Here is a 60,948-nt window from a genome sequence, read left to right on the forward strand (position 1 = left end):
GGGCTGTTGTCCAGATGCTTGCTTGTAAGACACTCCTTTGATGAGATGTTGATCCAAAGCTGTTGGGAGAATTCTTTCCACAACCCTTTAGTTGTCTGTGAGAACGACCTCATTCCAATGAGGGCCACATCATTTTCCTCCTTTGAGCATAGCCTACAGACAAAGTTTACTGCGACTTCTTTCAGCCTTGGTGAGGTTTGGAATGGAGTGTCGACAATAGTCAAAAACTCCTCTGTCAGGTCTGGAATTTCGCGCATTGACTTGCAGCAGGATCGCTTACCCTTGAACTTGAAGGAAGATGCGATGTGCTGTCTGATCCAGCGAATGCATGGAGGAGAGCCATGGCTTTGCATGTTGCTGTGCCCAGGTTTGTGGCAAGAGTGGCATTCAAAGCCTTGATATGAGGGAAATTACTGAGTAGGATTCCAACAACATCTGTGTCTCCAGGATGCACCATCCCACGTGTTTGGAGGGCATGGAGAAGAAGTACGAGGACTCGAGTATCAGCCTCCTCATGGTTGCACTGATCCATTGGAGGACTGCTTCCCAAAATACTCATTTCACAAGAGAGAAATCAGCATATTCCACTCCATGTGTATGAACATGTCACTCAGTCAGCTGTCAACTGTCTGAAGGCAACTACGAGTCTGCTCCCTGGTGGTGGGATAGCACAACTCTGCAGTCACCTTTATTTTTCACCAAGCACACCATTCTGTATATGATTGAATGCAATCTATGCACACCTTAAATAGCAAAAAAAATAATGTTCCATTTAAACTGTGTGAAAATGTTATGACTTTATCAAAAATAAATCATTTTAGTTGTGTCAATTTTGAAAAAAATGGGCTGATTATGTATTTGTTTTACTGTGATCACTAAATGCTTGGAATACCAATTGCCTCTTTTAATTCTGAATCCATACATCCCTCATATGTTCAAGTTGGACGATCCAATCAACATCATAGCAGTTTTTATGTTTTGCAGCGCCACCTGGAGGCCGGTTTTTAATCTGGGTGCTTGACACTTGGGCCAAAATTGTTCTGTCGACCATTATCTTATATTTAGAGGTGAAAACCAAACTTTAAGATCAATTTGAAATAACTGAGTGTTCAGGCACCCCACTATTAGTGTCTGATGTGATTTTGGATCTTTTCTTGCAGAATTGCATTTCTTCCTGCACTGGTTTGCTAATTTTTTTCATCACGTCCGTCTGGAGAATAGGAAGAGACCCATCTGTCTATGTGTGAATGCTTCTTGAGGATGAGAAGCAAACACAGCCTAAAAGGGTTCAAGTATCTATGAGAAAAGGACCAGCGACTCAAGAGAGAAACCAGTGGATCACTTCATGTGGAGCGCGACCCAGTGAGGCTGCACTGAGTCAAATCACACCGATATTATCAGTTGACATCATCATCTCATATGTTGATGCGTGTTACATCGTACAACTCAGCTCCGATTGGATTTCATGGAAGTCCCAGCTCGTTGACAGCTGCATGAATGTATCACGGTGAAAGGCAGCTTAGGAAGGCCCAAAACCTCATCTTCAGTCCAGTTTGTTCTAGATATGAGGAAGAGTTGATATTCACCAGGGCAAAGAGCCCAATGGGGCCTATTTTAGAAAATAAATTCTGCAAAGGAGGAGGACCTGGTGCAGATCACTTTCACCTCTGCAGCTGTTCTTAGTTCCAGCATACAGAGGAGACAGAAACTATCTTGTTTCTGTAACCACAACCAACACCAGTTCCTTTGAAACGCCTAAACAGGCAGTATAGTCATCCCTTCTCAACTTTCATGCTCAGTGGTGTCTGGGCTTTTGACTCCGTGTGCTGTGTGAAAAACAAAACATGGGACTCTTTCCTAACAGTAGACATGTTACAAGTCTGGTTCATCTGCTTCCATTTGTGTTACAGGTCCTTTTTCGGGGTACCTTGTGTGTGATACTGGGGCAGCCTCTCCTGGAGCTTAGACACACAGAGCAACATGTTATTTCAGTCTAGAGTAACACACAAGACAGTTTGCCACATCACAGCTGGTTAAACTTGCAGGATGAAGACAGGCCAAACATCAGGATTGCAAATATAAAATTTATTGATAGGTAAAAATGTGTCATATTTACAACATATTGCTTTAATATTTACAATAAACTTTGCTCTTGGTCTCAAGTCAACACATGGATGTGGTTGGAGTGAGAGTTCAGATACATCCAGTCAGCAGGGGGCGCGCTGCAGCCACTAAACACTCACAGCTACTTCAGGCTCTCAGTTCCTTTCTTCAGGGGCTTCTGGTGTGAAGTTTTTGGCCCCAAAGAGTTTCTCAGTTTACATTCTTCCTCTCAATGCAAAAGAGGTCAAATGCAGCAGATACATGTTTTTAATGGGTCAGTAGGACCTTGACCAGGTTCACTTTGAACAGACTTTGGTAAGAGAGGTTAGAAAAGCCAGGTTTTACCTCCAGTTATGCACATCTGATTATGGCTCTCACGTACACATGCATCCGTTTGGATGTTAACACTTTCAGTCGACTGAGAGCAACGCTGTTTGACCCGAGCCTTGAGTCTGAGTCCATCCAGTGATTATTCAGAGCAACAATTCCAACAGCACTTGAAGGCATCATTTGTTTGGCGGCTCAGATGCTCAGTCACACATCTAAAGCTTCAGATTGTGTACATGCAGCTCAGTGGGTGGGCAGGAGCAGTTCAATAATAAATAAATAAGTCATCTGGGTTTGACTGCCAGGCTTTATGAAGCATGCAGCCGGTTGGCCACGCTCCTTTGGCTGAGTTTATGAGTCTTTGAGGGAGTCAGGGTCATGGCCAGGGCTTCCTCATCATCGTCGTCATTGTCATCATCCGCCGCCTCCTGATGCTCAGCAGTCCTCTGCTCCCGGGTCATCATGTAGATCATTTCTGCATCCATTGGTTCACCAGAGGAGAAGGGGTGGCACACCGTCTCAACCAGACCCATCACCGTCCCCAGTACGGCAAACACAGACCCTACCAGATAGACCTTGGGCATACCCCAGCTGGGCTTCTGACTCAGCATCTCTTTGGCCAAGGGGATCAACTCCTGCATGCTTTCCATTGCAGCTGTAGGATATACAAGGGGCTGCAAAAAACAAAAACACTATTGATACTCAAATCAACCAAAAGAAAAAAAACATGTATCCATCAAGGACAGCTTCAGTCATTAAATTACTTCAACTGCAGTGTTTAACCCTGGCGCCTGTCTTAGGTAATCCAACACACCTGATTCAAATGAATGCTCATTCATATCTGGCCCCAGAGCTTGATGATAGTCATTTAAATCTGCAGTGTTGGGCGCGTCTTCTGCTTGTATGAAGAACTTTACAATGGCAGGATTCCATTAATTATTCCATGAGGAGTGAGACTCACCTAAATGGAACACAGCCATCATGACTTAACTTTTCCTGCTTCAGGTCAAAATGACCATTGTGGTCTTGTTTGACATCTACTTCATAGGTGATGCTGCCATTTCTTCCACATTCTACATGTTTTTTTTTTGTTGTTGTTTCGGACTTAAAACTGCTCTGCCAGAACAAACTGAGCTGACTGTGCTAAAATCCCATGTGGGCAGCTCTGCGTTGTGGTCTAATGGGCCTCCTCTGCATTCAAGTCCAGCACATGCAGTTGCAACATAATGACAGGAAACAACTTACTGTGACGGAGTTGCTGCTGTTGACCGAAGGTTCCAGACACCTTGACTGCACTCGTGAGCTCCAGTTAGTGGCAGGATGCAGCTTCACTGAAGCACTGTGGTCATTTATATCCTCACTGTCCCCGCCCACAATGACAGCTGCTGAATATTCATGAGGCTGGGAGGGACTCAAAACACCAGCAACCAACTTGGACTGGAAACTGCTCAGGGTCACATGACAGATGGACTGAAGAAGGGGCGAAGTGGGCCATTGAAGTCACAGTCACTGAAGGAGTAAATGAGACTTGCAGCCTGCAGGTGATAAAAGGAGACCAGACCCTGGTCGTGATCCACAAACACCCCCAGCCATGGAGAGGCTGACTCAAGAGAGAGCGGGACCAGAGGCTCATCAAGAGCATAGCCCTCTGTCCCCCTCAGATTTATAGCCCAGTAGCCATTCTCAGGGCAGATTGGAGTCACCTCCTTGCTTCTGCTGGACTCTCTGACAACTCCAAAGGCCATGTTAACTTTTGCTGTACATATTTCATAGTAAAACTTTCCTGAGGAGAAACTCTGCTCTGCCAGGACACCTTGACCTGCAGAAAATGTCTTGGGGTTTCTTACATTCTCCCCGTCCTTCTTGGTCTCCTTTGAATAGTTAATTATTTTCCTGCCTCCAGACAGGACGGCATCAGGATGAGCTGTTTCAGGATCAAGAGTCAGATCCACATAGTACTGCTTGACCCTCTTCAGCTCATCAACAAACCACTTTCTCATGTCCTTGGTGAGGGTCTTTCTCAGCTTGGCCACAGTTTCCCCCACAATGCCCTCGTTTGTCAGAGGACAGACACAGACCTCCGCCCAGTCTTTGGTGGGGAGACCGTCCTTCATGGCTTCAATGTCTTGGTGGGTGTGGAGGTGGTCTTGGGAGTTTGAGAGCTGCTCCACCTCAGAGCTTCTTTCCAGCAGCACTGACAATTCTTGCTGCAGCTCTTTGATGGACTCTTCCGCCTGGGTCTTAACTCTTCTCTTCTTCTGTTCAATATTCTCAGTGAGCTCCTGGAGGCTTCTCTCAATAGACTCCTTGAGAGATGTGAAGAACTGAGTAGCATCTTTTATCGCTCTGTCTGCGTTTTCCTCACTCAGGTCAGCTGCCTTTTGGATCTGCTCCATCTTCAGTTGTCTCTCCTCAATCATTTGCTGGATTTCCTCGTTGGTCTTCTTCAGCTCAGATGAGCGTCTGAACTGAGCGACAACCTCAGCCAACAAAGTGTTGATGTGTAGCTGAGGCCTGATGTCAAACACCTTTTGACACATGGCGCACTTGTACTGGTCACTGACATCCCAGAAAATGGTGATGCAGTTTTTACAAAAATTGTGCCCACATGTTATGGTGACTGGATTGGTGAAGACATCCAAACATATGGGGCAGCGAAGTTGTAGTTCAGACAGCAGAACATTTGCAGCAGACGTATCCACACGCTGGGAACACAAATCACATTTCTTCATTCGTGCCTCAGACAGATCTCACTATGAGTACATGCATGAAGGTGAAAACACTTTTACGAGCACTTCATTTGTTTCCTACATTTGATTGGATTTACTTTGATACTGGAGTGTTTCTACTTACTCTGCGCTTCCCTGAATCGTGTGTGGAAAATGACTCGTCTCTTTTTCTTTTCATTTTAACGGCTGGCACTGGTTGTCAAAAAAAAAAACGGAGTCAGTGATATTCTCTTCACAGGTTTAGGTTAAACCTCGGCCATAGTAGTTGCTCGGTTGAAGTTCGCGTCGATCGTGCAGTTCTAGACGACACTACCCTCTACCTCGCTGGTCCTCTGATACATTGTCAGTCAATCAGAATTCCTGAGATCAATGACACATCTCAGAGATCAGGAGGATGAGAATCCACTAAGAAGATAGCACACGGGCCGCATGTCCTCAGAATGACACGTGAAGGAAATTCCGGGACAACTGTCGACTTTCATCTCCTTTGGATTGGCGTGTTCCTTTAAACATGACTAGTTTTTTTTCAAAACTACAATCCTGCACATTTATGGTTTTCCATTCCATGGTGTTCCATTAAAGCTCTACATAATCATGTTATCATTTCTCCCTGATTAACTATGGAAGAACTCAAGCTGATGTAATTTACTTTACTGAACACGTAATATACATAAAATAAAATTCACAAATCAAAATTTGACAGTGAAATGTCATCACCTGTACTCCCCCGTTTCACAATCTAACCTTACAATAAAACAAGGAAACAACGCAAAAATACCTTTCTTCTGTAAAAATAATGGTATTAAAATATTGGAAAATGGAGGGTCTGAGGTGGCAATGGGAAAAATCCTTCTTGCAAAGAGGATGTTTCAGAATAAAGAGCTCTATTCCAATGTGCTTCTTTTACAAAAATATTATTATTGACTTTGTGTGACAAGTTTGCTGCTTGTGAAAATGTCCACATTCTTGCTTAATTATAAGCTGTCTTGTATAACGAGCTTAAAGAAAAAGTAGGACACTGAAAGCTTTGGAGATTATTTTTCTGCATGTATGGAAACGTAATTATGTCTAAATTTAATTCCAGCATTAGAACTTTATTATTCAAAGTCACACTTTAAGATCTGTATGTGTTTTTACATTTCCGCTACTTTTTTTTTCTCTATATGTGTATCAGAGTGTTATTTCCAAGTAATTTTGGGAGAAACTGTGTAAATCTGTAGTTAAATATGTACATTGTCCTTCTGTTTATATGAACATATACTGTCATAGAAAAAATGTTAATACACAAAAAGTTGTGGCAATTTAACTTCCTTTTTTTCTTTCCACGGTCTAACGTAGCCTCGAACTCACTCTATTTTTGTCTGATTGTAGCCGTCACCGGTCTGGTACCTGAGGTTTAATGGAATACAACCACTAGTGTTTGGAATGTCCGGGGGGAAAGGGGGGCCAGACACTTTGACCCACTTATTTGTGAGTAGGATTGCTGCAGTTGACAACGCTGTAGTACGTTCCAGTGTCTGTTAATGATAAATGGACTCATTTGGATGTCATGTTCTCCCACCACGGTGATGCCACTCATGCTGACTTTTACTTGACCAGGTGTAAGTTCGTGAATGTCACTGTATTATTCCTAGAATTTACTGTGTACATTCACTAGTAAAGTTAATGCCAGAGAAAGTGACACAGCAACCACTGGTTCTCACTGTTTCATGAGTCTCACAGAACTTTGAAATCTCTGTCTTCCACATATCTGTTGCCAAATTGTTGCCTTTAATTCTTAGCTTGCTTTTTTATTTTATTTTATTGTTGCACTTTTTGATCGCTGCCTCAGGGACCTTTAATTTGCACTACACTGGGCGATCTTGACCACAGTCAAAGTGGGGGATTCCCTGTTGAAGACCTTCCTTTGTTGAAAGCGGTGAGATCGCCTCAAGACAGGGACGACTGAACTGACATCTTTATAAATGACACATTTTCATGTAAACATTTGTTGTGCTTCAAGAATGTCACTGACAAGGAAGGAAATATTTGAAATAGCTTTCCTTTTTTGTTCCAGGTTTTGGAGGACCAGTTCATTTTCCCCCATTTTTTTAAAAATATAAATCTTGTACATTTTTTACACTGGCTGCATGGTGGTGCAGTGGTTAGCACTGTCACTTCACAGCAAGAAGGTTCTGGGTTCGAGTCCCTGCTCGGGCAGGGGATGTTTGTGTGTGGAGTCTCCATGTTCTCCCTGAGCCTGCGTGGGTTCTCTCCGGTACTCTGGCCTCCTCTCATAGTCCAAAGACATGCAATTGGGGACGAGGTTAATTGGATACTCTAAATTGACCGTAGGTATGAATGTGAGTGTGAATGGTTGTTTGTCTCTCTATGTTGGCCCTGCGATGGACTGGCGACCTGTCCAGGGTGAACCCCCCCTCTCTCCCGTAGATGCTGGGACAGGCTCCAGCCCCCCCACGACTCTTAATAGGAATAAGCGGAAGACAATGGATGTATGTTTTACACTGTTCGTCGTCTTATTTCAATTCAATTAAAGCTCCGCATCATCACGTTATCATGTCTCCTTTAGTGAGTATGGAAGAACTCAAGTTGATGTGCAGTTCAGTGCAGCTTTTGACACTATTGACCACCATATCCTTCTCCAGAGACTGGAACCTGTCATTGGCATTAAAGGAACTGCACTGAATTGGTTCAGGTCATATTTACTAGGTCGATCTCAGTTCGTACTCACTAATGATAGTCCCTCTGAAACCACTACAGTCAGTTATGGTGTTCCACAAGGGTCTGTGCTTGGACCAGTCCTCTTCACCCTTTATCTGCTTCCTCTAGGTCTCATTGTAAGGAAACACTCAATTAAATTTCACTGTTTTGCAGACGATATGCAGCTGTACTTATCGATGCATCCACATGAAACAAATCAGCTGACCAAACTGGCTGTCTAATTTCTAGGGGTGTTATGAATCTTTTTTTTTTTTAAACCTGTCCTGTTCAGCAGCTGGGGCAAGCAGTATCGATGTTCCTGGTGCCTTGTTGTACTGAAGCAGTTTTACTCTGCAAAGGAGGAATCTGATTAACTCCTCCGATCACCATTTGTGCTTCATATTATTTGAAATGGTATTGGTTCATTGATAAAGCTACCAGACTGAGGCTCAGGAGTGGATAGGAAGAGAGAACAGGGACAGGACAGGGAAGACAAGGGGGGGGGGACAAAAAAAATGACAACAATAGCAGAAAAACAAACAGTACAAAAATAACAACAGAGAGAAAAAAAAAAGGAAAAACATCGGTTGCAGAATTTCCAGTGCAGATTTACCATTTGGTTTAATATAATTTTTCAAATAAATGTCTGAGTGTGTGATTATGGATCAGTTGTGCACCGTGTGTGTGTGTGTGTGTGTGTGTGTGTGTGTGTGTGTGTGTGTGTGTGTGTGTGTGTGTGTGTGTGCTACGGTTTGTCTTGGATGCTGTGGGTAGCTGACTGTAGCTGATGTGGGGGACCAGGACATCACGCCCCCAGTCCGGGTTAGCAGGCATGTCAGGACCAAGCCACCAGGGCACCCAGAAACCCCCAGAACACAGGGAGCAGCAATGAAAAATCCACCAACGGAGCTGGCAGGGTGGAAGAGGAACATTTCAGTAATTTTAGCTCATTTTGTGGTTCAAAAACTTTTTTCTTTTTTTTATTTTGCACGGCGATAGGCCTGAAAACAGTTTCTGTCTTTGTTCAGGCACAGATGAACTCTGCGTTTCTCACAGCAGACATGAGCAAGGTGGCTTATGCAGTACTTGCATCTCTGTCTGATTTCCCATTTTGGGAAATGATCGAGGCCATCCTTTCTCACTTCAGGCTCCACACTCTGCACACTGCACAAGTTTGTTTCTTGCGCAGTTTCCTGAAGCCTTTCCTCAGTCACAAAACCTTTGAAATACATGTGTGTGTCCAGTAAAGCCTGTCTTCAGTCTTCAATTGATTCAACAAATTCAACATCTGGAGGTTCAAACTGTTTTCTTCTCCACCGATACTCCTTCATTTTGACTTTGCCCCTCGCCAACTGCTTTGATGTTGTGTCCTTTTGTTTTGTTGTGTCCTCTACTGGGTCTTCTACATTTGTCTGGTTGACACTTTCATCTCCTAAGGCTTCCTCATCATCACAACTATCTGAGTTTTCCTCAATCCTTTCAGTAGGAGTCCAGTCCTCATCATCGTCACCATCTTCACGTAGCTGATCGATGTCACTTGAATTCCCATCCACAATCTTCAAAGCATCTTCAACACTGTATTTTGTTGACATCTAAACACACACACACACACACACACACACACACACACACACACACACGCAAAACAGCTTTGTGTATTTATTCTCTGAAATTGTCGATTTTTTTTGTGAAAGTCCATTAAAAAATCTTGAAATTTTACACCATATCAGTTTTTTCTAGATCTTTCCCTAAAAACGCTTTGTCTAAATGTTGGTCTGTATATTATAAAAAAAACTTTGTTGTTTTTAGTGAAAGTCCATTAAAAAATCTTGAAATTTTACACCATATCAGTTTTTTCTAGATCTTTCCCTAAAAACGCTTTGTCTAAATGTTGGTCTGTATATTATAAAAAAAACTTTGTTGTTTTTAGTGAAACTCAGGAAGCAAAAGGAAGTTATTAGCAAGGGAACCACCTCAAAACACTCCTGGTCATCAATCATCATGATACAGCAAGTTGCATATCCATCTTTTTTCTTTGAATGTGCCAAATTTTTTCATTTAACCATGTAATTAATTTATTTGAATAATAAATGGACTGTGTGTTGCTTGATTTTAAGTATAATGGATGAAATGCAATATAATGACAATTAACCAATTTGGAGATAAATTGCCTTCTACACCTGGTGTGTCAAATTTGACACAAACATCTCAACTCGGTTTTACAAAAGAATACATGTTGAAATTTTGAGTAATTTCTCATTGCATCAACTCATTAACTACTTTTTTTATGCTTCAGTAAAAATTAGATTTCTTTTCTTCCCTTAACCTTCTCAAAATTGGTTAAATTTTCCTTGAAAAATCATGCCAGTCTCGTTCCCTAGTGGTGGCAGTCTTGTAGCGTCACTGGACAGCCCTCTGTTGAATGGATTACTGCCTCTTGGTGGATTCTCTGTGCATTTCATGGATTTATTATATGCATTTGGTTTTTGAGGGAAAAAATCACACTGATGATGTATAGGGCTCCAAAACCCAAGTATCATTTATGATACGTTTGGCGTCATAGTGCTAACACTGATGATTTTTGACCCTCTCACCGACTGTATACACATCTTACAAGAAGAAGAACACTGAAGCAACGCCATAGACAAAGAAGAAGAAGACGAAGAAGCGGAACAATTTTTTCAAAATGTAGGAAAACGAGGTCGAACAAGTAGCGGATGCTCCTTCATCAAACAAATCGGTTGTGTGGACTTATTTTGGCTTCCCATGGAAAAGACAAGGCAACGGTGAGATACTGTATATATAAAACAAATGTTTTGTTTTTTCAAAGCAAAGAGCATTCATTTTGTACTGACACAGCAATGTCTTGTATGGCTGCATATTAAGGAAGGAAATAAAATATTTGATTTTTGCGTTTCAGATTTTAGATTTTCTTGAATCTTTATTTTGTATCATTTCGTGAGTTGACTATTTCATTGCAAGCTATTGTCCTGGGCTCAAAAACACCAAAGAAATATCCCATCTGGTGAGACAGGTACCCAGAAAAGCATCACCCTGGCCCCCAGCACTACCGTAAGGAACCTAGAAGTTCTCTTTGATCAGGATCTGTCCTTTAACTCCCACACTCAGCAACTTTCTAGGACTGCTTTCCTTCATTTACATCTCCTTTTACATTTCTTTCATTTACATCGCCAAGATCAGACACATCCTGTCTCAAGAAGAGGCAGAAAAACTAGTCCAGGCTTTTGTCACTTCCAGGCTGGATTACTGCAAATCCCTCCTATCAGACTGCACCTGTAAGTCCCTAAAGACTCTCCAGCTGGTGCAAAACACTGCTGCCCACGTGTTGACTAGAACTGGTAGCAGAGACCATGTCTCTCCTGTACTGGCTTCTCTGCATGGCTCCCTGTCAAATTAAGAATAGAACTCAAAATCTTCTTCCAACATACAAAGTCCTGAACAATCAGGCAGCTTCGTTTCAGACAGAGCTGAAAGGCTGAAAAAAAGTCACCATGGAGGAATGCCATTCTGGTGAAAGCTCAAAAAAGAAAGTGTAGGCAGACTGAACGCAGATGGTGTAAAAACAAACTCCAGGTATACTATGACATTTATAAAGAGAGTCTTCACATTTATAACCAAGAATTGAAAAAGGCAAGACAGTCTTTTTTTTCTGAGATGATCAAAAATAACTCCAACAATGCCCGCACCTTATTCACTGTTGTCGACAGACTGACAAACCCTTCGGCATCTATTCCTGCTGAACTGCTGTCCAACAACTCATGCAGTGACTTTGCAGCCTTTTTTACAGATAAAATTCAAAAGATAAGACAAACATTATGTGGCTCCTCCAAAAGCAACTTCGTTATGTCACCAGTTCCTCCTCAGTTTCTCAGAAATCTAGAAACATTTCAACCTGTAGACCATGCAACTCTGACAGAAACGGTTCAGAATTTAAACTCCACGACGTGCTGCCTTGATATGATGCCTACAAGCTTGCTGAAAAGTGTTTTTCATTGTGTTTCATCAGATGTATTGAGGATAGTAAATGTTTCTCTTCAATCAGGTCAATTTCCCAGGGCACTGAAAACTGCAGTAATCAAACCTCTCTTAAAAAAGCCTAATCTGGATGCTTCAGTAATAAGTAACTACAGACCCATATCTAACCTTGCGTTTTTGTCAAAGATCCTTGAGAGAGTTGTCTATCAACAAATCCATTCTTTCTTGACCCAAAACAATCTCTTCAGTGCTTTCCAGTCAGGTTTTTGACCACACCACAGCACTGAAACTGCACTTATTAAGGTGTTAAATGACATACGCCTTAATACTGATGCATCTAAAATATCAGTATTGGTACCACTTGACCTTAGTGCCGCATTCGACACAGTCGATCACAATCTGTTGCTCGAAAGACTGGAGAGGTGGGTTGGACTTTCTGGTGCGGTGCTAAATTGGCTCAGATCTTACTTAGAAGATCGTGACTTCTTTGTCTCGCTTGGGAACAGTGAATCTGAGCGAACAGATCAATCTTTCTTGGGCCACTTTCGTTTAACATCTATATGCTCCCACTGGCCCAGGTCAGTATCACCATAACATCTCTTACCACTCATATGCTGATGACACACAACTTTATATTACAGTGTCACCATGCGATTACAGTCTACTGCATTCACTGAGTGACTGTATCCTTCAGGTCAATCAGTGGATGGGCCAGAATTTTCTCCAGCTCAATGCAGAAAAGACAGAAGTCATTGTGTTTGGTCCCAAAAACGCAAGGCTTGAGGTCAGCAGCCAACTTGACTCAATGACACTACAAACCACCAACCAAGCTAGAAACCTTGGTGTTGTTATGGACTCAGACCTGAATTTTAAGAGCCACATAAAAACTATCACTAAATCAGCTTATTATCATCTCAAAAACATTGCACGAATTAAAGGATTTCTCTCTAAACAAGACATGGAAAAACTCGTCCATGCATTTATTCTTAGTAGGCTAGTTGATTGTAATGGTGTCTTGATAGGTCTCAGTAAAAAATCAATCAAGCACCTGCAGCTCATCCAAAATGCTGCTGCCAGAGTCCTGACCAACACTAAGAAAATGGACCACATTACACCTGTCCTTAAATCACTGCACTGGCTCCCTGTGTGTCAAAGCATTGAGTTCAAAATCCTGTTACTGGTCTATAAGTCACTGAATGGGCTTGGGCCTAAATACATGTCAGAGCTGCTGACTGGGTATGAAGCATCCAGACCCCTCAGGTCATCAGGGACAGGTCTACTCAGTGTCCCCAGGGTCAGAGCCAAGCAGGGTGAAGCTGCTTTCAGCTTCTGTGGTCCACACTTGTGGAACAAACTCCCTGAACCTCTGAGGGGGGCACAAACTTCAAGCTCATTTAAATCAGGGATGAAAACACTGCTGTTTACTGCAGCCTTCTTATTGTGTATTGATTTGGGATTGATCTGGGTGATTTGGTATTGATGGATTGATTTAATATTGATTTGTCTGCTGTCGAATTGATCTTAAACTGTTTTATTGATTTCAAATGATTTTTGAATGTTTTAATTCACGTTTTCAATTTTAAACTGATTCTAACTTTCAATTCTCTCTTTCCCTCTGTAAAGCACCATGAATATCCCTGTATATGAATGGTGCTGTACAAATAAATTTGCCTTGCCTTTTTGATCAGGCTTATAGTTAGGGCTGCTTAGGCTGGCCCTTAGATATGCTGCTATAGGCTTAGACTGCCGCGGATCTCCCATGGTGCACTGGGCTTCTCTCTCCTCCTATATGTGTCATATAAAAATCATACTCATATGTGTAACCGATGCGTCTTCTTCTCAGGAGCCTTTGGGCTCCCCTCATCCCAGATCCCAGGTGCTGCTGGAGGAGGCTACAGACTTGAAGAGGCTTAAGCTGCCACCCGTAGCTCCACCTGCTCATGTCTCCGTCTGTCCATTAGTCTCTCCTCCTTTCTCTTTCTCTTTATCTCCTTTCCTCTCTTTCCTTCTGTATATCAGTCTTCCTCCATTATCTGTCTTTGTCTCTGCACTGCTCTCCTGCTCTCTTTACCCCCAACCGGTCAAAGCAGAAGGCCGTCCCCATTGAGCCTGGATCTGCTCCACGTTCCTGCCTATTAAAAGGAAGGTTTTTGTCGCTGCTGTTGCAGGATGTGCTTGCTGATGGAGAATTGTTGTAGATTCATTGAGGCATTGTGGTACTGGACCTACTCTACTTGGAAAGTGTCATGAGATAACATTTGTTGAGATTTGGTGCCGTACAAATAAAATTTACTTAACTTGACTTATCGTTTTTTGCAAGATTGGAGCTCTAATATCTAGAGGGAAGTCGAATTATTATTGTGGGGGGCCCTCGATGGGTAATTTGTTGCTTTCATGTTAAATTGATGATAAAGTTTGGTTTTCACCTCTAAATTGAAGTGAAGGGTCTATAGATGAATTTTGGTCAGTCAAAGACTCAGTTTTAAAATTGGGCTGTAGGGTGTGCAGCAAAATATAAAAACTGCTGTTATTTTTGATTGTATAATCCAATTTGAACAGATGAGGTATGTATAGATTCAGAATCAAAAGTAGCAACTGGCGCGTGAAGCATGTTGAGACCAGATTTACATAAATACATTTTTCAGCCAGTTTTTCAAAGTGGCCACAACTGAAATTATTCATTTTTGATGAAACATAATTTTAAATTCTATTTCAAGCCAAGACTGTGCAGTGAATCAACTCAAATTGAAATTCTCAACACTAATATTAAAAATTGGCTTCTATGGGTACTGCAAAATAGAGTAACTGCTGTAATTTTTGATTGGATTATCCAGTCTGAAGATAAACAGATGGAGAATCATAGGGCTCAAACATGTATCTTGAATGTGTTCAAGTACACTCATTATTTATCTGAAATTGCTGTGGTCCAGCTATTTGTCACATTTGCTCTTGCACAGACGTGTGCACTTTAACTTTGCCTTCACACACTGGCACCAGGAACTGGCAGGCCTACTTGTACAAGTGCGCTTCACATCCAGTTGGAAAACATCTTCTGCAAGTGGTAGAGTAGTCCAGATGGGAAGCAGCTTGCCATCTTTCTACCCATGATCAGTGGGTTTGCTGACAGACATCATGGACCTTACTGAATGAATGAATGGAGGATTTTTCTTTGCCATGACATAGACCAGGGGTACGTGGGCAATCTGCGGCTCCGGAGCCACGTGTGGCTCTTTCGTCCCTCTTCTCTGGCTCCCTGTGGCTTTGGAAAGTAAATAATGAGTATTTGATTGAAATGTATTCCTGTTAAGTGTAGCGGGGGGGGGGGGGGGCTGGAGCCTATCCCAGCGGCTTCCGGGCGAGAGGTACACCCTGGAGGGGGAACCAGTCCATGGCAGGGCCAACACATATAGACAGACAACCATTCACACTCACAGCCACGCCAACGGTTGATTTAGAGTCTGGATTAACCTGGTCCCCTCTTGATGTCTTTGGACTGTGGGAGGAAGCCGGAGTACCAGAGAGAACCCACGCAGGAACAGGGAGAACATGCAGACTCACACAGATTGATAAGTGGAAGAAAATGGATGGATGTATGGCTGGATGATTTAAATTTATTTTGTCAGTTTTTTAATTCATTTCTAAATTTGAATATGATGGTGATCTTGTAGCATCAAAATAAAATGTGTTCCATTTCTTATCGCACAAAATATTCCTTACGATCGCGGATGTGTGACAACCGCTGGCATGCAGTTTATATAACTTTCCGATACCCGGTAGCACAACCATGGATAAATCCAAGAAAAGAAAAGTTCCTGAAGAAATGTTTTTGTAGCATGTAGAAATAAAATTTTGTTTTCACCGTAGCAGTTCATTGATTTCATAACAGTAAAAATACGATATATGCAGTGTTGTCTTAATTCTTCTTCATGTTGAGCCATTTGTGTTTTCTTTTCTATGGTATATGAGTGTTTAATGTTGCTGGCCCCTGACGTAGACCTTATTCACAGCCCCCTATCTATAACGCAATGCTCAAATGTATACAGGTGCACACATGCCTGTGGGCTGTTGTCCAGATGCTTGCTTGTAAGACACTCCTTTGATGAGATGTTGATCCAAAGCTGTTGGGAGAATTCTTTCCACAACCCTTTAGTTGTCTGTGAGAACGACCTCATTCCAATGAGGGCCACATCATTTTCCTCCCTTGAGCATAGCCTACAGACAAAGTTTCCAGCGACTTCTTTCAGCCTTGGTGAGGTTTGGAATGGAGTGTCGACAATAGTCACAAACTCCTCTGTCAGGTCTGGAATTTCGCGCATTGACTTGCAGCAGGATCGCTTACCCTTGAACTTGAAGGAAGATGCGATGTGCTGTCTGATCCAGCGAATGCATGGAGGAGAGCCATGGCTTTGCATGTTGCTGTGCCCAGGTTTGTGGCAAGAGTGGCATTCAAAGCCTTGATATGAGGGAAATTACTTAGTAGGATTCCAACAACATCTGTGTCTCCAGGATGCACCATCCCAAGTGTTTGGAGGGCATGGAGAAGAAGTGCGAGGACTCGAGTGTCAGCCTCCTCATGGTTGCACTGATCCATTGGAGGACTGCTTCCCAAAATACTCATTTCACAAGAGAGAAATCAGCATATTCCACTCCATGTGTATGAACATGTCACTCAGTCAGCTGTCAACTGTCTGAAGGCAACTACGAGTCTGCTCCCTGGTGGTGGGATAGCACAACTCTACAGTCACCTTTATTTTTCACCAAGCACACCATTCTGTATATGATTGAATGCAATCCATGCACACCTTAAAATAGCAACAAAAATAATGTTCCATAGCAACTGTGTGGAAACATTATGACTTTCTTTTTTCTTTCTTATTTATAATTCTGATTTCATACATACCTCATGTGTTCAAGTTGGACGATCCAATCAACAGTATAGAAGTTTTTATATTTTGCAGCGCCACCTGGAGGCCGGTTTTTACCTGGGTGCTTGACACTTGGGCCAAAATTGTTCTGTAGACCATTAACTTCAACTTAGAGGTGAAAACCACACTTTAAGATCAATTTCAAATAACTGAGTGTTCAGGCACCCCACTATTAGTGTCTGATGTGATTTTGGATCTTTTCTTGCGGAATTGCATTTCTTCCTGCACTGGCTTGCTAATTTTTTTCATCACGTCTGTCTGGAGAATAGGAAGAGACCCATCTGTCTGTGTGTGAATGCTTCTTGAGGATGAGAAGCAAACACAGCGACTCGAGAGAGAAACCAGTGGATCATCTCATTTGGAGCGCGACCCAGTGAGGCTGCACTGAGTCAAATCACACCGATATTATCAGTTGACATCATCACCTCATATGTTGATGCGTGTTACATCGTACAACTCAGCTCCGATTGGGTTTCATGGAAGTCCCAGCTCGTTGACAGCTGCATGAATGTATCACGGTGAAAGGCAGCTTAGGAAGGCCCCAAAACCTCATCTTCAGTCCAGCTTGTTCTAGATATGAGGAAGAGTTGATATTCACCAGAGCAAAGAGCCCAATGGGGCCTCTTTTAGAAAATAAATTCTGCAAAGGAGGAGGACCTGGAGCAGATCACTTTCACCTCTGCAGCTGTTCTTAGTTCCAGCATACAGAGGAGACAGAAACTTGTTTCTGGAACCACAACCAACACCAGTTCCTTTGAAACGCCTAAACAGGCAGTATAGTCATCCCTTCTCAACTTTCATGCTCAGTGGTGTCTGGGCTTTTGACTCCGTGTGCTGTGTGAAAAACAAAACATGGGACTCTTTCCTAACAGTAGACATGTTACAAGTCTGGTTCATCTGCTTCCATTTGTGTTACAGGTCCTTTTTCGGGGTACCTTGTGTGTGATACTGGGGCAGCCTCTCCTGGAGCTTAGACACACAGAGCAACATGTTATTTCAGTCTAGAGTAACACACAATAAGACAGTTTGCCACATCACAGCTGGTTAAACTTGCAGGATGAAGACAGGCCAAACATCAGGATTGCAAATATAAAATTTATTGATAGGTAAAAATGTGTCATATTTACAACATATTGCTTTAATATTTAAAATAAACATTGCTCTTGGTCTCAAGTCAACACATGGATGTGGTTGGAGTGAGAGTTCAGATACATCCAGTCAGCAGGGGGCACACTGCAGCCACTAAACACTCACAGCTACTTCAGGCTCTCAGTTCCTTTCTTCAGGGGCTTCTGGTGTGAAGTTTTTGGCCCCAAAGAGTTTCTCAGTTTACATTCTTCCTCTCAATGCAAAAGAGGTCAAATGCAGCAGATACATGTTTTTAATGGGTCAGTAGGACCTTGACCAGGTTCACTTTGAACAGACTTTGGTAAGAGAGGTTAGAAAAGTCAGGTTTTACCAGTTATGCACATCTGATTATGGCTCTCACGTACACATGCATCCGTTTGGATGTTAACACTTTCAGTCGACTGAGAGCAACGCTGTTTGACCCGAGCCTTGAGTCTGAGTCCATCCAGTGATTATACAGAGCAACAATTCCAACAGCACCTGAAGGCATCATTTGTTTGGCAGCTCAGATGCTCAGTCACTCATCTAAAGCTTCAGATTGTATACATGCAGCACAGTGGGTGGGCAGGAGCAGTTCAATAATAAATAAATAAGTCATCTGGGTTTGACTGCCAGGCTTTATGAAGCATGCAGCCGGTTGGCCGCGCTCCTTTGGCTGAGTTTATGAGTCTTTGAGGGAGTCAGGGTCATGGCCAGGGCTTCCTCATCATCGTCGTCATCGTCATCATCCGCCGCCTCCTGATGCTCAGCAGTCCTCTGCTCCCGGGTCATCATGTAGATCATTTCTGCATCCATTGGTTCACCAGAGGAGAAGGGGTGGCACACCGTCTCAACCAGACCGATTACCGTCCCCAGTACGGCAAAGACAGACCCTACCAGATAGACCTTGAGCATACCCCGGCTGGGCTTCTGACTCAGCATCTCTTTGGCGAAGGGGATCAACTCCTGCATGCTTTCCATTGCAGCTGTAGGATGTACGAGGGGCTGCAAAAAACAAAAACACTATTGATACTCAAATCAACCAAAATTTAAAAAAAAAACAAACATGTATCCATCAAGGACAGCTTCAGTCATTAAATTACTTCAACTGCAGTGTTTAACCCTGGCGCCTGTCTTAGGTAATCCAACACACCTGATTCAAATGAATGCTCATTCATTTCTGGCACCAGAGCTTGATGATAGTCATTTAAATCTGCAGTGTTGGGCGCGTCTTCTGCTTGTATGAAGAACTTTACAATGGCAGGATTCCATTAATTGTTCCATGATGAGTGAGACTCACCTAAATGGAACACAGCCATCATGACTTAACTTTTCCTGCCTCAGGTCAAAATGACCATTGTGGTCTTGTTTGACATCTACTTCATAGGTGATGCTGCCCTTTCTTCCACATTCTACATGTTTTTTTGTTGTTGTATTTTAGGACTTAAAACTGCTCAGCCAGAACAAACTGAGCTGACTGTGCTAAAATCCCATGTGGGCAGCTCTGCGTTGTGGTCTAATGGGCCTCCTCTGCATTCAAGTCCAGCACATGCAGTTGCAACATAATGACAGGAAACAACTTACTGTGACGGATTTGCTGCTGTTGACCGAAGGTTCCAGACACCTTGACTGCACTCGTGAGCTCCAGTTAGTGGCAGGATGCATCTTCACTGAAGCACTGTGGTCGTTTATATCCTCACTGTCCCCGCCCACAATGACAGCTGCTGAATATTCATGAGGCTGGGAGGGACTCACAACACCAGCAACCAACTTGGACTGGAAACTGCTCAGGGTCACATGACAGATGGACTGAAGAAGGGGCGAAGTGGGCCATTGAAGTCACAGTCACTGAAGGAGTAAATGAGACTTGCAGCCTGCAGGTGATAAAAGGAGACCAGACCCTGGTCGTGATCCACAAACACCCCCAGCCATGGAGAGGCGGACTCAAGAGAGAGAGGGACCAGAGGCTCATCAAGAGCATAGCCCTCTGTCCCCCTCAGATTTATAGCCCAGTAGCCATTCTCAGGGCAGATTGGAGTCACCTCCTTGCTTCTGCTGGACTCTCTGACCACTCCAAAGGCCATGTTAACTTTTGCTGTACATATTTCATAGTAAAACTTTCCTGAGGAGAAACTCTGCTCTGCCAGGACACCTTGACCTGCAGAAAATGTCTTGGGGTTTCTTACATTCTCCCCGTCCTTCTTGGTCTCCTTTGAATAGTTAATTATTTTCCTGCCTCCGGACAGGACGGCATCAGGATGAGCTGTTTCAGGATCAAGAGTCAGATCCACATAGTACTGCTTGACCCTCTTCAGCTCATCAACAAACCACTTTCTCATGTCCTTGGTGAGGGTCTTTCTCAGCTTGGCCACAGTTTCCCCCACAATGCCCTCGTTTGTCAGAGGACAGACACAGACCTCCGCCCAGTCTTTGGTGGGGAGACCGTCCTTCAGGGCTTCAATGTCTTGGTGGGTGTGGAGGTGGTCTTGGGAGTTTGAGAGCTGCTCCACCTCAGAGCTTCTTTCCAGCAGCACTGACAATTCTTGCTGCAGCTCTTTGATGGACTCTTCCGCCTGGGTCTTAACTCTTCTCTTCTTCTGTTCAATATTCTCAGTGAGCTCCTGGAGGCTTCTCTCAATAGACTCCTTGAGAGATGTGAAGAACTGAGTAGCATCTTTTATCGCTCTGTCTGCGTTTTCCTCACTCAGGTCAGCTGCCTTTTGGATCTGCTCCATCTTCAGTTGTCTCTCCTCAATCATTTGCTGGATTTCCTCGTTGGTCTTCTTCAGCTCAGATGAGCGTCTGAACTGAGCGACAACCTCAGCCAACAAAGTGTTGATGTGTAGCTGAGGCCTGATGTCAAACACCTTTTGACACATGGCGCACTTGTACTGGTCACTGACATCCCAGAAAATGGTGATGCAGTTTTTACAAAAATTGTGCCCGCATGTTATGGTGACTGGATTGGTGAAGACATCCAAACATATGGGGCAGCGAAGTTGTAGTTCAGACAGCAGAACATTTGCAGCAGACGTATCCACACGCTGGGAACACAAATCACATTTCTTCATTAGTGCCTCAGACAGATCTCACTATGAGTACATGCATGAAGGTGAAAACACTTTTACGAGCACTTCATTTGTTTCCTACATTTGATTGGATTTACTTTGATACTGGAGTGTTTCGACTTACTCTGCGCTTCCCTGAATCGTGTGTGGAAAATGACTCGTCTCTTTTTCTTTTCATTTTAACGGCTGGCACTGGTTGTCAAAAAAAAAACGGAGTCAGTGATATTCTCTTCACAGGTTTAGGTTAAACCTCGGCCGTAGTAGTTGCTCGGTTGAAGTTCGCGTCGATCGTGCAGTTCTAGACGACACTACCCTCTACCTCGCTGGTCCTCTGATACATTGTCAGTCAATCAGAATTCCTGAGATCAATGACACATCTCAGAGATCAGGAGGATGAGACTCCACTAAGAAGATAACACACGGGCCGCATGTCCTCAGAATGACACGTGAAGGAAATTCCGGGACAACTGTCGACTTTCATCTCCTTTGGATTGGCGTGTTCCTTTAAACATGACTCTGGATTTTTGTCAAAACTACAATCCTGCACATTTATGGTTTTATTCAAGACAACAGACTGACCGCCATCAATCACAGTTATGTGGAGTATCTTATCAGCAGCTCTGGTGAAAAACACCAACAATTTTACGGCATGTGATTGGTTGCTGTGCTTCCTGTTAGATTTCTATAGCCTCGTTCCATTTGGGCTTGATCTTTGGTCATATTTTTACCTGTATTATTCCTAGAATTTACTGTGTACATTCACTAGTAAAGTTAATGCCAGAGAAAGTGACACAGCAACCACTGGTTCTCACTGTTTCATGAGTCTCACAGAACGTTGAAATCTCTGTCTTCCACATATCTGTTGCCAAATTGTTGCCTTTAATTCTTAGCTTGCTTTTTTATTTCATTTTATTGTTGCACTTTTTGATCGCTGCCTTAGGGACCTTTAATTTGCACTACACTGGGCAATCTTGACCACAGTCAAAGTGGGGGATTCCCTGTTGAAGACCCTCCATTGTTGAAAGCGGTGAGATCGCCTCAAGACAGGGACGACTGAACTGACATCTTTATAAATGACACATTTTCATGTAAACATTTGTTGTGCTTCAAGAATGTCCCTGACAAGGCAGGAAATATTTGAAATAGCCTTCCTTGTTTGTTCCAGTTTTTTTTAGAGGACCAGTTCTTTTTCCTTTTTTTTTGAATAAATCTTGTACATTATTTGTTCTGTACGATGGTCTGATTTCAATTCCATTAAAGCTCCACATAATCATGTTATTATTTCTCCCTGAGGAACTATGGAGGAACTCATGCTGATGTAATTTGCTTTACTAAGCACATTTCCAGACACTATAAATAATCTCAGATCAAGTGGGGCTTGTGATGATCCTCAGTTGTTTGTTTTCAGAGAATGTTGGCTGGGATCCCTGCAGGTGACCAGACAGATTGTTTTTGTATCATTGTGTTCTCTGTTTTATTCCAGGAAGAGCAGTTTTTGTTTTTATGCTTTTTTGTTATTCTAATTTCACTTGTCCCCTTGATTACAAGTCAAATTATCCATCTGAGTTAATTAATTCTTTCTATGTGCTGCTGAGTCCATGTGAATCCTCCACATCTACGTTCTCCAAATGAGGGGAAAGGTTGTGTAAACTCAGTCACCCTGCTGACACTGCTGCTGCGCTCACCTCTGGCCAGACTGGAACTATAGCGTACAGCGGACAGGCTCAACCACTCGCGCCACACGCACCACACACACACGAACACACGTATGATGATGACTAGCATATGGGAGCACAGGAAGTGCCGAGATGTCTGAGTCATATTATCTCACTGCTCCCTCGTTCTCTGGTGTACCAGACAAGCAGGAGCGGGATGCACAACAGCACGAGGTGTTAATAGAATTAGTGTTAAAACAAGTCAAATTGTGTCAGTTTGGAAATCGCACAAAATTGAATCGGGTTAATTCAGGCTTGCGCCTTCTTTTACAGCATTTTGGAGTTGTGTAAACCTTCAGAGTTCAACTGAAACTCCTGGGTTTGTATACCGCTGGGAACCAAGACTGACGCTTTTCGTCAGAGACTGGCACAGATGAGAGTCTGGGTGTTCTGCAGGCTGGCGCTGCGATGACTTACTGGCACACTGACATGAAGTGGAGCAATCATTCCAAATAGCATTTGTCAATTCTGTAAATTTCCTGCTTAGAAAGAAAAATCAAATGGACTTGTTTGACCTCAGTATCTCAGATATTAGAAGATTAAAGTGTTAAATGATTTGGGTTTTAAAACCATTTGTTTTTACTTTCTGGCCATTAAGTTCCAATGAAAGAAGAAAAGGAAAAGTAGGACGGTTTTTGAATGTCCAAGGGAGAATATCCGGCTTTTTAATAATTCTTAAACTGTTAAAAATTCAAGTAATGTATACTTATTTGTGCTTGAATGAGTAAAAACGATGTCAAACTCTACACTGCCTTGAGCACACACACACACATAGACAGCACTCAGGTGCCTTCCCAAGAATATATACCTTATATGGCTTATTTTATTTGAAAAGAAATTAAGCATGCATATATATGTATGTGTGTATGCATGTGTGTGTGTATATATATATATATATATATATATATATATATATATATATACAGTATATATAGTATATATATATATGATTAGTTGATATATGTATGTGTGTATATATACGCGCGCGTGTGTGTGTGTGTGTGTGTGTGTGTGTGTGTGTGTGTGTGTGTGTGTGTGTGTGTGAAAGCCTCACATAAACAACTTAAACACTTCCACATATGACATCATTCTGTGCTGCAACATCAGTTCTCACACACTCAACTCCCTGGAAGTGATGAGGGTGTGTCATAGGGATTAGTTCAGGTGAAGTCTGAACAAACCTCTTTTTTTTCCCATTTAAAACCTTACATAATCTCACTTTTTGTTCTTGTCTCTTTTTCTCAGGCACCTGTTTGAGTAATAATATGAATGAGAACCTCTAGGACCAATCGGAAGAACGATTTTATTCACATAGTAATGAATTGGTGGGCCTGATATATTGTAGATGTACAAGCCCATCCCACACAGCAGGCATGTTTGGGCCTAATTTGGAGGAACCCAGATGACAAGAGAGGTTACATTTCTTACAATATTTTAGTCTGATAGCAAAGAAGTTGTTGGGTAAAGTTCACCGGCTTCTTAACGTCATCTGTAAGCTGGATGGCCAAACTCATTCAGGGATCACTCTGGTCATGTTGTGCAAGTCAACTTCAAAATATATTATTTTACATATTGCGAATTACCTTACTTTGGAAGTAATAAGGTACTTAACAACATTGCTGTCTCCGTAGAGTGACAGAAGTATGTCTAGGTCTTGATAAATTAAAGTGTTTAAATCACAGTCGTACCTCTGAACATTCCACTTATGAAAACATGGAGGATATGGATTCTGTACGACTGTTCGTTGTGAAATTATTTATGAGATGATGAAGACAAGTGGGAAATTCCCTGTAAACACAGCTGACTCTGATATGTCACTAATAATATTCCCCCGTTCACGCTAACTACAGCTTCAAACGTAGGCTTTCACCTGAACAGATCTGGACAGACCTTGTATAAGGATGTGTTACATTATCACATTCGTGGAAATTGTGTGTCTGTGTGTGTTGATGCTGGTTATATTTACCACTTCACGATAGCAACATCTGCCTGTACTCAGCCTCGCTGTAACTATGGCCTCCTGTTGAGAGAGAGGAAACACCAGGCTGTTACTAACAAATAAATCACAGTCGCCACTCCGAGCTCTTGAAGGCATGACCGTACTTGTGTGTGTTTGCAAACTTGTATGTGTGTATATTAGTGAGTGAGTGTGCGTTTGTATTGAGTCAGAGGACACACCCTGCACTTGGACTTAGTAAGTGTGTCTGCGGTTAACGGAGAAAAACTTAAGGTGTGTGTTCAGAGGGCCCTCGGGCTACTCTTCTGTTACACTCAGGGGACTCTAGCATGCAGCCCAGTGGAACAGAAACACGGCCTCCAGGCCAGAAGGAGTGACTTTACTTTTACACCCCACAGGACTGTGATGGAAAAACACATGAGTTTTGGCGATAAATCCATGTAAAACATAAATAATGAAATCATGAGTGCTTTGCTGTTAAATCTGGGCATAAAGAATGACCAGTGACTGCCTCTGATTCCCACGTTAACTCAGGTTATCTTGTTTTTGGTGCAGAGATCAGTAATGATCAGATGATACTATTCGTGTAAAGTGAGAAGAGGGCACATACTTCTACACTGTATATATAATATTGGACTTTGTAGCAACATGCTTGTTGTAAATTCTGGCATTTCAGGAATTTAAGTTTCCCTCCTCAAGTCACTGGCAGCCACTCTGCAAACAAATCTCAGTAACACACCATGTCTACTTCCATAATACAAGCTGAAACAATAAAAATACACCTTGTGACTTCATGTTAAGACTTTTCAGTTTCTAGCCAACACAGGGAATTAATGTATTTTGCCGTTTTGCTACTGGATGATAAAGCTGACATCACATTTAGTCTCCATTCCTCATGAATCAACTCATCCTCCATGCTTTTTAAGTTCTCTTCAATTTCTTAAATGACAAAAAGGGCCACCAGAGCAGATCCACCATCTTCTGCCACATCATTGTCTATCGTCTTTACTATATAATGGGCCTTTATGTAATCTCCTATTATACACAACTGACAGATTTCTTTTTTTTTGTTCTAATTTTTGGTTGCGACTTTGTCCAACTTGTTATATTTTAACAAACCTACCTACCTTGGTGTTTGTAGTCCTAACAATTGAAGATCCATCCATCCATCCATTCATCCATCCATCCATCCATCCATCCATCCATCCATCCATTCATCCATCCATCCATCCATTCATAAGGGTTGCAAGGGGGGGCTGAAGCCAATTCCACCTGCATTTGGGCGAGAGGTTCACCCTGGACAGGTCACCAGTCCATGGGGGAGCCAACACATAGAGACAGACAACCATTGGCTCTCCCAGCCACGCCTACGGTCAATTTAGAGTCTGGATTAACCTGGTCCCCTCTTGATGTCTTTGAACTGTGGAGGAAGCTGGAGTACCAGAGAGAACCCAGCAGGAACAGGGAGAACATGGAGACTCACACAGAAAGATCCCGCGCTCCAGACGGGGCTCCAACCTGGAACCTTCTTGCTGTGAGGCAACAGTGCTAACCACTGCACCACCGTGCCACCCCATAACCAAAGATTTCTTTAAAAAGAAAAAAATGGAAATCTAAGTTCAAGGCAACTGTATATGTTTTATTATACATACAACAGAGTTAGTCATAAATATCCTACACCTCCACCACATATGACGAGCTGTTTTGGCCACTAGTGGACATATCTGCCAATAAAAAAAAATAGCTAAAGCTATTTTATAAACGTGAAGAAAAGTTATTGTGTTATGGAGCCAGTTAACTTTTTTCAAAACTTCAATATAATATTATAAATATAATAATTGCATTGACTGTCTATTTTAGGGAGGACAAAAAGCACAGTCATGCTAGCAGCTTCCAGTGCTTTGAGCTAAATGCTAATATTAGCATGCTAAAATGTTGACAATGACAACATGTGCTAGTTAATGTCCTACAGTTAATGTTAAATACAATGCAGTTGTTTTTTCATATAATTGGAAATATTGAAATAGAAATATTCTTAAGTTATTAGCATTCAGGTCCCTGAATCTCTAAATACTGAACATATTACCTGCACATACTTTGCCTGTTTTTTTTCTTAAATCTGTGTCGATCTCCTATTTCGCTGTAGTGTTTTATTTCTTTTTGTTGTTGTTGTTTGAGTCTCTTTTGTCAGTAAAACGTCATCTTGACTGTAGGGTGTGTGTGTGTGTGTGTGTGTGTGTGTGTGTGTGTGTGTGTGTGTGTGTGTGTGTGTGTTGATTCATGGAGTGAAGGGAGTGGTTGGGAAGGGTGTGACTCTGACACACACTGTATCATAGCGTCCAGGTGAGACGACCTGTGTTTATAAGAGAAGCCTGGAAGCAACACACTCTTCGCAGAACAAGCATCAGTTACCAGGTGAGTCTCACATGAACCTCAGCTCCGTGTCTTTTGTCATTTACATTTGCTGGCAAAATGCTGATCGTGCGTATTTTTTCCCCTCTACTCCAGATTTACACAGAAGTGGAACACAAAATGAGATTACTTTTACTTTTTGCAGGTAAGATTTCAGTATTTTCTCTTTTTCTGTTTTGCTTTGATATATTATATGTAGTATTATCAGTCTTTCTACAAGTATTTACTTCCATAAAAGACTAGAAGTTTTCGGTGTGCAGGTTTAATATCCAGCAGTAGCTGATTTTCATTTTCAGCTTGCATGCTTCCTGGTCATGATGGCACATGTTGACAGTGTTGTTATCCCTCAAAGTATTCCAGGAGTCTCTCCTGGTATTTACACTGACTGCTGTCATGGATCTCTCTTCTTTTTTCTTTTACAGTTTTTCTGTTTTCAAACTGTAAAATGTATAGATATAATCTCCAGAGAGGTACAGTTCTGGGTATTCTAGCTAGTATGTGAGGTTTCCTTTTATTGTAAGTACATCTTCTGCTTTGTTTTTTTTCGCTCCTTCTTATGGGTTGTCTCAAAAAAGCATAAAATATGGCAACTGGACGAACCTCGTGTGAATAGAAGACGTTTCGCCTCTCATCCAAGAGGCTTCTTCAGTTCTGAATCCTGGTGGGGAACATCAGCTATATATCTACCAGGAGGGTGGTGGCAAAAAACAAAAAACAACTGGTCATACGACCCAAAACCAATGATTCGTTTCTGTTCCAGCGGGTGGTGTGAATCAAACAGGAGGTACTTATCCGTGTGGGTGCCTGGCATTTCTAGATTGCATAGTAAGCATTGAAACTAATGGGGAACTCAACATTGGTGTCTAATGGAAACCCCAGGAAACAGTTCCCCATTAGTTTCTTCAAACTTGTGGTTATCCTAACTGGGCTTTTATCAAAACCGCTAGAAAGCCCAGGGGAGATACGAAAGACGAGGGCCACAGGAAGAGAAACAATATTGTCATCCCCTATGTGGCAGGAGTCTCAGAGAAACTCAGGAGGATCTTTAACACCCACCAGATCCCAGTACATTTCAAGCCCAGCAACACTCTGAGGCAGAAGCTTGTGCATCCCAAGGACAAAATTCCGAGGGAGAAACAAAGCAACGTAGTGTACGCAGTGCAGTGCAATGAGGAATGCTCTTATTTGTACATTGGGGAAACTAAGCAGCCACTACACAAACGCATGGCACAACACAGAAGAGCCACCACCACAGGCCAGGACTCAGTGGTCCACCTCCATCTCAAGGAGAAGGGGCACTCCTTTGATGACCACAAGGTACGCGTTCTAGCCAGAGAAGACAGGTGGTTTGAGAGAGGTGTGAAGGAAGCCATTCATGTCAAACTAGAACGGCCATCTTTGAATAGAGGAGGAGGCCTCAGACATCACTTGTCTCCCACTTACAATGCTGTGCTTGGATCCCTCCCAAGGAGGAGCAGCCGTCGTTCTCACCTGCAGCCAGGTGACCCAACGACCCTCCCGAGAGGGCTGGGAGAGGTAACGACAGCCCAGCCAGGCCAACGACTCACACTAACACCTGACGATTCATTGGTTTCGGGTTGGTTTTCAGGCAAACGACTCTCACTAACACCTGATGAGTCATTGGTTTTGGGTCGTACGACCAGTTGTTTTTTGTTTTTTGCCACCACCCTCCTGGTAGATATATAGCTGATGTTCCCCACCAGGATTCAGAACTGAAGAAGCCTCTTGGATGAGGGGCGAAACGTCTTCTACTCACACGAGGTTCGTCCAGTTGCCATATTTTATGCTTTTTTGAGACTTACCATGACCTGGATGACTGAGAATATCCACAGATACATTCTTATGGGTTCTTTTCTTAAACATGATACCGTAAGAGGAAATAGGAAGAAAGGGGGAAATTTACCTCAAACATGTATCTGACAAAAGACCCACAAAATTATGGATACCTGGTGATATATCTGCAAGGCTTCATGTCTGTCAGAAAGACTGAATCAGCTGTTAAGTCATTGAATGAACCAGTTCTATCTATGCACGTACGAGTGTGTGACTATGCTTTTTTGTGCTCTTGCGGCAAGACAACAAATTTCCTTACTTACTCATGTACATTTTTCCTTTAAAGAAACCGACAGAACTCAGTCGGATTTCAGGATGCTGAGGGCAAAATCTATGCCGCAGCATTATCTGAAACGGAGCACATCATCTTTTTAAACTGGCCCCGAAAGGGCAACATCATTTTAAAAGTGTCAAGTGGGTGGGAGGGAAGCATCAGATAAATAATACAGTAAATTAGCTGCTGGACCCACCTGAGTCCCACCTGAAGAAGCCTCAGGTTTATGTGAAGAAGCAGGTCGGCCCTCTCATGTGCAGCACATCTCTTAATAATTACGTAGCATTTTAAACCTGAGGTTGTTGTTTTTTTAAGCTCACGCTTTTTTGTTTTTTTAAGCTTTTTAAGAAAGTATTAATACTCACATGCTGTGTATCAAAAGTGTTATTCTTGTTGTTTTTTTAAGACATGTGGAAGTAGGAAGTGAGATTATAATACCAACCCCACCTTTAACGGTCAGTGTCATCCCCCTGCCCAGAATTTCAAACTTTGTACTAAATTCAGACTCCAGAGAAAAATTTTAATGCTTTAAAATGAAATCAAGTACAAAAAAAAAACACCTCAATGGAATTTAAACACATTTCAGGACTAAATTTTGAGTCAAATTCAAGATTCCAACAAATTTTTTTTGAATCAGACAAAAATCCTCTTGTCTCATGTTGTCAATTTGCTGTAGTGGAATACAATTCTTTAATTCAGTCATTCTTTTTTCTTACATGCAAAATAAATAAAATATCAGAAGAACACAACTCAACTGTACATTCAAAAATTAAAAAAAAAGAAAAGAAGAAGAGCAGGAAGTAGAAGTAGAGCTGCCACCAGATCTGTCTGTCCCTCCTTGTGTTTGATCATCAAGGGTTGATAAATTTCAGTATTGATTATTAGTTGGTACATATCAATAGTGGGATATTACTGATAGACATTCTACAGGTCAGAAGGGCAAGGTCTAGGAACTGTGTGTGTGTGTGTGTGTGTGTGTGTGTGTGTGTGTGTGTGTGTGTATGATATAGTAATTGTACCTTGTACAGTATAGTTACAAAGCAGTGTACTTTTTTCCCCTGGACAGCCATGGCTGCAGCATCACAGGCCCAGACTGACTGCTCTCGGGGGGCCTGTTACCCACCCAGCGGTGACCTGCTCCTGGGAAGGTCTAACCAGCTCCACGCGTCATCCACCTGCGGCATGACTGGCTCCGAGGTCTACTGTACCCCATACCAACAGGTACGAGCACCGTTACAGCAGGGCCAGGATCCTCTGAGAGATTGCAGTACAGTTTATGTCACTTGATAATTAAAATTTAATTTTGTAAACCTGGAGTACCAGTGCGTATCTTCAAATCTGACGATTCATCTCGAGGGGGGGGGGGGGGGGGTTAAAGGTACTGGCAGTTGTGCAAGGTCTACATCTGTGGTAAAATACTGATACTGAGCCATGTCATTCAAGCCAAGCAGACATGCAGTCAGAGTCTCAGCCAACTGTGGAGTCCAGGTCCACGCCATGTCTTGATGGGCTTTACACCATCAGGAGGTGAGCGAGCGGTGCAAAGGTCATGGTGATCAGGCAGACGTGCAGGATAGAGGCTGTGGTGGTTTTGGCTGGACTATTGTCTGGTTCCAGTGCCAGAACCTCATGTTGCAACTGTACTCTTTGACCGCCATCTTGCCACACCAGCATTCTGCAAAACCTCTCAGCAGACCACCTGAGCGCTTACTCAGCACAAACCTCCCTTTACAGCATGTCCTGCTGATTTTGAAATTAGAGCTCCACGCCAAAGTTCACTTGTTGCTTTGTTCTTTTATCTCTTCATTTCAGAGAAAATATGTGATATTTGCTTTGTTTCTGAAAACAAACCAACTTTTCTGTTTTCAAGAATCATTCAGAGGCCCGTTTTCAGGAACAAGTGAAAGTCGAATACTCTCGTTACAAGTCACTGTGGAAAACTGGCGTGGTGTCAATGCCTTGGTTAAGGTCTGGATAAGCCAGGCACATCTCAGTCTGCGATTGGGTTGCGTAACCTTCATTCCTTCCACTGTGTGTGTGTGTGTGTGTGTGTGCGCGCGCGCCTGCGCTGTGTTGAGGCTGCCTCAGGGAAGAGATAACTGTGTTGGGCGTGGACTCCGGCCCTCTCCCTCTCTCCATTTGATCGACAAAATATATACTTTTTTTTTTACTTTGTTCTTTTTCCTCACCTGAGCCACACCTAAACCAGACAGGGAGGGGCAGGAGCAGACACACACGCATGCATGACTACCAGGAAAGACAAACACGACCTCCAAGTCATCATGAACTCGTCAGAGCTTGTTGGTTATGAATCACCGAGCAGCTGAAATAATGTATGACTGATTTGGCTTGTGGCTTTGTTACCATGTACTAAAATGATTAGATGGTGATGTGGTTATGAATGTGTGACATTTATAACATTTCCATAAAAGCCTCTGTAATACACGTGGATTTGTGACAAAGCGCACCATCGATCTGACCATTGAATAGATCCCGTTTATTTCATAATCAATAGTTTTGTCATTTTCCTGTAACTATTGCTCATTTTAAAGTAAATTCTTTTTTCTGCTCTATTTGAACAAAATCAAGTGAATTTGTTTAAAGGAATATAATTAGCAAAAAAATGGCTAAATTATGAAAGAATTAGGGGGGAAAAAATCACCCCTTGAAACTGTATCACAAAAAGAAATACTTTTCCTCTCCAAAAGTTTTTTTTCATCGTTTTTTTGTACTTGGGGAGGCAGAAGGGCTGAGATGGAGTTCCTCCGACACAAATGTGTTTTCAGTTACAGGAAGCTGCTGCATGTTTATTATGTTGCAGGCTACATTAGAAATGCCGGACAAACACATTTTTTAGGATCATCAGCATTAAAACAATTCAGTTTCCATCGACCGTGAAGTCCCTGCAGGCACTTCTGCACACAAACATTTTGTTTATTTTACTAATCAGATAGTAATGTTTGGTGCAGTCTTTCTACCCTGCAGAAAATTGCTTGTTCAGGTCTTGTAACACTCTGCTGGCAGCGACTACATGCAAACAGTGTGTGTTTGATGTGACACAATATGGTGCCAAAAGCTGTATCCTTGGAAGAAAAAAAAAGCCTCCACGTTGAATCACTTTTCACCTGTTTAGCAGGTAGTACACAGATGAGTGGACAAGAAGAATCTCGCTGTCACGCTATAAAGGGGTGACAGAGGTGAAGCAGTGATTGAAAAATGAGATTGTCAGGCCTGAGTGTGTGAGAGAGTTAAATATATGTCACCTGAGATACGATAAAACTTCTTGACGATGAAAATTAATGAAAATTGGATGTATGGAGTGTGCGGGCGAGGCCTCGTAGCGAATCCAATGCAGTTATTATAGCAGAGGTCAGAGCAGGATGGCTGCGTTTTGTGGGTTGAAGGATTGCGGAGGAGAGTGTCAAAGTTTATCAGCTGGGATTTACTTGACCGACGAGGCTGTGACCCACAGCAGTGATGAAACCATTTGATCAATTAAATTAAAATATATATTACATTACTTTCTATTTTTCCTGTATTATTCATAAAATTTACTATTTGCCAAAAAAAAAGCACACAATGCAACAACTGATCCAGTTGTTTGTCCTTACGAGTTGTTTTTTTTTTTTTTTGTTCTCTTAGTGGCCAAGTCAACCTGTATTTGAGCAGTCCTGACAGGCAGCTTGTCGATGGCGACTAAACTGAGCAATCTCTGAGCTATCGTACTAACACTGCTAATGATAACATCCCTGTACTGTTCTCTGATTTTGTAGCATGTTGAACCAAAAGCCTTAAAGGAATCAGGATGTTTGAGGGTCTGTAACATGGCATAAAGATTTGCAATATGGTGGCCACTGTGAGTCCTCGGTGGTTACTTTCGCTAACATGGAATCATGCAGGAGAAAGGATGAGATATAAATTTATCTTTAGGCTTCTTTTGACTAAAAGCTAATCAGATTGTTACATTATATTTTGGATTATTGTAGAAAATAAACTCTGTGGTTAATTCCATTTGATGAGACCTACACTTGTCCAGCTAGATCATCGTCACTCCTGAACACTATTTTGATGATTTTTGAAGAGTAAAGTCAGCTAGCACAAAGCTAACATAAGGCTATGAACAAACTGCACCATGGACATCAAACTTCAGCATCACCACAACTAAGCTTTATTTTTTTCTGAATTATGAGATCTTTTGTCCTGCAAATCCCTCCCAGTCCGCATGGATATAATAACACTGCTCTCTTTGTCTTTGCTCTCTGTCAGTGCAGCTTTATCATTCTGCTGCTACTGTTTGTGTCTACGAGTAACAACAATTCCTTCACTGGAGCTCAGATATTACTTTCATTCGTTAAGACTCAATGAAGGTTCTATGATAGTTCTCTCAGACGTGTTCATCATGTAGTTTCTTTGTTTCTTTGGGAAAGAGGTAACGATCCTCAGAGCTGTGAGCTGGAGCACGTAGCTGGGTGAGAATCACCAAGTTTTATGTTGTAACAATTACCAACCCAGAGAGAACTTTTGCCTACAGGGAGAGCAGCCATGTCCAGAGTGCCAGCACACAAGCGGTTGGGGGGGGCAACTAAATATTGACTTGGCTGGTGAGAGCAGGGTTCCAGCCCAGAGTGCTATTCACAAACACACTGAGCTTCTTCATTAAGAGCACATATCTCATCAGAGGTGGAAAAACAGCTGCATCATTGGACATTTTAATGGAACCTGACACCCAAAAGTGATTTGACCGACTCAGTAGTCAATAGACACTCACCTTTTGGATGAATAATTCCTTTAAAGCTGTATTAGACATCCACAATCGTTAAGTTGACAGAATTTTGTCCAGAAATGTGTAAGTTTGATAAATTTAAGTTGGAGAATTTTTCTGTTTGATCACGTCAGACTTTATATAGGTTATGATGATCCAACCAAAGCGAGGTCAAACTCAAAGTAGGACAACAATGTTTATATCCTGTCTTGATGTTAACTGGGACAAAGTGGCACATTGATTTTCTGCTGTGACTCAACATTTTTACCTTGATCAACATTTAGAAGTCGATCCTGAAAAACACTCAACTCTCACAGAATACATTCGTGCAGTATTATAAGTGTCACTCTGCAGGAATTCAGTTAAAGATTTAGTTCTTTATTTTTGTTTTTTTGTGTTTTTTCTTCTCAGAGGAGGATGAAGTGCTGCCCATGTGACTCCACAAACCCAAATGGTCCGCTGGCCCATACCGTCAAGGAAGTCCTGTCAAGTGCTGCACCAGACAGGTGGTGGCAGTCCAGGAAAGGTGGGCAAAGACAGACATTTGAGGAGGGAATTTTAAGCTTTTTTTGATGGTCAGTAGCGATTACCAGGGAGGAAAGAGAGTTTCAGTGAAGCTCCCCTGGACAGTTTTTTTTTTGGGGGGGGGGTGGTTGGGAAACTGAAATTCTTGAAGTATAAAGACAGAAATATATCGGTCAGACCTTCTGCCCAGCGGGCTGCTAACATCGTCAGACATGCGGCACGATGAAGACTGTGACATCTGACCCTCAAACACCAGGTCTGACGTAGAATACTGACAACAGCTTTGAAGGCAAACTCTAATCCTGCTGTGCACTGATAATGAGGACCACCCACCATCTTTGCATACAAACACAGACATACCAGACTTACACATTTAGCAATGCACTCGTAAATAAACGAGGAATTAAAGCTGCATTGGAAAACTTTTACACCTCCTGGTCAGTAGGTGTCTCCCTCACTCTTGTTGTGCTAAAATTGGTTACCCGGTGGACACAACTAACCACGAAAGGAGGAGGAGTGGTGATGTGACAGACAATATAAACATAGAGAAATAATCTACCAAACACAAATTTCCTTACTTTTTATCCGTTGTAACTGTGTTTCTGGCAATAAATCTTAAACTGTTTATTTCTCTATTAAATGGTGCCACATTTGTAAGGAACATGTATTTGTGGGATGAGCAGCAGATCTGAGTATGTGGGTTGTGCCCGTGAAAAACTTGCAAGATCTTCCCTGCCAATGCCAAACAGATTATTTTGATGTTGAGATTCTGCAACCAGTGGAAATCCCACATCTCCACAGCGTGGGACTGAACTCTATCCTCCAAGATGACAACGCTGAACACCTGTGGGATCAGCCTGGGTGTGCTGTTCATGCCAGGGTGACCAACGGAACTGCGTTTACTGGTTGAAGAATGAGATGCCATCCTACAGCAGTGTGTAACCAGGCTGGTGACCAGCATGAGGAGGAGGTGCCAGGCTGTTGTGGCTGTGCGTGTCTCTTCCACACACTACTGAGGCTCCTGTTTGTTCAGTGGATAAATTGTTAAATTGCCAGTATGTCTTGTTTCTTCAAACTTCAATCATCCCATCCAGCTAATACCAAACAAGAGTCCGTGGTAAAACAAGCTGTTTGGCATTGGCAGAGAAGATTTGACAAATTTCTCATGGGTGCAACCCACACACTCAGCTTTGTTGCTCATCCCACAAATACATGTTCCTTACAAATGTGGCACCATCTAAAAGGGAACTACACAGGCTTTCCAACGGGATAACGTATTGCCGAGAAGCTCTGTTACTTTAAGAAATGGTCTACGAAACACAAATTTCCTAACTGTTTGTGCTATGTTTCTGTGGTCGATCTCATTGTGTTACATTTCCTGATGTTACACACACCAACAGTGACAACATGGACCTGTCAGGGAGTTGCTACTTTGAGCTTTTGCATTTGTTAGTAAGCAAACGTTAGCTTATCTGTCCAGGAGAAAAGTGGCCACTTCAGTGTGGCTTTTCAGAACCTTTTGGTCTTTCAGCTTTGACCGGAGTAGAACTGCTGAACCAGCACTGACCCTCGTCTTGCTCCTTTGTATTAGAGATGGATAACCGAATGCAGACTTGCGCTACTCAGGTGTTTTTTTTCGGCTGATCTAACGTGATATTAACATGTTTCTGCTATAGGAATATTAATATTGTGAACATTTTGGAACAGGTTCTAAAAAGTTCTGTGGATGTTTTTTTTTTAATTATTTGCTTTCGTCACATTGTTGTGTTTTTGCAGCTTTAAATATATTTAAACACAAGTAGCCCTTTTCATTACGTTAATTTTTTAAATTTTTATTTATTAATGTAATGTTTCCGTTCTCTATGTAATTCTATCACTTTTGTAAAATCCACTGCGCTTGTCTGAGAGGAATGTACCTGATGGGAACGTTCTGTTTGTCCTGCAGAGGTGACCCCTGTCACTCTTCAGCTGGACCTCAACAACCTGTACCAGCTGGACAACCTGGTCCTGGACTTCAAGGTAAGAGATAGTCTGCTTCGAAAACGTATTGGTTGGAAAAATAATTAAGGCTGCACGGTGGTGCAGTGGTCAGCACTGTGGCCTCCCAGCAAGAAGGTTCTGGGTTTGAGTCCCGGCTGGAGCACGGGGTCTTTCTGTGTGGAGTCTGCATGTTCTCCCCGTGCCTGCATGGGTTCTCTCTGGTACTCCACAGTCCAAAGACATGTAATTGGGGACCAGGTTAATCCAGACTCTAAATTGACCGTAGGCGTGGCTGGGAGAGCCAATGGTTGTCTGTCTCTATGTGTTGGCCCTGCCATGGACTGGTGACCTGTCCAGGGTGAACCCCGCCTCTCACCTGTAGCCGTTGGGATAGGCTCCAGCCCCCCTGTGACCCTTAAGTGGAAGAAAATGGATCGATTGAAAAAAATATTTAATTTTAGGCTTATTTTTTTACATCCACAATTCCAAACTTTGTTATTATATTCTTGTGTATTTCTGAATGGTGCCTGCTCATGTCTGTAGGGTCCTCGTCCCAGTGCCATGGTCATCGAGAGGACTCTAGATAATGGCAGGACATGGCAGCCGGCTCTCTACTTGGCTACAGACTGTCAAGAATCATTTCCTGGAGTCCCCACAGCAACACCTCTGACCCTGGACCGCACATACTGCTACACTCTGCCCCCCACTGGAGGAAACCCATATCAAGACCACACAGTAAGAACACCTCTGCTGAGTGTGCTTCAGCCTGTTGTCAGTCTTCGTCAGCCACTCATTATAGCCTCATTTTTTAAATTTAAATAAATTTATTATGATGACTATGAGCAGCAGATGTGTTTACGCAGTTGACCAACTTCTTTAGTACAACCGAGGTGTCGAGCAGAAACCAGACATTTGGCTGGAATCAAATTCCAGAAAAGTGTTTCATGATCAACACTTTTCTTTTTTCTTGCTTGTGTCAAAAAATCATTTTTAACAGTTAATTTCAAATGTACTCATTACGCCGTCTGAGTGGAAATACTCCACAAAGTGGTTGAAGATGATGCAAATCAATATATAAAAAGAGGGTGATGAATTGTTAAGAGTGGTTCGCACAATCAGAACAAAACTTTCTGTGACGCTAACAACAATAATATAAATGCAGTTTATCTTCTCTTTTTCAGATCCAGTTCAGTCCTTTGCGTCAGTATGCTTATGCTCCAGTTCCTGACAGCCGAAAGATTGAAGGTAAGTCTCTGTCAGGAATCTTGACCGGTGGAATGTACAGCCACTGGCCACTGTCTGACAGCTGTCCCCCCCCACAGATGTGTCTGGCCTAACGGGGCTGAGGGTGAAGCTGACTGAGCTGGGCGATGTTCCTCGTCTACCAGGCCGAACTCTCAGTAGGTTTTATGCCCTGAAGGAGTTTAAGGTGATGGGCAGCTGCATGTGCCATGGGCACGCCAACCGATGTCTTCCCCCGACCTACAACAACCCTGCGTCCAACACCGTCCAGGTTTGATTGACATGTTCATGAACTATTTTTAGTTTCTAGGTCATCAGGGTGATATAAACTTGTGTTAACTTGAAAACACTGTTGTTTTTTTTCCCCCGATCCCATCCTGAGTCAAGCAGCAGTTGACGTGTGCCCTCTTAATGCTTCCCTGCAGGTGAACCCTCAGTGTGACTGCCAGCACAACACCGCCGGTGTCAACTGTGAGCGCTGCGACGACCTCTACAACGATCTGCCCTGGAGACCTGCAGAGGAGAGCAACACTCACACATGCAAACGTAGGACTACTGCTGATCTGGTGACAGACACAGATGCTCATTTCAGTCGCCTGAATCAATAGAATCAGTTTCAGACTGGCCCGTAAACCTTTGCTTTAGATGCTTTTGCTTGAATGTTTTTGAAATGGAGAAAATCAAAAAGTCTACATGCATACAATCTAGCTCTTCTCTACACGCACTAACCCTTCTGCCTTCTCCTCAGGCTGTGAGTGCAACAACCACGCCCAGCGCTGTCATTTTGACCCGGCGGTGTACGAGGCCAGTGGTCGACGGAGTGGGGGTGTGTGTGAGGGTTGCCAGCACCACACCACAGGACCCAAGTGTGACCAGTGCGCCCCCGGATATCAGCCGAACCCCCGTAGCCGGATGGATCAATCTGATGCTTGCACACGTAAGTCAAGCAAAGTTATGCCCTGCACAAGCTTTTATCTTCAGCTAAGGACAAAACCATTTAAATTGTGATATACCGATCAAAAAATATTAATATATTGAATAATAATCAGTTGAAAGGAGCCTGCTGCCGGATTCACCAATCTGTTCTTAAGAAAGATCTTAAGATGTAAAATTAAGAAGTTCTAAAGAGAGTTCTTAAGTGCAATTCCTCAATATCTTCTTAGGAACAGCCCCACTACTTAAGAATTTCTTTATTTTTCCTACTTACGAACTTCTTAAAATACGTCACGAGTGTATGCTGCATCGCACGCACCGCAACGAACGCTGACGTCAGCGTCATCAGTTAACAATGGAGAGGGAGAAAAACAGGAGCTGGAGGTGATGTTGGAAGAAATTAATTCAAGGAAAAAACTACTACTTGGGAAAATTGATAATATGGGAGTTACTGCTGAAAACAAGACGAGGGGGTGGGCCAAAGTGGCTGAGGCGGTCTCAGCGTTGGGAGGGATGCTGAGAGACGGGCAAGGGGTGAACAAAAATGTGATCTTAGAGGCTCACCTTGTCACTGAAGCAATTTAAGACAGGTCTGGGTTGTCTGAAACTTAAGAACTTAAGAATAATTAAGAACTTTGATTTCAAGGATACCATTTTTTTCCTTAAGTACTTTCCTAAGACGAAAGATATGAAAAAAGTTGTGAAAATATTTAAGAACCTTTTTTGAGAATATCACTTTTCCTCTATTTCCTTCTTAAGACTGAATTTAAGAAAAAAGTGACACTTAAGAAGTTCTTTTTTTTTCTTAAGAAGGTTTTGTGAATCCGTCCCCTGGTCTATAATACTGTGTGAGTTCTTGTTTACTACTTGTTATCTAATGTTTGTGTGCTGTTGTGTTGTTGTCAGGTTGTGTCTGCAGTGCTGACGGGACAATTAACGGGGGCCAGTGTGATGACAGCTCAGGCTCCTGTCAGTGTAAAGCCAACGTGGAGGGCCCCCGCTGTGACCGCTGTAAGGCAGGCTACTACGGCCTGAGTGCCTCCAACCCTCTGGGCTGCTCCAGTGAGTCACCTTCACTTCACCTTGACTTTACTCGTCTCACTTAACCTCCATTACTGAGCTTCTGCTCATCCACATCTGTGCGTGTTAGCTGATATGTTTGCGCCTCGTTATGGACAGTTTTCTGTAGGGTTAGATTAAATCAGAGGGTGCCGGGGCTTTGGTTGCACTCTAATCTAGTTTTTTAATTTCTCTGAAACTGTCAATCATTCTGTCACAGAATATCTTGATTGTTGCCTTTGATGGTAGTGTAATGTAAAATATTCCATTTTCTGTATTGCTGACCCTGTAATATTCCTGTAATTTTGCATTTTTGTGTAGAATTTCATCCAGCCGTCTGGTGAATCTGATCAAACTCTCATTTTTCTCCTGTTTCCTCAGAGTGTTCCTGTTCTCCAGACGGGTCACTGTCAGAAGTTTGCGACCCCGTGACCGGCCAGTGTCTCTGTCGTTTCCACTTCCACGGGCAGACCTGTGACGTGTGTGCTAGAGGCTACTGGCAGCCATCCCTGTCAGGACGCTGTGAGTCCTGCAGCTGTGACCCGACTAATTCCCTCAGCGACAGCTGTGACCAGGTACGAGCTCCTTCCGCCTCACCCTTGCTGATCTTCACACAGTTAGTGTGGGACAGAGGCAAAGGCTGCAGCACAATGCATAAATGACGCAAAATACGATTTCCAAAAATATTAGTGAGTGTCTGAATTTGAGAAAATGTGGTTAATAAATGTAAATTAGACGGCACATTCCAAATTTCTGCAGATTGCTCACAGTAACTACAATCTAATTACAACATTCAAACAAACAGTCTCATAAAGCTCATCGGAAGCATTTAAAATTCAATTTATTAGTCAAATTATGACTCTGCAACACAAGGAGAATTTTATCTCTGGAGTGTGATAGAGTTTGATGTAGGCATAAAGACGTGGCTTTTAAACCTGGTAAGTCATTTCATTGTTAGGCTGTGCAGGATTTCTTCTCCCTCTAGTTAAACCACAGGATCTTACACTGTCAGCACTGTCACTGCTACTTTAATCTGAGCCAAGAATCCATACAAGGATTTATCCTTGATGTGTATTTATATTAATCAATTTCTGTTTAATTTTTTTCCCAGTTGACAGGTCAGTGTCAGTGCAGGCCTGGCTTTGGAGGCCGAACATGTTCCGGGTGCCCAGACAACACATTTGGAGACCCTCTCATGGGCTGCAAGCGTGAGTCAGCTCTCCTAAATAATTCAGTTATTGTTTATCTGTAACATTGTAGAAATGGTCTTATTTAATTTTCAATTTGATCGTACTGGATTACCCCATTCCAGAGAAGGTGTGTTGCGGAATTTTCAGAAGGTTTTGCCTCAAGAAACCTTTGATACACTGCTGTAAAAAAAAAAAAAAAAATTAGTCCGGTCAAATGCCAAAATAATAATTTCATGAAATGTAATATGTTTAGATTTGTGCTTTAAACTTTTGCGCTGCATTACTTTATAACTAATCCAAAGAAAACAAGCTCCACACTTACCACTGCAAGAATTTCCTGGATTTGAATTTTCACAGTTGCACTTATTCACCATTTTAGTGGATACGATTTGTATTATTTCAAACCCAGTGATTTTCAAAGTGAGAAATGATAATTATTATGTTATGATTTCTATTACTTGAAAGACTAGTCACAAACACACGTCATATTCTGTTTCAGGCTCACACCTCACACAACACGATGGTCAGCCTGATCAGGGAAATGGAGTTGAATCATTTCATACAGACTATGGCATCATTTGTTAATGTCTCAACAGATGCTGTGACTCTGAAACTTACTGTCCTTGAGAAGTAGCTCACTAACTAACTAACTAACGAACTAACTCAAAACAGCATTTATATGTTAGTCTTGAATTGGGATCCTTTGGTGTCTTCCCCCTCAGCATGCCGGTGCAACACTGAAGGAACCCTTCCTGAAGTTTGTGACAAGACGTCAGGACAATGTTTGTGTCGGCTGGGTGTCACCGGGGCTCGCTGTGACTCGTGTTCTCGAGGATACTGTGACTCCTTCCCTGCATGTGAGTCGTGTCCCTCCTGCTTCTTCACCTTGGACACCCGGCGCCAGGCCCTCACTTTGGCCCTGAAGAAACTCTCCCCAAGTTTCCCCCCTCATCCAGGAAGCACTGGTGAACCTGAAAACCTTGAGCCTCGCATCCATGTCCTGGAGGCCAAACTGAACCAGATTCGGAACTCCGTCCCCCTTCCGCCCAGCATCATCAAAGATGTTGATGATGCTCTGTCCAAGCTGAACAAATTCAGGTGAGGGGGGACTGCAGGTGGAGCCCACATCTGCTTGTTTCACTCGCCATCCTTTAACAAAACTTCCCTCACTGTTGACGATGTTTTTTTCTGATACTGGGTTTTGATTTGGTTTAGGTTATGTCTGTGTTTTTGTGTCGTTGTTTTCTTATTAATAGTTTTTCTGCATATGATTGTTGTACGTAGATACAAAAACATCACTATGCATACTTTCACATTGATGGCATCCTAAAGCTGAGCTTCATAGTTACAAAGGGTATGTTTGATTCCGTCAGGAGTGCAACAACCAAGTAAACTCACTCATTTGTCTCACAGGGACCAAGTGGACAAAGTTAGCGACGACCTTTCACCCCTGGTGAAAAAACCTGGTCTGGGGTCAGAGCTGGACAAACTGCAAGATCTGCTGGACAAACTCCGCGTGGACTATAACATCAAGAAAGATGCCATGAAGAACACCATCAATACCAATGATGCAGGTCAGAGACAGACGCTCCGCTCATTACAACACTGTCACAACACACTCTCAAGTGGCTCTTACTCACTTGAACTTACAATCCCCTCATGAGAATGAAACTGTGACTACTAAAACACCTCAGCGTCTCCACCAACTTTTCAAATTTCCCATTCTGACGTGATGATCCCGTAAATTAAGCTCATGCTGAGTGTTTCCCTTTTTCAGGAGCGATCAAAACAATCAAGAATGCCTATGATGAGTCGACAGACGCAAAAAAGAAGGTAGACGACAGTGAAGACACAGTGAAGGAGTCAGCTGATATCAGAGAGGATACGTTAGACCGTCTGAACGAAGTACAGCCGGGCAACACCAGAGATCTGGACAAGCTAAACAACAGCATGGCTTCGGGACCGGACCTCACTCCTGTTGCCAAGCAGGTAGGCACAGTGCTGGGCCTCATGCTGTCAACAGAGACAGATGGGGGCTCCTTAATATCCTGACTGGTTCCTACAGCAATGCTCTGTGGCACAGGGGTTCTCTTATTACCACTCTTTGTGACCATACATGCTTGTGAAACAGTTTCCTTGTTTTGTTTTGTTCTCTCCAGGTGTGTGGCAGTGTTCGTTCAGAGCCTTGCACCCCTCTCCAGTGTAGGGGTGACAACCTGTGTCCACCAGAGGGAACCCCACCTTGTGAAAAGGGTGCAAAGTGTGTGGGCGCCCTCCCTCTGAGCAAGAGGGCGGACGCTGATGCCAAAGATGTGAAGGACGGCGTGGACAAGCTCAGCAACAAAATCACTGAGGCTACAGAGAAGGTATACACACACGCGCGCGCACACACACACACACACACACGCACACATGCATAGTTTCACCTCTGCCAGCATCACTTTATTACAACTATACCATATGAAAGATTATTTAAGTCCATTATAATTCGTCACAGCTTCAAGACACACAGGAGAAAACCAATCAGGTGAGACAGTCCACTGAGAAGCTGTCCAACAACATGAAGCAGGCCAAAGACGATCTGGAAGACGACTTAAAAGAGACCCGTGATGTTGTGAAGGAGCTCAAAGACTTCCTGTCAGGTAAAAGGTCATTTCAGTGCAAATATGGATGGATGGAAGGAGGATGGAAGTTCTTTTTCTTTCGCTAAATATGACTGAAAAAGGATTGAGCTGTACTGAAGGTGATGCTGCCAGGAATTCCTTTCTTGCTTTGCCTCAAATTTTTCCTGTTTCTATGTCCAGATCCAACATCCAACCTGACCCAGATCCAGGAGGTGAGCGACTGGATCCTGAAAGCCAAATTACCTCTCAGCCTAGCTGCTCTGAAGAGGAAGGTGGAGGAGCTTAAGGATCTGGCAGGGGATCTACCAGACAGTAAAACAGTGCTGGATAAGGCCCAGCCGCAGCTGGACGCAGCCAAGAAACTGTTGGAGGAAGCCCAGGAAGCAAGGTAGACCTTCAAACTCCTGTTTTTGACACAATGAGCCACACTCAGTGTGAGCCACTGCCTAAGTTACAGCCACAAAACTGTGTACATGGTGTGAAAATCCATTATTCAAATGGACAAGGCCATCAGTGAGTCAACCAACCAACCCCAGGAACAGGACAGCTTGGAAGTTGGGTAGTTGGCAATGGGCAACGGAAAAAAAAAAGGGAAGGACAAAGCAAGGACATATTAAAAAAATAAAAGGCGAAATCTTTATTGAGTCATTCATTGTCTATTATTGCCTTCTCAAGATCTCAGACATGGATAATGATACATTTTTTACAAAGTGTGGTTCAGATTAACTCATTCTAATCACAAAATGTATCTTGATGAAACAAGCATCATATTCTCCTGTTTCTTAGAGTGGTTACTAAACCTGTTTATCATTATTAAATAGCAGAACAAAGACATTTTAGAACAAAAATGCTCGTCTGTCCTCTCAGCAGCACTAATTTGTCCTGGTGTTGATGACTACTGTCTTTCATCCTCAGGGACACAGCACAGGCAGTGAAGGATGACGTGGATGGCCTGCTGAATATTTCTAGAACAGCGGAGGGCTCCATGACAGACCTGGACGAGAAACTACAGAACACCATGGATCTCATCGACGAGCTGAACAAAGACCTGGATAAAGTAGGATATACTCAAATCAAATGAGTTTGTTTTTTTTTTAAATCTGCATGATTCAAATCAGTGAAATCGAGTTTAATGGTGTGTTCTTCAACCAGGCCAAAGACCAGCTGACCCCGGCAGAAAAGGCGCTGGACGATGTTAAAAAACTGGTGGATCCAATGAAACCTCAACTGGATGAGCTAAAAGAGCTGCTGCAGAATGGCGAGGAGCAAGCCCAGGAGGCACTGCAGAACGCAGACAAGGCTGAGGATGAAGCAGACACTGTAAAGGAGGTCAGAGACTAGGTGGCGAATGTTATAGCAACTGGTAGTCTTAGCCAAAGTGGCATTGTGCTGCTTTAAAATGAGCTTAAACCGTTCAACAAAATGGTCACTTAACATTATTGTTAAATCGTGTCACTTGCTTGATTAAAACTAAAATAGCACTTACAAATTCACAAGTTACATTTGATTTAGATTTGATTTACTAAAGGAGAAAAACCCAGCCCCTCCGCTACAAAAAAAACAAAGCAGAAAAACATTGTGCTCCTTTTTATGCAGATCTTTGAAGATGCAAATGGAATAAAAAGTTAGACACTGCCAAGACAACAGTCAGAGCCAAAACCCTGCTCATCCCTGTGTCTGTATTTTAAAGGTCTGTGGAGAGTTAAAATCGTGTGTGTGTTTGTAGGACCTGTTGTCCCTGCAGAAGGAGCTGGATCGCCTGAAAAATGAGGCTCCTACTCCTAGGCCTGGCGGGGAGGATCCGGGGTCGGTGGGGGATCGACTAGCAAAGCTCAAGCAGGATGCTGGAAATCTGGCCAACACCACTGACACCATGCTGACAGCCATGGAAGGTAACACAGCAGCACCGTGCACACAAGTCCACGGTTCTTTCTCTTTTCTCATTGCCATTCACTGAGAACGTTCCTTGGTCTTGAGACGGACACATTTAAGATCTCCAGTCAACTCATGTACGGCATCTAATTGTAAAGGTGGAGACAAAGCGGATGATAGAGGAATGGTTTGTTACTCTTTGTACTCTGTCTTTCCACAGGGAAGGCAGACACCCTGAGGGACCTGCAGGAGGAGATCCTACAGAAGTCAACAAAGCTTGAGGGACTTGATACAAAGCTTGAAGACCTTTTGGCACAACTTCGAAAGAAAGCCCACGACCTCAGCACCTGCCAGGGCTGAGAGCAACCCAGCGGCCCTCACAGCACCTGAACCTCCCTCACACATCACAGCTTTCCTCCAGAATCCACATTTTCAATGACCGACCATCCTAATAATTAAAAGGAGAAGTGACACACGAGTAGCTGCGCTGTCGGGGGAGAAAGGGACTCTGTTATGAAATAACATGCATTGAGTATTCGATAAGGACACAGCAGACGTACAGCTCTAGGATACAGCATGAAAACACAAACCTCGCTCCACTGTGAACATTGTACCACATTTCATTATTTATTCTTTGTTTATTCTTCTGTTCTTGCAGAAAGTGCAATATTTACATAAAAGCTTTACTTATATTTGTGTCTTCGGTTCATTCTGAGTGGTGGGCAGGGAACTGCAGCTGTGCATTCAAGGCAACAAGCAGGAAAAACAGTCACTACATATTTATTGAGAAAATTATTTAAAAAAAATAAAACGAGTGTGCATGTTGAATGCAGGATCATCTGTGACATGACTCCAGTGTCAGCCAGCCTGTGGCACTTGATCAGTTTGGAAGCAGCTTGCGTGCACGGATGACAAACATCAGAAAGAACCTGGCTACTGTGTAGCAGTGCCTTCACCTCAGGGTGAAGTTTAATCTCAGAACAACATTTTCCATCCTGTGTATTTGTGCAAACAAAACTGGATTTAGAAATCCTGACCGTGTACGTGGTACCTGGAGGGATTAAATTGCAGGGGTCAACGCTACTCAAATGACTCACCCCAACATACACTGGGAGGTTTTCATGTACTCTCTTCATGGCAGCCATTTTGACAGCAAGTGTTGTGAAAAACTGTTGTTGCACTTCAGGAATCATTGTGTTGCCGTCAAAAACATTTCAAAAATACAGCTGTGAAAAGGGCAAACTTTACCCATCCCTACGAAAGAGGATTACCGCCAAAAACTACAATTTTACTTCGGAAAAAAAATCTTTTAAGTTTGATTTTAGTCTCAGTATTCTGCCTTTGTCCTTAGAATTTTTTTTTTTCTAATTTTTCCAATTAAAATCTTTCAGTTTGGTTTTCTAAACTTCACGCAGAAGGCAAAAGAGTGATACTGATTGATGTGGGGGCAATTTTTCTGTCCAGGATTAAAGAGGAAATGCAGATAAAATAGCAATCGTATAACACGGCTCTGAATATTCATAGCTATGAATGTAAAGCTCAGACAAGCTATGAGAAGTCACAGTTCTGCATATCGGTCTGATAAATCGCTAAATAATCGTACATCAACGATCATAATTGCATACGTCGTCTACACCTATTCAAGACAAGAAAATACATTTCGGTTTGTTTAGTACAATGATGTGTTGGCATGAACATACAATAAAGAATATCAGAACTGAGAAAACAAAGCAAAGCCAAAGCCTGGTAATATTTTTGCTTGACTTCCATGTCTTTGGATTCAGAGTTCACAGCTGTTCCAGTCCAAGTGTCTCTGCAGTCCAGTTGCTGCAGGAGTCTTTCATCGGGTTTCTTCCACCAAGGACCATAACGAGCAAGCTGAGCAGCAGATGCGTTGGGAAATTTCCCCAAGTGCAGTTAACTGAAAGAGAATGAAAAACAGACGTTTCATTTACTGGCTGGTTTTGATTTGTTCAGAAATCCAATGAAAGGCAAGGTTTTTACCTGAGGGAGATTTGTCTCAGCTCAATCGGACAGTCACATGACAGAGCAAACTCCAGACTGGAAAGAGGGCTCCTTCCTCTGAGCCACAGCATCCAGGCTGAGACACAACACACAAGCAGGATCCATCAACACATTAGCTCGACCACGTGGCTGAAGAAGAGCTGTAGGAGGGCTCTCTAGCGGAGCGGGTATTTCTTATCATTTCACCTACGGCACAGATGATGTACCTGCAAATTTTGGAGTCTGTTCACAAATAGTAACGGTAACTGTTGTTGGGTGACTACCGTAGCAAGCTTACCATCATCAAAACTTCCGAAATGTTCGAAGAGATCATCGCTAGCTTCGGCAGATCTTAGACTTCAAGATTTCACTATATGACACTTAAATGACAGTTTCCTCCTAGTTCATGCAGGCGATGTTAGGTCATAGCTTCACTGGCGTAGGCGGATCTCTCATTCCTGACGTCTTCTTCCTCCATCTTTGTTAATCCTGCGCTACAACAGCGTACTGACCTTCTGGGATGATTGCAAAGGGGTCGTATGTCTCACCTTTTGGATGTCCTGAATGGAGTGTCACCGTCTGAATGGAAGGGGTGGATTTCTCTAGGCTCACTGATGGGCAGCATGTTGCCAGGCTCACTGTGGCTTCCTCTGAGTGCTGGGCAGAGACCCCTGCTGGGCTCAGAACTATTGCAAGACAGATGGACAAGATTTCCATTTGGGTCCAGAGCCGGAGCCTCATCTTGACAGGGTTCCAGTGGCTGCAGGTCATCCTGGGAGGAGGAGTGTACAATGATGTTGGGCAGGGAGTGAGGTGTGGAGGAGGAGTCACCGTGAGACAACTGTAGTTTCTTCATGTGGTGGATGGCTGCACTTGCATTGAAGGCTTGCTGTTGGGAAAAGAAAGAGGGTTACTTTGGTGCCATTGCTGGTTCCAAGACACATCCATCCATTTTCTACCACTTATCCTGTTAAGGGTCATGGGGGCTGGAGCCTATCCCAGCAGCATTCGGGCAAGAGGTTCACCCTGGACAGGTCGCCAGTCCATTGCAGGGCCAACAAATATAGACAGACAACCATTCACACTCACAGTCACACCTATGGTCAATTTAGAGTATCCAATCAGCCTAGTCCCCTCTTGATGTCTTTGGACTGTGGAAGGAAGCCGGAGTACCAGAGAGAACCCACGCAGGCACAGGGAGAACATGCAGACTCCACACAGAAAGACCCCGTGCTCCAGCCGGGGCTCGAACCTGGAACCTTTTTGCTTTGAGGCGACAGTGCTGACCACTGCACCACCGTGCCAAGACACATCTCTGTTTAAATATGGAATCATACACCATGTATCCGAGCAGCTTGTAGAGTGGTAAGCTCAGCTTATGTTGATCTTCTTTTGATAACAAAAGCAAATTTTGTTGAAATATAAAACAGACACGCAGCAGAGTTACTCACCCTCCATTTGGATTTGGCAAAGTTTCTCTCCAACTGTTCACAGACAGACTGATATATGTCCAGGTCCTTCGCTGCATTCCCAGAAATCCTGCAACCAAGCCAGTGACATTTGTTAGTTAAGAAAGAATACAGAATGTGCATGTGTGTGAGTGTGTGTATGTGTCTGTCTGCGTGTGTGCGTGCAAGACACTAACCAGGGGTGTCTGAGTGCTTGTTCGGTGGTGAAGCGTTTTGTGGGGTTTTTCTCCATCATATTCCTGATGAAGTCTTTGGCTAATGAGACACGACAGAGATGCTGTTAGCCTCTAATTAGCACTCTGACCTCAGGCACGAGTAAAACAGAATAAAATGAAATGAAATAAAGTAGAATAAAACAAAATAAAATATCAAATTGAAGCTCACGTTTTACAAGGAAAACATTTTTAGTCAAAGCAAAATAATAATCTGAAATATACATCTTGATACAGGACATGTTTGATACATTTCAAATATCTGATGAGATGAAAATAGATGAGCTGTTGTAAGTACACACCACACCACACCAAGTGGAGAGTTTATACTGTATGAGGCTGAGCTGCGGCAGCGAAAGGGAGCTTAGCTGCACTGGCTTTCCTTGAGGTGCTCTAAACCGCAACCTAATGAGAGACAGTAGATCTTCTTCAGGAGCAGATCATCAGCGAGATCGAGGACAAATTATGACTCAGTCTATTTTGGATCACCAGAGCGCAGCCCCTACACCAGGCTTCAGCTCCACAAACGAAACCAATAATACCCGAAAAAACATGTACTTTTTTTAAGAAGTGCCAAGTCCGTTAAAAGCACGAAATCATTATCATAGTCGGGTCAGAGTTGAGCCATGGATTTACAGAAAACCCAGCATTTCTCTAAGAGCTTAACTCTCACACACACACACACACACGCACGCACGCACGCACGCACGCACGCACACACACACACACACACACACACACACACACACACACACACACACACATATATATAAGGCATCATCCAAAAAAAAAAAATCACACACTTTTCCCTTGTTGTATGTTACAATTTTTTTTTTTAGGTTACGAGGACATTTCACCAGTGTCTGACGCAGTTAATAGCCCTGAATCCTTACTGCTGTCAGGCCAGAGCTGTCCCTCCTCCATCTCCGGTAAAAACATCTGATGTAATCCAAACAGGTCAAGTCCCCCCCGCTGTCCTCAGGAGGTGATGTCAGTGAGTTTGCTGCCGGTCTATAATGGGTTCAGCGCTTGTACAAATCCTGGTCTATATTTAGCTTCCACTCCACGTTTGGAAAAGATTTCCATATCTTGTTTATTTGTAAATATCATCTTGAAGCATTTTTCATTGGCAAGCCTGCATGGAAGTTTCTCAAAGTAAACGCGGAGCTAAAATGTGTTCATTTTAATTTAAAGCACTTTTTTTATATACTTTGTGATCAGAGATAATTCTTCTTGATTGTCACTGCTGCTCCTACGTATCCTTTTACCTGAGTCAGAGATCTCGTCCCAGAAGGGTGAGTGGAAGTGGTACTCCGCTCTCATGATCTTTGAAAACAGCCGAGTCTCACTCTCCTCAAAGAACGGAGGGTAGCCGCTAAGCCTGCAACACACACACAGGCACACACACACACACTCACATAAACAATTAATGGTTCACCACCCGTTACTGAGGTACCATCAACCCATCAAACCAGTTAACATGATTAGACCGGATCACAACTAATCCAAGATTTCTGTGGTTACAAACATCTCATGACTCCTCGATCGCGCCTGTAAGGATTCCTTTAAATGAATGAGTGATAAAAGATAAGAACTGACTTGTACTTACAGGATATAAGTGATAACTCCAATGGACCAGCAGTCCACTGCTTTGCTGTAGGGTTTCTGGGCCAAAACCTCCGGAGCTACGGAGGGACATGGACGGCGGTTAAAACGGTGATAAACAAGAGGAAGTGTTCCGTAAAGACGCAGTATTTTTCTTTCTGTGTGAGCCATCGTTGTAATTCACAATGGTTCTTAGCTGCTTAGCACTGAGCCCTATTTTTCGGTGTCATTTCAAGGGCTACCATTCCTACTGTATTGTAATTTATCAATTAACTGATTTTTTTTTTCCAGAACAGCTTCTCCATTGTTTGATATGGTCCTTGCTTAGTTTTATGTAAGCCTTTACTTTCATGGACAAAAGGACTGTGTTTTACCAAAGCAGAGGCTGCACGTAGCAGCATGTATTTCTTTAAAGGTCTTGAACCTTTAAACATCACAACCATGAAGGTGGGGATGCTGCGTGATGCAGCAATTTGGCAAAAAAAAAAAAAAAAAAAGTACCAAAAGAAAGAAATGTCCTTGTTTTACTGAAATCATCCCTGAGTCACCGGATGAAGAATGTACTCATGCACAAGTTACCTGCGCACCTATTCCAACTACCTCTACAACTTCTTAGTAATTGCAGTTACAAGCAAATGTGTTCGTGGTAAATTTTGTTCATAAAACGAGGGATTATAGCTCACAGTGAAGGAACTTGCTATGAATTGGACCTGGATGACTCGTGAATGCCTTCAGCACCGTACAGGAGGGGCTGGGGAAGTGTTGCTGTTGGTTTTGGCTGTGAGTGACATTTTTGAAGCAATCAGGACTTTTTCCCAGTTGTCCAAATGTATGATGGTGAATCGCCATTGAATTCAGCTATTAAGTAAAATATGATTTCACTATTTGAGCATGTGGTCATTTAAAAGCGTCAGGTGTATTGAGATTCCTGCATGTGCCCCTCTGCTCGGCAGCTCACCGACATATCCTGGTGTTCCACAGGTTGTGGACATCACACCGTGCTCCAATGTCTTCGACAGCCCAAAGTCACTGACCATGATCTTTGCATTCTCGTCTGTGTTGTAGTACAGCAGGTTTTCAGGCTGCACACACACACACACACACACACACATGCACGCACACACGCACACACGCACATACAAATACAGGATAAGAGACAGGTAAAGAGAACAGTGATAGATGTTTCAGAAATTGTGTTTGCATATAGATTTCCGTGCGTGTGTGTGTGTGTGTGTGTGTGTGTGTGTGTGTGTGTGTGTGTGTGGCATTTGTGAGACTTACCTTCAGGTCCCTGTGTACGATGCTGTTTTCATGCAGGTAGCTGACCGCCTCCAGCACCTGCTTGATGACTGAGCTGGCGTCCTTCTCCGTGAAAACCCCTTTATCTAAAATACGATCAAATAGCTCCCCTCCTGACACGCTGCAACACACATTCATAAAAAAAATCCTCATTTTCTGTTTTTGTAGGGGAACCGCTGACTTCCTCTGTTGGATCTATTCAGTTGAGGGGTTGGTGAAACTCTCTGAGCATTTTAACAAGTCTATGCATGATAGAGCATGTGGTCACCACATACATGTTGCAGCTGTGTGTTCTGGTGATACTGTTCCTGTTTTTACATTCAGTAACTACTAACTACATCTGTCAATCTTTACAACCAAGATAAGACAGAGAAAACACTTACAGTTGCATGACCAGGTAATAATGAGTTCGACTCTCGTAGAAATCCTCCAGGCCCACCACATTCTCATGCTGTATCCTGAAATCACACAAGAGAGTCGGCCGCTGTCCTCAGAAGCCCACATTTACACTGAATTTAGGGGTTAGGGGATGTACGATGTCAACGACAAGGGCTGACATGCGGGCGTGTGAGCTTTACCTCCTCAGCACGTTGATTTCATTTTCCAGGTTGCTATGAGTGAGATGTTTTTTCTTCAGACATTTCAGAGCATACAGTTTCCCGGTGGCCTTCTCCCTCACCATAAACACTTCTGAAAAAGACCCCCTACACAAAACAGCAAGGACAGAGGGAAAAAGAGAAGAGGGTTGGTAAACATTAGCATCACCCATGCAGGGCACAGCATTTCAAGCACTTATCATTATCATTTTATTTCTCTATTTTTTTAATTCTTGCATGAATAAATACTGAAATAAATATGACCCGTCAGAGGATGGGAGCAGATCTTTGGCAGTACCTTTAACTACATTACCTTTAACCTCAGTACCTTTTATTGCAGATTGTAAAGTCTGAGATGATAAATGTGCACAGCATCAGGCTTCTTTTTGTAAAATCTGTGTATGATTTTTGTAATGGAGCTGCCGAGTGAAAGCACGAAAAAATCCCAGAGTGAAACTGACAATAAAGTATCATTATATCTTATCTCACATATCGGGGGGGGGGGGGGGCTCATTTGATACATCAAATCGAAACATTAAGGAGTCCCGTGGTATGTGGAACGTTTTAGAGCATCCCAAAGGCCTGATACATGTTTAGAACCTATCAGTTGATGCAGGATTTTCAAGATGGCCTAAGTTTTGTTTGACAAACTCCCTCCAAGCATTGTGAAAAATCTGTCCTCCATTATGAGAACAACAATCTAATCTAATCCCATGCACATCAAAAACCTTTTTCCAAACAAAGCTGTGTGTTTGTACACGCTCAAGCCCAGTCTCAGACAACTTCAGGGAGTTTTCAGGCCCTTGGAAACGTGTCCTAAAAGTAGAAGTTCCTACTACAACCACTAGTCCCACATGCTTCAGGCTTTTTTACACAGCCTGGTCAAGACAGATGGGGGAGGAGGGTTTAAAAGCAACTGCCGAAACTGACTTGTCACACCTGATGCTTCTGCTGCAAAATACTGTAGTGGATCACTAAGGTGGACATTTTTACAAATGCGCTGCAGAAATCTCTGTATCAACTTTTGTGACTGAGGAGGCGTCCGTGATCGGGTCCTCTGATCATGGTTCTTTTAGGGTAACTGCGTGTCAGAGATATTCAGTTTAAATTTCAAGAGAAGTTTTATTTTAGATGCGGTTGTCCAAAAAAAAAAAAAAAGAGCTTGTTCTTGTTTAAACAGATTCTCTGTGTTTACAGTGGTGTTGCAAGATTACAGTTTATTCAGTAACGGGTCACATGTCTGCCCCCTACTGGCTCCCAAGATGAATAGCAGTGTTCATTAGCAGGGATAGACTGTTGCTGGCGTAGTATTGTGATCACCGCTAACATTTCTGAGGTGACTTGTTGTAGGTAGAGTCTCCACTAAGTTTTATAATCACTTTGATGTTTTCCATTAATTTTGTCCACTTTCTACTCATTTTGGCTCAAACTTGTTCTTCACACTTAACACTGTGGTGATTGGGCTATGTCTCTATGTGGCTGTTACTGAACAACACATGACATGACAGTTCATGAGGTGAATATTTCCCCAAAACGCTTCCTTGTCTGAAAAAAAGAAACATGCACAAACACACAAGAATTGTTGGAAATTGATGTGTGATTGAAAATTCTATAAATTCATATCATATCATATTGTGTGAGTTTGCTTCTCACAACTTCAGGTGCAGATAGACATCAGACAAGAGTAATGCTTGATGAAATCTGATCGCAAACAAATGACAAGCACATGAATAGAAGCTGCTCTCACTCTCAAACAGGTTCTGTCGAGTTGTTGAATGAAAAAATGAAATGCTGGACGATGGGCCTGACCTGTGAAATGTTTTGCAAAAAATGTGTTTGTAACCACGAGGGTCCATCAATTGTGTGGGACACGCAGGAATCAAATAAAGATGCTATTTGTAGCTCCTTTCCCCTGAAATGTATTGACTTGTATCTGTCAACCCAGACTTGCAAACTTTAAAATGTAACAAGAGGTACACGATGCACTTCATTTGCTCTTGTTCTTGTTTCATCGTGCATTTTTTAAATAAAAGAAGGACGTATTAAATGGTTATTTCAATCAAAACAAAGGTTACAGAATTCTATCATGATATATAATGTTGCTATCGTATTCAATTACAGTCGCATTGATAAAACATTTCAGCAACATCACCAACCCTCGTTATTCCTGATATATGATGGCTGTAGGGTGGGGAAACTTCCCTAGAGGGACTTTGTTGAAAAAGTAAGTTTTCTCATGCCTTGAAAAGGATAAACAAATTAAAATGGTGCAAACAAACCCATAAATATACAGCTTTGATTGAAAATGACAAGCCCTGGCAAACAGATTTACAAAGGAACATACATGTGGAGTTTCACATGTTTGTGCCTCATGCACTGTATACCCACATACACCCCTGCTTATATCACTCCCATCTCTCACACCCAGGACACACACACACACCGATATAGTCATCCAGACTCTTAATCCTTTAATGAAGTGGTGCTAGGATGTTCCTGCAGGCCGGCTCTGACGTCAGTGCCCAGGTTACACACACACACACACACACACACACACACACACACACACACACACACACACACACACACACACACACACACACACACACACACACAACAACCCGGCTCAGTCACAGCCAGTCAATGACAGAGAGCCTTAAGCAGCTTTGCAGGACAGCCCTGAGGCTGCAACAACTGCACTTCATTTAACTTCCTTACTCACAGGCTGTTCTTTTTAGTCTATTATGTGAAAACAATTTGAACATAATAATACCTGGAATAAAAATACAACACCTCTGTGCACGGAAGATGTTCACACTGCCAACTTTACTTATTCTTTCATTATGATTTTAGCATTTTAACTCAGTTAACATGTGATTATATTTATACAGTGGTAAGCTAATGAACCTTACAATCAATCATGCAACTCTGGAGTCCACCAGCAGATCAAAATGTAACACGCCCTGCTGGCAGGTTCAGTTCTGAGTGGATTACACAAGGCCCCACGAGAGGTTCCATTGATAAATCACACTCTGGTGAAGGTGCTGAAAGGATAATCCTCAAATCTGGGCCTGGCCATTGGGAGGGTAGAGAGCAGTTAGCCTCTCCATTAGTGGGACAAGAGAGATTTAAATTGATGACTGTCAGTATTGTGACTGTCACATGCCACACTACATGATATTACACAATTATTTTATTGCACCATTGCACTATACTGCTGTATAGTACGTGGGTCAACCCAGACGCTAGCAATGGGTTCCCTTAACCAAAAGCCAATCGAATTCTTACACGAGGTTTTCACTTATTCCAGAAAGTAAGCTATTTTGAGAACAAAAGTCCCCGTTTTGTTCAGCAAAACACCAGTTTTATAGATAAAGCAATCCTTAGATGTACAAAGCGAACGTAATGCTAAGAACAAGCTTCCATGTCGATGCCTAACTCAGCGTCACCACATCGAGCTTCACGCTACTGCTTTTGTTGTGATGGCATTTGTGGTCTTGTTCAGCTGATTATTAGCAACCCCCATTTTTAAGACTCTTAAACACTACTTATTTTTTTTCCCTCTGGCACAAATTGTCAAAGATATATAACCCTAATGTGAACCACAGATTTCAACAGATAATCATCCAAAAGGCTTGGAGATGAGGGAACCTGATGTACAACAGTGCTAACTTACTTACAGGTTTCCTACACCATTCTGAGGATTTTAGTCGTTATTGTTGTTGTTGTTTTTTTTGTTGTTGTTGTTGTTTTTGATCAAACCATGAAACAACTGTAATTGAAGAATGTGTCAAGCAGGTTTGGTCCCAATGTGTATACAGCAGATGAGGAGAACCACAAATCTCATTCTCTCCTCCTTTCTCTCTCTCTCTTTATCTCTGTCCCTCTCTTTCCTTCTGTATCTCAGTCTTCCTCCATTATCTGTCTTTGTCTCTGCTCCACTCTCCTGCTCTCTTTCCCCCCAACCGGTCAAAGCAGAAGGCCGTCCCCACTGATCCTGGATCTGCTCGACGTTCCTGCCTGTTAAAAGGAAGGTTTTCGTCGCCGCTGTTGCAGGATGTGCTGCTGATGGAGAATTGTTGGGTGTAAATTCATTGAAGGAGTGTGGTTCTGGACCTGCTCTACCTGTAAAGTGTCATGAGATAACTTTTGTTGGGATTTGGTGCCGTACAAATAAAATTGACTTGACTTGACTGAGTATGAAGTAGTCAGGACGAGGATCATAACTTCCAGAGGCTCTACGGTTTTCTGCCTAACGGTGGATTTTCCCTCTGGTTGAGTAACACTTCCTACTGAAGGAGTCCATGGGTCTCAGGGTCTTAAACATGAGTGAAGGTAAGGTGGAGCTGTTATGTGCAGGCTGGATGGATCCCCTAGAGAGCTGAGTCAGGAGGTAAAACTCTCATTTTACCTGTTTGTTTATATTCACACCGTCACTTGAGGTCTTGAGATATGGAAAGCAACTGAAGAAATACAATCTACAAGGGTCAGAGGCTCAGACATCTCCAAGGAGCCCCGAGTAGTCCAGTACTCCTTCATGTCGAGAGCTGTCAGGTGAGCTGTCCTCGGCGTCTGATTATGATGCCCACAGGACTGTGTACAAGTGCTGTGTTCAAGGACACATCAATGTTTCTACCATGGTGTACTGCTGCAACCCTACTCCATGCACTCATTCCAGGAACAGCCCTCTAAACATGGACAGAATCATTTAACTCTCCCATCCATTCATCCATCCATCCATCCATCTGCAGTGGGACGTCTGAGCCTGCCATGCTATGATGCAGTCAGTTTGGTGTTGAGTCGAACAACCAGACAGCAGTTTCATGAGCAACTGTGGTCCCAACAGAAAAATTCTATGATGACCAACACAAACACCAACACTTGTAGCTCATCAAACAGTGACATTTTCTCATGCCTCTTGATGCAAAAAGCACTCTTTGCTGTCTACATGAGACGTAACAGCTTTACCTTAACCAGCCAATATCATGTACACACCCGCCTTTTGAGCTTTGTTCATAGCAGGAAAATCAGCATAAAGAAGCAGGTTGATGGATCTTACCAGACTTTTCAGGGGGAGACCAATGTTTGATTCCTGTTTGTAACCATGAGTTACAGCACTGAACTGAAACTTGAACGGCCACAACAATTCTATCATTTACAAAAAGTGGAGACGGTGAACACTGACTATAAACGGTAACAAACGTTTTATAATATATCAACTTCATGTATAACATTAGTTAGGCATAAAAATACAACCATGCAGGGTTTTCATGGTGGCTGTAAAAGTATGTGCAGTTGCAACATACACAGGTAGGAAAGAGTATTTTTGAGCAGCATGCATGCTCATAAATCCAGGTACCAGTGGGTCTCTTAAAGAGAACAAATGCCTGTTTCTTTGTTGGCATACATGTCAGTTTGCTTTGTACTGTCTGTGTTAGTCGCAAGGGCCGCTCCGGCTTGTTGAAGACCAGTAGAAGGGAATAAATGCACATTGGAGGAAACATGCTTCAAAAGTCTACCTGTGAGTACAGAACTGTTCTTGTCACATCCCCCCCCTCTTTTTTGGAGTGTGTAGTTGCAACTATAAAAATGTTAAAAAGCTTGCTTCAATATTAATGCAGTCTTTTTCTCCTGTGCACAAACCGACTCACCCCTGCAAAAATAAAATGGATTGTGTTAAACCACCAGGAGCATTTTGCTCTGTGTTTTCATTTTTACTGAAGTCGTAAGCTGCAGTCACATGTCGCTGAACCTCATCAGATGGCTGCATGACTAAACTCTTCCTCAAGACCTGTATGTGATTGACTTGGCTTATGTCTGCATTCTCCGCTGGTACTTACGATCCCATTTTGCCCTTGAAGTCAAACACATCCTTGATGTTACTAATGGTTTTTTTCCAGCTGCAGACGATCTCCTTCCGCCCCATCTTGGCTCTGACGTTGCCGTAGACTCCTGTACCACAGATGACATCAGACACTGAGGAGCTACATCAGTCAATGGAGAACATAAATGGAGCTCGATGGCCCCAGCACGCTCTGAGGCTGCACTCCCAATATCATTTCAAAGTGTTTGATTATGTACCAGTGCTGGGGTTATTGTCTGGTTAGCTTCAGGCACAAAAACATCTGATGTTAGAATAAAATCAACCAATCACTGCAGACCAAGCAAGTCGATGAGTTCTCTCCGGTTCCCTCGTACACGTCATAGGTAACACGGAGATGGCTTCATATGGCTGTCTCAGGTCCCAAATATTGATTTAAAAACTGGAGGATTTCTAGAAATTTCTGTATGATTCAATGTTTCTGTCACATTTGTTATTTCCCCGAATAAATTGGCGTTTGCGTTGCATCTTGAGGGGTAATTATTTTGATGATTCCCGCATTCTTTAGACTCAAAACATTCAGCTTGATTTTTCACCGCACAATTTTTCTTTTAAGTGCTCAGTTACTCATTATGTCCCCTCTGAAGTTTATTCCTGGAATTTTCAATTCCAAGTGAAAATCATGCACTTCCAAGTCTTTTTGTGAAACAAGAGAAGTCAGATAAAATAATTCCCTCTGTCACTCTGCTGAAGAGGAGACTGCGCAGACTAGAACCTTTGTGGTGGGCAGATGAACTTGTTAAAGTCAGATGTGGGACATGAGGCTTTCCCTGACTTCTGACCTTTCCATGTTCCACAACCCTTTAAGTTGTCACCCCATCACCCCTTGTGTTCTGGTTATGTAAACAGTTGCATGTCCATGACTGAGGCCGGTCCTGACAGGCTAAAGCTGTTCTGAACCTATCAAGTTGCTCAAGACTGAAAAGCACAGCGGATTAAAGAGGTAAATAGCAGTGGTAATCTCTCAGCCTCTCATCTCCTCTACTGCTTCCTTGTGTCTTTTGAAGGAACAGATTAGCAGCTGATTCCCTGACAGGACAAAAACTAGGTCGTTTTATAATCCTCGTCTTGAGAGGCCACTATGTTTTCAAAAACGATTAACTGAAATGCAATATGAGAAAAAGAAACTACAATTTGAAAAATCTGTCAACGTTGCAGACGAAGAAAAAGACATGATTTTTGAGATCACATTCTGATCGTGTCATAAACTAGAAAATTTCATACTGTAACTGTTTTTTTTTCTTTTTGTAAAATAAAAGTTACTAATATATAGAAATGCAATTCAATTTGTAAGAAAACAACAGTGAGTGCACATTTATAGCTTAATATCAGTTTATATTGGATCATTTCTAAAGCTAGGTTTTCTCTTTTGGTTGCACTTTAGACACTTTTGTAAATAACCGTCTGTTTGGATAAACTTACACATAGTATTATCATTAAGTTATTTTGCAATCAGTGTAGCTAAAAAAAAAAATTTGTTGGAAAATTTTAAGTTATTTTCTGCTGTTTTTATGGGCCCAAAAATCAAATAAGAATTCATTGAAGGAAGCGGCTTATGTCTGATATTAGACGCTGTTTTAATTCAAGTTTGCATGATCAGAGGATTCATGTGAATTCACATTGCACTTTAAAAAAATGCTTACGATGGTATCTCTCAATATAACGTATAGTTTCCATGAAAAGTTAAAGGCGTTACAGGTTTGGGAGCACAAGAGTCAGTTGGTCTCCAAAATGTGCTAGTTTGGTATCTTTCTGAGTTTAAACTGTTAACAGTACAGTTCAAGATGATTCATGAACATACGGAGCTTAGTACATACAGGCAGTGCATACAGAGAATTTTGTATAAACAGTCAGCAAAATAGTTTATTCTATTATTAAAGGTATAATAAGGAGTTTGTTTTTTTTTACCTGAGGAGCGGTGAAGAGATGGTCGAGTTGAGGCATCCGTGGATATACCTAACTGTCTCATGTGGTTTGCAGCTCTCCACGCGCAAGGGGTGGAGCCTCGTTCATTCATCTCATTCAACAGTCACCAGGCTTGTTACATTCAAAGACTCCGGGAAAAAGTAGCTCCTCTGTCGTAGACTTGAAATACAATCTGAGATTCTGAGCTTTGTGTTACGTCAAAAAACAGGGAATGCATTTTCTTAGTAAGATTGCTGTTGAAAAATTACATATAAAACTACCCCAAAGAGAAGAAAAATTGCTAACATAAGCAAAAAACATAGGTGCACCTTCAGTCTCATTAGTGCTAGTAAGTGCAAGGCTTGTGAAAAATACAATTAAAAACAAAAATCTGAGTTTTACATGTGCGATGTGCTAAGGATATAACGAGTAGAGAAAAGTGATTGTTAATGACTTCCTTGTCAAATGTTAGCAAATGTTATAAATATGAAACATCCCTTTAGAGAATAGCGGAGGAAAAGTATGTTTCAGAAAATCAGGGTTCATTTGCTCATGGAAAATTTTGAAGCAAAAAAAGTCATAGAATTTGAAAACGGCATCTTCCAGGTCCGCAGAAGTTTTGG

General features: G+C 42.6%; 5 protein-coding genes across 6 annotated transcripts; 1 reads left to right on the plus strand and 4 right to left on the minus strand.

Moving 5' to 3' along the window:
• Positions 1-2,064: 2,064 nt before the first annotated feature.
• On the minus strand, positions 2,065-5,535 carry LOC147267424 (E3 ubiquitin-protein ligase TRIM39-like). Its single transcript, XM_086200578.1, has 3 exons — positions 5,284-5,535; positions 3,676-5,135; positions 2,065-3,104 (listed from the first exon to the last, which is right to left on the minus strand). Exons 1-2 carry the CDS (start codon positions 5,335-5,337, stop codon positions 3,885-3,887), a joined length of 1,305 nt encoding a protein of 434 aa, XP_086056704.1. The 5' UTR covers positions 5,338-5,535; the 3' UTR covers positions 2,065-3,104; positions 3,676-3,884.
• Positions 5,536-17,855: 12,320 nt separating this feature from the next.
• LOC147267425 (G0/G1 switch protein 2-like) lies at positions 17,856-19,641 on the minus strand. Of its 2 annotated transcripts, none has more exons than XM_086200580.1 (2): positions 19,472-19,641; positions 17,856-18,892 (listed from the first exon to the last, which is right to left on the minus strand). In XM_086200580.1, exons 1-2 carry the CDS (start codon positions 19,550-19,552, stop codon positions 18,527-18,529), a joined length of 447 nt encoding a protein of 148 aa, XP_086056706.1. In that variant the 5' UTR covers positions 19,553-19,641; the 3' UTR covers positions 17,856-18,526. The 2 variants fall into 2 exon arrangements, with proteins under 2 accessions (XP_086056706.1, XP_086056707.1); XM_086200581.1 differs by lacking the exon at positions 19,472-19,641 and adding an exon at positions 19,041-19,424.
• Positions 19,547-21,533, minus strand: LOC147267426 (E3 ubiquitin-protein ligase TRIM39-like). Its single transcript, XM_086200579.1, has 2 exons — positions 21,080-21,533; positions 19,547-20,931 (listed from the first exon to the last, which is right to left on the minus strand). Exons 1-2 carry the CDS (start codon positions 21,131-21,133, stop codon positions 19,681-19,683), a joined length of 1,305 nt encoding a protein of 434 aa, XP_086056705.1. The 5' UTR covers positions 21,134-21,533; the 3' UTR covers positions 19,547-19,680.
• A 5,433-nt stretch (positions 21,534-26,966) lies between these two features.
• On the plus strand, positions 26,967-46,046 carry lamb3 (laminin subunit beta 3). The gene is made up of 23 exons (XM_086198318.1): positions 26,967-27,042; positions 27,136-27,184; positions 30,234-30,388; positions 34,341-34,455; positions 36,400-36,473; positions 36,978-37,169; positions 37,616-37,679; positions 37,757-37,947; positions 38,102-38,222; positions 38,425-38,613; positions 39,516-39,671; positions 40,050-40,243; positions 40,780-40,876; positions 41,581-41,956; positions 42,272-42,432; positions 42,636-42,847; positions 43,018-43,224; positions 43,356-43,500; positions 43,663-43,870; positions 44,398-44,539; positions 44,635-44,811; positions 45,209-45,374; positions 45,575-46,046. Exons 2-23 carry the CDS (start codon positions 27,160-27,162, stop codon positions 45,712-45,714), a joined length of 3,507 nt encoding a protein of 1,168 aa, XP_086054444.1. The 5' UTR covers positions 26,967-27,042; positions 27,136-27,159; the 3' UTR covers positions 45,715-46,046.
• On the minus strand, positions 45,961-60,423 carry LOC147267428 (calcium/calmodulin-dependent protein kinase type 1D-like). The gene is made up of 13 exons (XM_086198320.1): positions 60,329-60,423; positions 58,380-58,491; positions 52,522-52,647; positions 52,327-52,401; positions 51,926-52,064; positions 51,603-51,726; positions 50,649-50,724; positions 50,308-50,420; positions 49,004-49,082; positions 48,810-48,897; positions 47,907-48,247; positions 47,359-47,455; positions 45,961-47,275 (listed from the first exon to the last, which is right to left on the minus strand). Exons 1-12 carry the CDS (start codon positions 60,387-60,389, stop codon positions 47,392-47,394), a joined length of 1,398 nt encoding a protein of 465 aa, XP_086054446.1. The 5' UTR covers positions 60,390-60,423; the 3' UTR covers positions 45,961-47,275; positions 47,359-47,391.
• Positions 60,424-60,948: the final 525 nt, after the last annotated feature.

The sequence above is a fragment of the Aulostomus chinensis genome, chromosome 3, assembly GCF_037954235.1.
Source record: "Aulostomus chinensis isolate RoL2024-O1b breed Wild chromosome 3, RoL_Achi_v1.0, whole genome shotgun sequence".
Taxonomy (NCBI): Eukaryota; Metazoa; Chordata; class Actinopteri; order Syngnathiformes; family Aulostomidae; genus Aulostomus; species Aulostomus chinensis.

What these genes read in the sequence shown, in the direction of transcription:
- LOC147267424 (XM_086200578.1), bottom strand. Translation starts at nt 5,337, where the DNA reads ATGAAAAGAAAAAGAGACGAGTCATTTTCCACACACGATTCAGGGAAG. An exon ending in ACGATTCAGGGAAGCGCAGA is followed by an intron (nt 5,136 to 5,283) that starts GTAAGTAGAAAC and finishes TTGTGTTCCCAG; the next exon opens with CGTGTGGATACGTCTGCTGC.
- LOC147267425 (XM_086200580.1), bottom strand. Translation starts at nt 19,552, where the DNA reads ATGCATCCTGCCACTAACTGGAGCTCACGAGTGCAGTCAAGGTGTCTG. An exon ending in ACAGCAGCAAATCCGTCACA is followed by an intron (nt 18,893 to 19,471) that starts GTAAGTTGTTTC and finishes TGTTTTTTGCAG; the next exon opens with CCCCTCGTACATCCTACAGC.
- LOC147267426 (XM_086200579.1), bottom strand. Translation starts at nt 21,133, where the DNA reads ATGAAAAGAAAAAGAGACGAGTCATTTTCCACACACGATTCAGGGAAG. An exon ending in ACGATTCAGGGAAGCGCAGA is followed by an intron (nt 20,932 to 21,079) that starts GTAAGTCGAAAC and finishes TTGTGTTCCCAG; the next exon opens with CGTGTGGATACGTCTGCTGC.
- lamb3 (XM_086198318.1), top strand. Translation starts at nt 27,160, where the DNA reads ATGAGATTACTTTTACTTTTTGCAG. An exon ending in ATTACTTTTACTTTTTGCAG is followed by an intron (nt 27,185 to 30,233) that starts GTAAGATTTCAG and finishes TCCCCTGGACAG; the next exon opens with CCATGGCTGCAGCATCACAG. An exon ending in CCCTCTCATGGGCTGCAAGC is followed by an intron (nt 40,877 to 41,580) that starts GTGAGTCAGCTC and finishes CTTCCCCCTCAG; the next exon opens with CATGCCGGTGCAACACTGAA.
- LOC147267428 (XM_086198320.1), bottom strand. Translation starts at nt 60,389, where the DNA reads ATGAGACAGTTAGGTATATCCACGGATGCCTCAACTCGACCATCTCTT. An exon ending in TGGAACACCAGGATATGTCG is followed by an intron (nt 50,725 to 51,602) that starts GTGAGCTGCCGA and finishes GTCCCTCCGTAG; the next exon opens with CTCCGGAGGTTTTGGCCCAG. An exon ending in GGACGAGATCTCTGACTCAG is followed by an intron (nt 49,083 to 50,307) that starts GTAAAAGGATAC and finishes GTGTCTCATTAG; the next exon opens with CCAAAGACTTCATCAGGAAT.